The sequence below is a fragment of the Coffea eugenioides genome, chromosome 10, assembly GCF_003713205.1.
Source record: "Coffea eugenioides isolate CCC68of chromosome 10, Ceug_1.0, whole genome shotgun sequence".
Taxonomy (NCBI): Eukaryota; Viridiplantae; Streptophyta; class Magnoliopsida; order Gentianales; family Rubiaceae; genus Coffea; species Coffea eugenioides.
This window is the reverse complement of record NC_040044.1, coordinates 14229249-14286029: the sequence shown is the minus strand read 5'-3', so window position 1 is coordinate 14286029 and position 56781 is coordinate 14229249. Positions and strand designations below refer to the sequence as shown.

Here is a 56781-nt window from a genome sequence, read left to right as displayed (position 1 = left end):
ATTTTCATAGTATCCACTACCATGAATGCTAGTAGACCTTTCGACCTGTCCATATCCATCAAATGGCCGATATCCACTGTAATAGTTAGGAGTGATTCCATATGATTGGTCATAGCCATATCCCAATTGACTAGTACTGCAGTTTTGACTAGATTCATGCTCATAGGTTGGGTGTATACCCAAATTTTGCATCTGATCATTGACTCCTCTATATCTTTGTGACCTTGAATGGTGAGAGAAAGTATTCTCACTTGAAAATTGAGTTAAATTATTGAGGAATTGACGTTGTGCTTCCATGCCAGGACGATAGCCATGATCAGTATCCTGAGTGGCATAATAATTATCTTGTCCTTGAGTCCATGACATACCTACTGTTTGTTGGCTATCTTGATTGTAACCACCACTATGCTTGAAAGAATTGTTCCCTCCATCTCCATTGTCACTATTGTCATCATCATCATTACTGCTGTCACTTTTATTCGAAAATGATGGAACAGTATGCTTACTGGTTTGTTTAATCTTACTTTTTTGTTTCCTACTTGAGGATTCAGCAAGACCTTTCTTAATTTTTTTGGTAATATATTGGGACAATGTATCACCAAAACCATCATTGTCATGTTCTTGATATTCACTGCTTTCTGATTCAGTTTGATGAATGCCCTTATCCAACCAATCCAGATTATCTTCAGGCAATGTGGGTTGTTCATTTTCTCTTATCCAATCATCCAATATATCATCTTGGTGAAAATGTGATTCAAATCAATTGGGTTGTAGAAATCATCAGTATCTCTTTGATGCATCAAAATTTTCACCTTTAATCGCATATTGTAATGCACAAAAACTAATTTATGCAATTTTTAACTGCCAAACGGTTACGTAATTTTGTATGAATTAATGACCATGTACTCCAATTTCACTTGCAACCAGAGGATGTGCAGGTTTGACTCAATATTTTCACTGCAATATTCCTTAAATTTGGCGCATCTTCACCGTAGTTAATCGACCATTCAGCTAAACAAACAAAGTAATAATTAAGCCAAATATGTTTCAAATTCATACCTACTAATAAGTATAGAAAACTTAAAGAAATAAATTCATACCTGCTGACCCACGGGAAAAGTCCTTATTTAAAAGGAAAGACCAAGGGAGGGCAATGAAAGGGCCGTTGCTGCAACTAAAGTTGACGACTAGATATTTCCGATAGGAAAGAGAAGCTTGATCGGTAATCACAAATCCCAGTTCTCCGAGTTGATTCCTACTATTTTAGGTACTATCTCGCTTCCTTAAGAACGTCCAAATAAGAAACAGAGATGAGAGAAAGCATAAAAATTTTAAATCTGTGAACTCTTGCACCAACACATAAAATGACTAGTCTAGTCTTTTATTTAAAGAGTTTCATACCCAAGTGCCAAAGCTCCAGAAAGTTGCAGGAGAAAGCCAAGCAAAGTTGATATAAGAATGGCAATTGCATTATGGACATCCCATTTGAAGGACAAAACTCCAGGCGGATCCCACCATGGCATAAGAGTTCGTAAGAAGAGTACTATGACTGGGGTGATCTTCCAGTTCACTTTTGGGCATTTTTCCTCTGAACATCCTTCTCTCACTTTTTCTGTTGCCTTGGATGCCTGCCGGTTTTGAAAGAAAAGTAAAGTGATAACTTTTGAAAAGAAAAGTTGGAAGTGATAGCCTTTGAAAGAAAAGTAAAGTGAAGGTACATATACTTGATACATGAACCAAGTTGGAATAATATTACCGCATCTTTTCACATGATCAGTACTTTGGCAAATTTGTTTCTATTTCCCAATGAATGATTTCGATATTGACTTCTCCTTCTCGTGTGTTGGTATCTAGCTGTAGTTGTTACTCCAATGGCTCCGGGTTTCCCTTTTTTAATCCTTTTTTTCTAAAGGTTTTTTGTTAAATTCAAGTTGATCGGGATAACTCGGAGTGACTCGGCCGTTTCAACCCGTCACGGTGACGTCTCGGCCAATTTCTTGGCGAGTCAAGTATCTCGGTATCATTTCGTCACGGTATCGTATCGGGAGGGACCGAGATGGTGACGACTCGGCCGAGTCATCTCGGTCTTGGCCGAGTCTTTGAACCATGATTGTATCAGGCAGTGAAACCATTGGTTTAAATGACTTCACAATAAAAGTTTCCAAATTGCAGAGATTGGCTATCGATGATGGGATGGACGCTATCTCACCTCGAATTGCCAAGTACTTCAACTGAACAAGCAATTCTATTTCTTTAGGAAAGGTATTCCCAAAATGAATTTGGCTTACATCCAACACTCTAAGAAGCCTATAGATGTGAAAAATGAATGAAAGATCAAACCAAGTTAATCGGTCCATTTTACCAAGGGGGAAGAATAATAGAGAACGTATGGTGGGAGCAAATAACCTTGACTCACAAAAGTGCTCTGGCTCAGAGTTGATGCACAAGCGGCGTAGGTAGTGTGGCACTTCAAAAGGATACAGTTCATCATTCCCACGTATCAGATAAAAGAAGTTCTCTTCTTTGGCTTTTGTCACACAACTCGTGTAACAAATCGTGGATGCGACAAGTTTTGACCCCACCTATGGATCTCTGTTTGGATACCATGACTAAACTTCTGCCAATGAGATCCATCATGTAATCATTTGCCACATCCTCTGAGCTCTTGAGCTGAGTTTGTCGAGCAAATCCTTCTGCAGCCCATAGCCAAATCAACCTCTCTGTTGTGTGTTCATGGTTTTCAGAAAATGCTCCAAAATATAGAAAGCATGGCTTCAAATTTTCTGGAAAATTTTTTTAACTCAGCTCTAATGTAGAAACGCATTGTTGTGTAGTAGAAACAGCACTTGAACTTAAACTTTCCACAACTTCTTTCCAGCCATGTTGGTCTGTAGTTGCTAGAATGCCATCAAGAATAACAATAGTAGGCGGTAATCCTTGGCACAATTTCCACAATTTGCATCCGAAATTCACACAATTCTGGAGGCAACTCTTTTCCAGGAAATAACTTTTCTTTCGGCAACTTCCAACTCTCATCATGAGAGAGTTGAAGAAGAGAATGAGGTTCTTGGTCAAGTTTATCTTGCGGAGCAACATCACAAAGTCGACTTGTGAAGATAACCCTGCTTCCATTTTTATCATCAGGGAATGAGGCTTGCAAGCCCTTCCATGCTTCAGCATCCCATACATCATCCAAAACAATGAGGTATTTGTTTCTTTTCAAAGGCCTGTAGAGTTCTTCTGCCAGATCTTCTTCACTCATCTTGAAATATTTGTCAGAAAGCTTAAAAGGAATACAATTCAAAATTTCAAGCAACAGATTTTCTTGTGATACACTTGAGAAACAGTACACCAAGTACGTGTGTAAAAATAGGAATTTACTGAAGAATCATTATAAACTTTTCTAGCTAAAGTTGTCTTACCAAGTCCTGGCATTCCAACTATGGAAACAACCTGCAGCTTGTGTGATCCTCTTAGGAGTCGATTGATTATTGATGCTGCCTCATCTTCAAAACCGACCACCACATCATTGATTATAGGCTTACTTTCCAGTTATGGCATGTCATTTAATCTCTTGGTAGCCTCCTTAACTTGCCATCAAGTCTTTTGCTGTCCCAAATCTTCAAGGCCTCTCCTTTAATGATTTTAATTTCTTCTGAAATGGAATCAAACGACAATGAACAAAATCTAGATCATCCCCAACCGTTAAGGAGTCAATAAGAAACTCTGCCCTGTATGCCACTCCCACAACAAAATCCCATAGTTCTTGGAGCTCCTCGTCTTCATTGCGCAACTCCACAACTTGCCCCAAGAAAGAGCGACAGTAAACAAAATCTTCCTTGAGTGCTTGAACTGAATGATTTACAAGAGTAGCCGAACCAGCCTCAAGATTTGTCAGATCCATCATCCTTTCTAGCAAATCAATAGACACAAGATCCATTTCCTTGACCGATCCATCTTTCATTGCGTTCAGAGCAAGAGAAAAATAACAAGTCCTGCATCAGAGAAGACAAGTCCTGTAAGATCTCTCATTTCATCATCAAACTTTTTCGACTTTTCCTTCAGAATGGTTCTCAAGGATCTCAATCCCTCGTACAGTGTTTGCAGTTGATCCCTTAGAGAAACCATAAGCCAAGTACCCGACTTTAATATATCCCAAAGATTACCAAGGAGAAAAACAACAAATTCTCTTAATATATGCTCATCTGTCTTCCTGTATGATCGTCTTGATACATAAGCAAGCAGGGCATTACAAATCTCCACAGGAACTCTGCAGCAGTACCCAGTAATCACTACTTCTGATTTCCATCTGCAACAGTTCCCAATACTCACTATTGTCAGTTTCCACGTTCAGTTTCTCAATCATAATATCTCGGCACCTGAAAGAGAGGCCTGCTACACTGACTGCCACAGCTTCAAGGTGAGTCAATAAGGGTGCGAATTGCCCATCTTCATCACCACGCAGTGTGACAAAATGAACAAAGTTTTTCAAGAATGTTAGCTTCTCTTCAAGGGCTTTAATCAGTTCTATTGCATCTCGCGCTTCATCTACTTGCCAATGAAGAATATCCCCAAGGTCTTCCAGAAGAGAGTCCACGAATTCCATAAGGTCATCTTTAATGACCGGGGAATTGCCAGATTGCCTGGATGGGCAATCTGAAAAACCAGGTAGCATTCTTTGATTTCCTGCTCGAATGATTCAATGTCTCTTTCTAGGCCAAAGGTTACGTCATACATGCTATCAGTAAACTCATCTTGCAAGTTAGCAATGTTCAAAAGGGAGTGAATCTCCTCTCCCCTTTTTGAAATGGCATCTTCAATCCTAGCAACCAGAGCCCCTAGACTTGCACGATGAATGTCCACCTCGTTCTTTTGGTTGCACCACTTTATCGCACCGAGAAGAAATGTTCTCAGAAATCGTAACCACTCTTTCATAGATCTCAAACCATGACGATCTCAAGTTGGACGAATCTTATCCAACAACTGCAGATCATCCAAGGCGGAAGAAATTGTGCAAGTAATATTTCTGGAGGCCATCCAATATCAGGAAGATTGTTAAGGGAACCAAAAAGGAATTCAATTGAGAGATTGGAACCTGCAGAATCTCACAAACAAGTGTTCTCCTCTTTCTCTATACAAAGATTGATAGCTATTAGTATATACTCACTGCTCGATGTATCAACACATCCAGCGGTAGAGAAACCATACAGAAAAAGTCCATGTATAATTCTTGGAAGATGGAAACCAAGTTATAAAATGACTCGAATGCACATGCATTTGTTACATTGTCCAGATGCTTAAATTAGATTAATAAGCATTTGGTTTTGACATATTTTTCTGTATTTTTTCTGACAGAATATTTATCTGTATTTTCATCTGCATTTGATAAATTATTCATACAAATAATCTGCATTTGATAAATTATTTATACAAATAATGAGTAGCATATGGCAGTTCAACTTTGAAGGAAGGTTAGTCACCGCATATTCTGCCAAGCTATGTTGTTTAGGCTAGAACGTTACGCTAACTACAAAGTTCAACTTTGGTTTTGACTTGTCATCTTTATTTTATCATAAAATCATACTTTGATTGATAATGCAAAACAATTGTTATATTTCGTATACTTTTTGATTATCATTTTTCAAGTAAAATTTCTGGTGATAATTGAAGAAACTGCTTTTGCTGTGCAGAAATTGTCTTTATTTCCATCTCTAGGCACATTATTCATCCACCTCTCTCTCTTTCTCTCTCTCTCTGGCAGGCATTCATCCACTTCTCTTGCATGTGCACAGAGTTAAAAGACAGAAATTACGAAAAAAAAAAAGAGTTCAAAGAAGGAAAACATTTGCACTAAATTGCAATCGATTACGACAAAAATGAATTTGCAATTAATAATTTGAAAAGAGTTTATCTAACGGGTATTCAACAAGTTACAAGGGATCGTAAGTGTTAATTTTTCGAAAAAGTGAAATTAAATTGGATTACATATAAATAGAATGGACCAATAAATAGAAATAGTAAATTGTGTATATCAACCAATGTCGCGTTGACACCCATGTAAGAGTGCTGGAGATAGCATTAAATTGTTGAATTACAATTTTTCAAAGAAAAAATTTTACATTTTTTGTTATCACATTTTCTAATTATTTTTTTATTTCATGTATATCAAATCCTTATAATATATATATATATTTTAAAAAATAGAAAATAGCAATCCAAATGAGAAAATTTTCTACATTCACCTTTGTAACTGACTTTTTTTTTTAGCGTAAACAGGTTACACTACTATTCTATGTGAACGTCTTCATTCTTTTTGTCCTATTCCTTACATGCTGCTAACTGTTAAGTGCTATATGATGAAATCTTTTTGCATTTTTTTACTTGTATAAGAAAATGACTTTTTACCGATCACTAAATAAAAACAAATGAACATGTAATGTTAATTTATTAATTAATGTTTTTACATCTAGATCAAAAATCCGGCATATTATTGCATATGTGCAGACATAGAGTCATTAATTTCAACAGGTAAAATAAAATAAAATTTGAGGAAAACTAATAATGAGACAGTGTCCGTGAGTTCATGCACCATCAGCGGCCGGCCTGAAGCACAGCTCTAGATTATTATTTTGAAAATGTATGGACACAACTGGTCTGACAAGTGACAACAACGACAATATTGTCATTTCCCGTATGTACACGTACTTTTCCCCATGAATTTTATAAGTTGGATAGATCAAACAATGAATGTAAACGGATAAGAGAGAGAGAGAGAGTTTAAGGATAGAGCAGTGGAGTAGAAGTATAAGTAGAGCAGGTATTGCCGGTTAAAACAAAAAATAGTGAATGTAAACTGACAAGGGACACCAATATTGGCTAACATAGAAAACTGAGATTAGATTACAACATGACAAGTTCTTTCAGAGTTTAAGGATAGTGATTAAGCGTTTGGGGTGGAGAACCTTCCCCATCATCACCTGTTTTAAAAATTCTTCTCGCCCCATCTCTTATTAACTCTGGGGGTAGGGATGGCAACGGGGGCATGCACCCGCAGGCACCCGCCCCGCAGGGGGTCATTGGGGCCGGGGGGAATTTTTCCCCCCGTTTAGAAATGGGGCGGGAGGCGGGGGTATACTCCCCCGCCCCGCCCCGCCCCACCCCCTGCCCCGCCACCTGTTTGAAAAAAAAAAATATAGATATATATGTACATAATTATATATATATAATGATATTATCAATTATACTACTAATTATACATGTCTATTAATAAAAAATATTAATTATTTATACTAAATTTATTAATACATTTATGTTAAATTCCTAACTACACTTAATACAATAACATTTTTTCTAAAAATAATAATAATAATTTAGTGATTGTATTTGTATCAAAAGTGAAAAATTGATTATTTTAGTTATATTTGTTTTATCATATTAGATTGTATTCAAATAACCTTTATTTAATTATTTTTATGAGTTTCAATTGTAAAGTTACAATGAATAATAATTTGATGATGTGTTGACATTGTAGTACTTGATTATTTGCTCAAATTTAATTATAATGAAATTATATAATAAAAATTTTTTAACCCCCATAGGTGCCCCTGCGGGGGAAGCGGGGTGGGGTGGGGGAAGCCCGGGGCGGGGGCGGGGGGAATTAAAATGCAACGGGGCGGGGGTTGGGGAAGGTGTTCCCCACCCTATTGCCACCCCTATCTGGGGGTGCTCTCGTGAGGGACTATACTCTTCTTCATTGCATTGGAGAGAATTTTTTTATTCGTTATAGTCAATAAAGTTAACTTGAAAATTATTTTCAAGAATTAATACTATTCATAATCTATGTTGTCACTTGTGCCAGTTAAATGTCGAATTTTGTATTAAATTGACTAGGTTTTACTGTTTGATTAATCATTATCAATTTTATTACGATGACTCATTTTTCACTATTTAAATGTTTCACATAAATTAAATGTCAAAATGTTGTCAAAAGATTATCATTTTTTAATATGTTGATCTATAGATCAAAATACTAATAATGGCATACTCAAATGATTTTACAAAATTATAATGATTTAGACATAAATAAATGGATACATTAATAGAGAAAATTTCAATGGAAAGGATCTTAACCCCACTCATGCGTGGTCATGGTCATTGTCACTATACATATATATAAAAAGGAGTTTGGGTGTCACTGTTCAGTTTTTTAGTCCAACTCCTCCATGGGCAATTCAGTAATCAAACATAGTGTTGTCCAAAACATAAAGCTAATTGTGCAAAAGTGTGATGTTGGAGTGTGGACAACATGACCATTTTAACCTTTAATGTGCTGCCAAACGTGATTGTGCACGTGATAGTATCTTTATTAAATGGTTATTATGGAAAGAAAATTACTTACGTTGACCCCAAATGTTACTGTTGACTCTTGGTTTAGCAGTAAAGAGGTGGTCTATGTGAAATTTCATCATGATTAATTAGTGAGGCGGTATTAAAACAATGGGAAAATCGCCAATTTAGTCCCTAAACATTTTCACTAACGCCAATTTGATCCCTAAAAATTTTAAACTATGAAATTAGTCCTCAAAGTAAAATACATATGCTAATTTAGGACCTCCGTCGCAGCGCCGCTCCAAACTTGTCTTTTATTGAAGTAGACGGCGGTCCATTCAGGGGCATTTTGGGCACTTCATGCCAAGATGATTTTAATGCTTGGATACAAAATTGATTTGCGTCCAACACTGTCCGAAATTAGGAAAGCTTCATGCAAGAGTGTGTGTGGTCTTGAGCAGATCCCATTCTAAAATGTTTTCAAATTCCTCTTTTCGAACGCACAATAGGAGAAGAAATATGGACGAGGGTTCGTCCAGTTTAGCCACCAATGGAGATCTAAGGAACATGACATATCACACTTCAACTGTTGGAGGATTCAGTGGTGAAAAGTTTGAAAACTACACTGAAGATGCCCGTGTGGAGTGCCATTGCCGAGAAGTATGCAAAATAGTTAGTTCGTGGACTACAACAAATCCATCAAGAAGGTTTTACGGATGCAGAAATTACGGTGTATGTGCCCAACTGGAATGTGATTTATTTGGGTTAATTCCTTTTTTTTAGGTTAATTGTTTTTTTTATTACTAATCTGAGAATATATGATAATTTGCAGAGGCGCCATGCTTGCAATTTCTTTTCATGGCATGATCCTCCCATGTCGGAGTACACCAAGAACGTGATGGTGAAATTGCTATGAGAGTTAAGTAAAGCAGAGGGGGAGAACATGGAAATGAAGAAAGAAATAAAAAATTTGAAAAAAGGATCGTGCTATTACTGTTGGTTGTGTTTAGCTGCTGCATTTTATTAGTGATAATGTTGAGTGATAATGCCAAAAAGAGGCATGTAGAGCAAGGACTCAAAATGTTGCAGTAGCTCAGATAGTGCTGGATGTTGAACCTAGTTTAGAAAGCGGCAACTATGTATGAGTGATAGTGCTGGATAGTGCTGGATAGCGGCAACTAGTAGCTAAGATAGTGCTGGATGTTGAGTGATAACTATGTATGACTATTGAACATGGTTAGGTACTTATTTCTCATGTTTAATTTCAATAGAATTTTTCTTTGAATTTGAAAAATCCCAACCTTGAAACCAAACAACAGCAAAATAACCAACTATGACCGCAACTAGATATCAACTATGTCATACTTACCCAAAAAAATTTTTTTTGCAGAGTTTTGCTTTCATTTTTAAGAATCCTAACTAGCAACCAAATACATAGTACGTTAAGGTTTTTTCAGATAACAACCTGAGCAATAAAAAATTTCAAAACCTGCCAATGAGTATCATTCCAACCACTAACAAAAAAGGGATATGTTCATATCAGTTGGACATGATCGTTAGGTACCAAAATAATAGCACAATTCCAGCAAACTAAATGTTCCAACTAATATGATTTAACTAGGGAACTAGGATACATGTTCCATAAGTAGGCTCACAAACAAGGTTTAGCCAAATATTGTTAGCCAAAATACATAAGTAGGCTAAAAAAACTACCTTCAGTCCCTATATTCTTCAACTAATATATTGATCAACTTTGGATGTGAGCTACTGCAGATACTTGGCCTTCATCATAACCAGCTAGATGGTCTTCAGTTCTGGGTTCATTCTCCTCGTCTGGATCATCTATGAGCCTGTGTGCCTGCATAAACATGCAAGTATAAGTGTTCTGTTATAAAGAAAATATGCAAAGTAGAAACAATTAACAATCTCATAAACTAACCCTCTGTTTTACTCTGCATTTTTTCCCAACTGACTCAACATATGGGCCATAAGCATCCATAGATGCCTTCCGTATTCTCCAAGATTGTGCTTGATATGTAGGACATGTTTTCCTGTTATGTCTTGGAGCTCGACAAATTCTGCATTTTACAGTCTTTGTCTTTTGTTCAGGAACTTCACTAGGAGCCAAAGATGTCAACTCTATTGTTTTAGCTGGTTCTTGAACTTCAGTTCGTGCACAGGGAGCTACAAGGGAAAATAATAATCATCAGTGGCTATATAGATACAATTAACATGCAAGTTGTAATTTGATTATGGAGTAGCTATGTCCTGCACCTCCAGTAGCTTGTTTTCCAGCGGGAAAGCCATGCCAAGCATGATGTTGATTAGCCACAGTAGGACGTAACCCCTCTGTTTAGAGAAAACATTAGCAAAGAGACTTAATATTACTCAAAATAGTGTAGGTGTTTGGTAGGAATAACAAACCAGATGTTGAAGTATTTATCTCATTTGCACATCTTTACTCGCTGTTGTGGATTTTTGGGCACGTTCTTCTATTGTGACCCAACTCTTGACAATTTCTGCACCTATTACTGTTGACAGATGGCCCCTACTGCTACCATGTGTAGTTAACTGCTCCGGTGGCATAAGTCGGGGGCATTTTCTTTTAGTGTGTCCTTTTTCATGGCAGTTTGAGCAACTCAGTGGACATACTCCTGCTTTTGACAGCTTTGTAACTCCATTACTGCATTTTCAAGGTTAATCCGATTCCCTTCGCCTTGCTTTCTTAGGCCTTCCAGGAAGTCTCACTTTGTTAGGTGGCAGTACAGGTTCCTTGGTTGAGCATTTCCACGTATTTGGACCACTTATTGGAGCAATAGTAGGTTCATATGCAGCCAAGTACGCCTGCCTTGAATAACACTTGTGCACATAGGCCTCTACTTTGCCACCGGCAAGTGAAATGCATGCAATGGCATGGCAACAAGGCAAGCCTATGAGCTCCCACTTTCTACAAGTACACGTACACTTGTCTAGGTCTACCACATAGGTTCCCCCATAGATGTGTTGGACTTCAAATCTTTTGTCATCTGACTGTGGAGCAATATTGGCAGCACACTCAGTTTTTGCCCTTTCCAACTTGTTCTGAATTTTTGGGCAAATGTCATCAGTCCGTTTCTTCATCCATTCTCTTTTTGTCCTTAATCTCTCCATGAGATAAACTCTAATGTTCTCAAGCATACCAAGAATTGGTTTTTCTCTGGCCTCTAGGATGACTGAGTTGAAACTCTCACATAAGTTATTCAATAGAATATCACACTTTGCTGCTTCTCTAAAGTGTGATCTTGACCAGTGTTTTGGATTAGTGTTGTCTAGCAGCCACCTGTGAGCATTGCTATCATACTCTCTTAAAATTTCCATTTCAGATTCAAATCTCCTCATATAGGATGACCATGCACACGCGCAAAATCTATTCTTAATGGACTGTCCAGGGTGCAACTTCTTTATGTTGTTGTGTAGGTGCCGTACACAATGTCTATGCTCTACTCCTGGAACCACTTCTTCAATAGCAGATCCTAAACCCTGCAAGTGTAGACAAATAAGCAAAAGACGATTCATTGACACAAAAAAGAAATCCAGCAAGCATAAGCAGCACAATGTTACCTTTTGCCTATCACTGATGATAGTCCAGCTCTTCTATTTAGAAATTGACAAATCATACTTCAAGAATTCTATGAATCACTTCCAAGAATTTTTATTTTCTACCTCCACCACGGCATAAGCAACAGGGTAAATGCAGTCATTTGCATCAATTCCCCCTGCTGTTAACAACATTCCGGGGTGTGGACCCCTCAGGTGACAACCATCCACCCCAATCACAGGTGTACAACCAGCTTTGAACCCTCTTTTCAATGTTTCAAAGCATATATACAATCTTAAAAATCTCTCCTTACCACTGCTTTCGTCAAGTATGGTCTCCATATGCACTGTTGTCCCGGGATTACACGTAAGCAGTTCATCACAATAGTCCCACAACTTTCTGTATTGGTTTTTGTAACTACTATGAATCAACGACTTGGCCTTCATGAAAGTCTTGCTTGCCTGGTGCTTAGTGATGTTGACATTGAGTTCAAGGTGAACTTTTTCCATGAATTGTGCAACTGTCACTTTCTTATTCAGCCTAAGGAATTCCATGTAATGTCTACTTAAGAAACCAGAATTGGCCCGTTTGTGATAAAATGTCCTACCACAATGACAAGATGGTCCCATGGTTCGTATGACAAATGCATCACTATTAGCCTCTTTAGAAGCATAAATGAACCAGCTGCAATTTGCAGCCTTGCAATTAGCCCTCATTCTTCTAATATCATTCTTTTTCCATTGAAAATTTTTTTCCCATTTCACACCATAGTAATCAACTGCTCTCTTGAAGATTTGTTTATTATCGAAAAATAACCCAACATAGAATTTTGGTTCGGCATGTCAATTTCAGGCCTAAACCTGATATATCTTGGCTTCCTCATTCTTAAACTGTCCTCATCCGAGGACTCACAGCAGCTATTTAGATCCTCAGTGTTCATTGTGGCTGATTCTTCATACACTACAATGGGATCTCCACCATATAGATTCCAGTCATCCTTAGGAGCCCCTTTTTTGCAACTTTCTTGTTTGCATGCTGCTGTTTTTCCTAGTGCATCAACAGTTGGTTTTGTGGCATTATTTTGACTACCATTTGTCTCTCCATCAGCAAGTGTTTCTCCTCTTTTCTGATCAGCCCCATTTTTGTTACTTTCTTGTTTGCATGCTGCTGTTTTTTCTAGTGCATCAACACTTGGTTTTGTGGCATTATTTTTACTATCTTGAGTCTCTCCACCAGCAAGTGTTTCTCCTATTTTCAAATCAGTTTTTATCTCTTTTTCAGTACTAGCAACAGCTTTCTGGAAAATCACATCATCTTCATCTTTGCTAAAGTCATAATCACTATCATGAAAACTTTCAGCATCAGTAGACTCTAATTCTTCATCATCATCAGCAATACAGTCATTTTCTTCCTCAATAACTTCAACTGGCACTGTAGTATCTTCAAAGGTAGTGCAGTCATTGAAGGTTATGTCAACATAACAACAATCCTCTTTTGACACACTAGACTCAGCCGCACCAACATTACACCTGTCTAATTTAGTCTCCAACAACCTAATATGAAATTCTTGTATCAAATATAGTTCAACATCACCAATTTCGCTCCCTATGACAGCCATATCTGCAACATCATCTTCACTATCTATTTTGCAAAGTTTAAATTCGTTCTCTCTGCCAACTACTCTATAATACATTTTTACATTACCTTCACATCTAAGCAAAATACAGAATGCAGAGACTTTTCAAACTCACTCCATTTGTAAGAACACTCTCAAAAGATTCCACATTGCCCCCGACATACTTTTCTTCTGGTGGTCCAAAATATACCCCACCATGAAATATTTTCAGTGTAAAATAATCCAATCTGTGTCCTGTTTCTTTTTTTTTCACATAAAGACAAAAATTTTTTATTAATTATTTTTCACGTGCCCAACCTTTATTCTGTCCCTATTTCCAGTACCATAGAAGCAACAATATAATGTATTTTTGCCAATAAAGGGACCACATAAGCTAAAGAAAAATCGAAAAAAGTAACATTCCAACAAAGTGTGAACTGCCGTAGTAAAAAAAAGTACCACATGAGCTAACAAAGGGACCACATGAGCTAAAGAAAAGTACCATGAAAGCAACAATGTAATGCAGTTTTGTCAACAAAGGGACCACACGAGCTAAAGAAAAATCGAAAAAGTAACATCAATCCACATTCCTGACCCAGACATCAATCCCATATTCATCATAACAGATTCACAATAAGTTTCGATTTACCAGACTTTCCCGCTACCATTTCACTGGATCTCCAGCACTCTTAGGTGGTCCCAATTGTTCCGTCTTTAGCGTTTTCCCTTTGTCGAAGTCGCTTTCCATCATCAGATGCAACTGCATTGATGCAGATTTCAATCGGCAGCAAAATGCCCTAAATCGGTTTCACACACACTCTCGCACGAAGCTTTCCTAATTTCGGACAATGTTGGACGCAAATCAATTTTGTATCCAAGCATTAAAATCATCTTGGCATGAAATGCCCAAAATGCCCCTGAATGGACCGCCGTCTACTTCAATAAGAGACAAGTTTGGAGCGGCGCTGCGACGAAGGTCCTAAATTGGCGTATGTATTTTACTTTGAGGACTAATTTCATAGTTAAAAATTTTTAGGGATCAAATTGGCGTTAGTGAAAATGTTTAGGGACTAAATTGGCGATTTTTCCTAAAACAATTTCAGTTGAATGAATCAAGTAGCCATTATTAAGACTTAAGACAACTTTAATGTATCATATTATGTGTTATTACAAGCTGTTATTATTCCTTATATGGAATTGTTTGTTAATAGTGATCTTATTTTATGGTAAACATGCAATTGCATCTATATTGATAACTTACATATTAGTATTCTTTTCCCACAATCTATGAAATTCGCCGCCCAGATGCAGCTGCCGGAAGACTGGCTAAGAAACATCGTAACTGAAGAAAGAATCAGAGCTATCTTATGCTACTTATTATCTACATATTACCTGCAAATAAAGACTTGTAAAGATTACTATGAAGTTTCAGCCGTATTTAGATCAGATCGCATGCAAAGCAGTAAAACATAAGCAATATCTATAGCAGCACAAAACTGCTATATTAATATTGTGTGCTTAAATTTCTACTTATGACATCCGAACCCCTTTTATTCATGTTTAGGAATGTTTTTTCGATTACTATTTCATCTCACAGGCACCAATACCTGCGCACAATACGGTAACAACCCCCTAGTATACGTATACAATACTATAGTAACTTTACTAATCATTCTTTTGAAATTGTAGCCAGAAATTCAACATGAGGTGTGTTGACAAAAATTAAACCAAGCCTATTTAGAAGTTTAGTAGTTTTAGATTTATATTTTTTTTATTTGGTAACTAGATTAGAATTGGTGTCAAACTTGATTTAGGAAACAGGTTGAATCATATTTTGGTATTATAATTAGAATAGAATTTGTGGTTATGTTTCTCTATTTAAGGACTTGGAATCCTAACGTTTGAAGTTGAGGGAAATTAGTGAACTAAAACAGAATAATATGTTTCCTCCCATACCTTTCTTATTGTTTTTCATTTGTAAGATTTTAATGTTACTTCTGCTGTGCATTTTGTTGCGCTAACAAATGGTATTAGGTACCTAGATTCAAGAGTTTGATTTTGAGGTGTCTATGTATCTAGAGGGTGTGCAAAGTTTGTGATACAAAAACCTATGTCATAGGATAATGCAGAGATTGTAGTGGAGTACTCGTATATTAAACGATTGGATCATGAGAGTTGGTCTTGGAGTACTCGTTCGTTGATTGATAACTAGGGAAAAAAGAGACCCTAATTGGACAAGAGGTCTAAAGTGAGGACTTTGTCGAGATTGTTAGTATTATGTAGTGATTAGGAAAAAGGTCATGCCAAATTATTTGATCAAGCCTAAAGTCAGGGAGGCCAAGAAATTTAAGTACGAAAGGAAAACAATTAATTATTTGTGAAGATACGTAAATTATTTTGAGTTGCCATGGAGAGAGAATTTGTCAATGGTGAAAATTTTAAAATTTTACATACATTGAGTACGTATGATGAAAGATTAGAATGGGAGAAAACAATGAAAAAATATCTCAAAAAGTGTAACTTGGACGAAATTCTTAAAATCAATTCTTTCTATGATTTGTCAAAAGATGATAAGAAAATGAAGGCCAAGTTGTTTTATAACATAATGCAGAAATCTGTGGTTGAAGAATATTATATGAGAGTCTTTACTGATTCTCAATCACCTTAGTGGTTTTGGTTAGATCTTTGTTACATTTTGATGGAGTATGATTATGAGTCTGATTGTAAATCAAAACTTGGTTTGACATGGGAATTTAATTTGGAAGAAATATATGTTTGTTGATAAACAAACTTTAGAAATTTTTGGTATGGTTGAAAATTATGATTTGCATACTTTGTTTGGAGTGATTGATAAAAACAAATTTGTTAGTGAGTGCATTCATTTGGTTATGGACAAAGATGTAAAAGAAATTGTTAGTACTTGTAGAGTGGATAAATCCACTAGCAATCTTAAAATTGGAAATTGCTTGCAACAAGAAAGGCATGATTTATTGTTTGAAGACAGTGTCAATTATTATTATCCATTGAGTTGTCTTTGATTCATGAAAATGATTTAAATTGGTTGGATAAAGACATCAATGAAAGCAAAGGGAGAGAACAAAGTCATCGTAACGATCATGACAGTGATGTGCCTTTGTCCCAATTCATAACCAATAAGAAAAATAAGCATAAGGAACAAGTATTTATGAGCAAAGGCAAGAGTACTGGGAAGAAAAAACTTATATCAAAACCCGTTTCACCTTCCTTTACCAACAACTCTAGCAGTGGAGAAGATAACAGCGGTAATGTTGATGATGATGACGATGGAGGGGCAAACATGAGAGATTCTCAATGAAAAAAATGTTAGTGGTAGTGGTGGTAACTATTAGGATAATCAATACATTGGTAGCATGCCATGGGTTCAAGGAAATGATAACTATTACGTTACTCAAGATACTGATTATGGATATCATCTTGGTATAGAAGTACAGTGGCAACATTTCAGTAGAATAATTGAATTCTTGAGTGAAGGTGACTCTTCTTACTACTCAAATTCTAGGAGATATTCTTGAGTTCATGAGCACATGCAAATTTAAATATAGGTCATTCATATAGAGCCTATGATTCTGGTAACAGTTTGGATACTAGATGATTAAGACATGAGTTTGAGCGATCATATGCACCTTCCACTTGTTATTACTTTGAATACGAATCATGTGGTGGACCTTACCATCTTTAGAAGTCCATCATATTTTCTACTAGTGAATATTATAATTGGCCTACTAGAACATATTATGAGGGATCTGCATCTGATTCAAGTAGCATTAGTTGTTGTGGACACAATTATGATTCATCTAGTAGCACCACTAATAGTTTGCACAATAGAGGGTTTGGTTACTACCATAGAGGTGAGAAATTTAGATCAAATCCACCACATTTGCCATATTTTGATCATGGTTCATCTAGTGCGTCATCAAATTTAAAAGACAAATAATACGGTTCATACATTTTTCCTTATTCACATGAAGGAAATCAAGTGCAAATGCCGTATTCTTACTATAATAGGTCAGGAGATGAGCATGGTTTTGAATTTTCTCGTCATTTTACATAGTGTTAATAGGCATGTAAACAAAGTAATGGAAGCATTATTTTATTTAAATAATTAGTAACTATATATGATAATGTAGGTAGTTAGTAAATTTAATTTGACAATTATGCTTGTTATGGTATTTTCTATTTTTAGTAATTTTTTCAGATTTTTTGAAAATTTTTATGTGCTATAATGTGCGTATCATCCAATATTCAATCGATATGTCATGATGGATGTGGAATAACTGTAACCGTGACACGGCTGCGACCTGTGACGGCGAACCATGAACACAAAAGATAGGTTAAGAGGCTGGGGAGTTGACTTGTTATCCCCCCCGCACTTGTGAGCTGTGTTAGGAAAATGATGAGTCCCAGAGGCATCTGTTCTTTCAGTGTGCATTTTCCAGCAGTGTTTGGATGAAAATTCGGAGGATGTGTTTGCTATACAGAGGGATTCTTGATTGATAGGATGAGATTCAGTGGTGGCGCTCACATTGTTGCTCGAATTCTTTTGTCAACCAATTGAGAAGAATCGCTTTTGCTGCTACAATTTATCATCTTTAGCAAGTTCAGAATACTTGTATTTTCAAGAATACTAGATTGTTTTTTTGTCAAAATTCAAGAATACTAGATTGCTACCACTAGACATGGTAAATAACATTATTACTGCTGTGAGATTTACGTGTGCGTCTTGATATAAAGTCCCCAGGAACACAGGAGAACTTGACATTAGTTCTTGAATGGGGTATGGACCATCAGTGTTTGGAAGCGGTTCATGGATAGATTCAATTGTGTACTTCCCTTTTATTTAGTTCTTCTAGGTTTAATCTAATTTTAATTAGAGTCAGATAGTTTTCTGAATGCAAAGAAATAGTGATACTAGATGTATATAGAGGTATATGTCTCATGTAAAGCTTTCTATGTTTAATCAATGAAAATTAAAGTGTCGGAAATTGTCACCCCTAATTTTGATATCCACATGAGAATTATATTCCTTAATTTTAGCTTTAAAATGCATAAAGAATTACTTCAATCCAATATCTATAATTCAAGATCTAGTCAAGGTACAAAATCTTCCATTCTAGAATCCTACTTGCGGCCAGAATCGACTAACTTTTGGTTTCCATAACTTTTGCATGCTGATTCCATCTTTCTTTCTTTAGTTTCCTAACTTTTTTTTAAAGACAAACCCCGCTCACGGAGGTGGGATGTCAATCCATTATTTTATTAATAATTAAATAAAATATACAAGATTTTGAGGGGCCGAGCCTGATCTCAACAGGAAATACAAAAATGAAGGAAGTAAATCAATGTTCAATATACCTCCTAAAAGAAGTTATCTGCATCAAACCTAATGCTATTACTCCAGGAGCTAGGACCTCAGACGAGGAAATAAACAATGATGGAGAAGACAACCATGCACCTTGGCAAACAAGCAAGATTAATTCTAAAATGGAAACTATATAAGGGGACGCCTCCTAATAGAAGGCATCTGAATTCCTTCCACCATCAATGCACCACGAGCTGGAGCTGGAAGAGAAGCCTGGATGTGTATACATGTTGTACAACTAACTGTGAGCCCAATTTAGCTAAAATATCAGCTACTTGATTCGCCTTCAGAAAACAATGAGTGATTCCAGAGAATATATGTGTCATTTGGTGCAACTCCTCAACCTCAGCCAAGATAGACCACGGGCAGGAGTTTTTCCTCTAGCTGAATGTTGACTAGAAGTAAAGAATCCAATTCAATGAAGACGCTAACAAATCCGCGGAGGAGACAATGTTTAACCCCAAACAATCACTACAACAAAAATGGCCTTTAGCAGCATTTAAAATTGTCAGTATAGATAATCTAACCTGACACTTTATCTATCCTCACACCTAGGGTGAGTGTTGTCCTTTCCAATGTGGGGATAACCTCAAATCTTTAGCAGCATTCAAATGTGTTAGGAAAACAATGCTGCTATAGCATTCCCTCTGCCAACAAAAACTCTGTTTTGTGATAATCGAAAGTGTCCGTATAGCATTAGAACATCAGTAGCGGATCAGTAGTATATCCAGTTTATGAAGGCATCTTGAGTTGTCTTAATATATGGCTTTAAGCACGTAGCCATGTGAATTTACACTGCTTTGGACAACATGCTCATTTGTCATTAGTGTTTTTTGAAGCTAAGCTATGCTGACACTTTTAATTGCCAGGAGTTTTTCCCAGTTTTTTTTTATATGGAAGCAACCTGCAATTAGTCCTTCCTGCTGTAGATTCCATCAACCAGAATCCCAAGGGACTTGTAAAATTATCCCAAAGAGCAGAATGCATATAGCAATTTAAAAAAAGAAGTCGATACTTAAATATAATTCATCCGATTAAAAGTCGATAACAAGTACAAACATAGCAAGTACTAAAATCGCAAACAAGTGCTCAAAGCAAGTACTAAAATCCCAATAAAGTACCGAAAGATTTTCATTTACAATAACTTGAAAGACTTTCTTGTGCACAAACTAAAAGACTCTCATCCCTAACAAGTTGAAAGAAGTAGAAGTAGCTTCCAAACTTTCCATTTTGTTGAGAGTCCTCAGTCATAACCATGAAGTCCCCATCATTCTTCAGTTGGTTCCACCCGTGCACAAAGACCAAGGGGATCATTAGATCATCATAGCAAAGTCACTAAAATTCCAGAAAATTCGCAATGTATTTAAGTAGTGCATATCTCACCAAATGACAAGACCAAGCAACTGGTGCACCAAGTGCATCTTAAATTGTTTGTTGCAAATCATACGGTCTAATCAATTGCTCACGTGGACTCATTGCAACTTGTATCTGTATTTCACACCAGTTTGGCCCAAGAGCTTGTCCCCCGACCTTATCCAATGGATTCAAACTCCGTAAATATCCCTTTGCCACGATTTTTGTTGGGTCAAACAAACTTTTTAGTGAAACCATATTCGCTACCTAGTAAAGATCCAACAAGTACAAGAATCAAACTCATGCCAAATTCCAGATTACAAATGTAAAAGTTTAAAAGTTGTAAATACTTACTCGAATAGGTCGCTTGGCTCACGATGGAGTATGGCTTGACACATTGTTAGATGATGATGAAGGATGTCTCGGGCTGTCAATTGGAGAGCCCCTTCCATGTTGAACTAAAACCATTTTCTTCAAGCTGGCTATTTCATCATCTTGTCGCTGAAGCCTTTCCTCCAAACGGACCAATGTTGACTGTTGTTGAACACTTATGCGGTAACATGTGTTACGACTAGGAATGTCTTCCCATAAGTCCGTTGGATTCACACCGTCACTAAACAAGCGAACATGATCGACCATGTTTGTCTTGGCCAACCACCTGGGCAAACATATCATCGCGACCAACTGGATCTTGCGAATCCGATGGAAGCTGATTTTTCAGCTCATTCATTTTTTCCTACATAATAAAGGAAAACACTTGTTATTGCAAAACAATGGTAGAATTTATAGGCTTGTGTTCTCGGATCCTTACCAAATTCTCAGCAACTATGGTACTTGATGGAATTCCAACGGCATGGGTATAAAACTTATTGAACATTTCTACTCTAGTAGGAGGTCTTCCCAACTGTTTGGCCTATAAGAAATTGAATTTTTTTAATTATAGTTTTAGCATTTAGCATATAATTGAAAAACAAGCTAACATAATGAAACATGTACGAGTAAAAAAAATTAGCAACTAAAAAAAGGATGAGGTATCACCAAGTGGTTCCGAAGATGAGCAAATGACTTTTTTCCGGTTGTGTGGTTCATCTTCTTCTCCCCTCTAGCTTTCTTGTTCCTCTCACTTAGTTTCTAAATTTCAAAATCAAAAGCAAGATTACAGCATTGAATAAACACAACTTTATGAAGAATGTTGTAGCTGATTTGTACCTTTGCTTCTTCACTCTTCCAATAAGCCCAAAGTTTGATCCATTGCTCTTCCCGTGCCCTTATGTCCTTTTGAAACCGAGCTTCAGCATTTGGCACGGCAGGATCAAAATATGTAGCCTTTAAATCTGTCTTCCAACTTCTCCTTTTTTTGCCAATAGATCTTAAGATCCAAGCTTCCAGTCCCATAGGCAAAGCAAACCTTTCCTGAAACGTAGTTAGGAACAAGAAAATCAACATAACTTCACAGTAATTTTTGTAGAAAGCATACATAATACAAAAAGCTACCATTACCTTTATTACTTCTAACATGTCCATTTTAAGTTTCTTTGGCATCTTAAGCCAACTTTCAACATCTATTGGACAATACATACCATTCCTAGCCAAACTGCCCAAGAATTCAAAGAAAGAGGTTTTCTCACTTATTGGGATCCCATTGTCATCGAGTTTAATCTCAATCTGTGGAAGGTCCTTAGGCCGACCCCAAATTTCTTTCATAAATGTAGGGCCTCGGGTTTTCTGATGCACTTCACTTGAATCATTTGTAGTTTCTTTTCCTGTATAAAATAAGAAAAAGGTGCAAGTTATGAACATAAAAAATGCACTTCTGGAATTGGTTCAAAACAGTTAGTAATACCTGCATCGTCCGAGTTGCATGACATGAAGGTGGTGTCATTGGAATGTGGACCTCGAGAATCCTGATTTGGATTTTCTTCAGTTGGTTCATGCCTTGTTCCAAGTGGAGATTGTTGAACTGGAGAGTTCTGGCACTGCTCATGCGACTGTGAACCTCCATCAGCTTGTTGAGTAACTTGGTCACCTGATTGGCGCATTATTCCCAATGTAGAATTCTGAATTGGAGATTGAGGTGCCCGAGCAGCGTCTCCTTGAACTTGTTCAATTACATTTTCATGGCTTGTTCCAAGTGGAGGCTACTGCCTTGTTTCATGACATGAGGGAGGTTGCTCAATTGGTTCATCTCTCAATCCATTTGCAGCGCGCTTACCTTTCCGACCTCTACGGGCCATACCTGCATATTTCACCATTTATTTGATACCAGGTCCATCAATCTTGAAGGTGAAAGCCATCAATCAAAGTTTCCAGTTCCAGCATAAACCAAAATCAGTAACACATATGCATTTTCTATTTAACAGGAAGATTAGCTACAAGGCTCAACTTTAATTGATTTTGACTTGACTTCTTGGTAGTAAGTCTTTTTACTAGTGCCTGTTCAAAATTTTACCAGCTGGGCAAGTAGGATTTCAATCAATATAAAACCTAAACTTGTCTGCCAATCCATCCTGCCAAATGCATAAACTTGTTAGTGGTGGTAGGGTGGATTGGCTTCTGTTTGACGTTGTCTGTGGTCCTTATGATTTTGTACACTCTAGGGTCGGCCAAACTTTTATTCTTTTCAATTAGAGACAATAATTAAACACCCTACATGTGATCAACATTACCCAATAAATGAGAGTAGATTGCCTAAAATTAGACTCAATCTACAAGTGGAAAAGGTTTTGATCTGATAGCTAAGGTTGAAACCCTATAAATTAAAGTTTTCAGGTTCAAATCACCTATTTCTCTCTTCATTTCTTAAATTTCACCTCTCCTCTGATAGAAAAAAAGATATAAAAAAAATTAGATTCAAACTACTAAATAAGGAAATTGCCTCAAACTTGAACCCAAAAGTTGCCACATAATAGTATAGAAACTTTTACATTATTAGGATTGATGAAATGTGCCCTAAATTTGCTTATGCTCGTTCATGCATTTTCTCAAGCAACACTTCAAGCATTCCAGTACACAATCATTTGTTGGTGGAAAACAAAACCAACAGAATAGGCATTTTAGAACCCCAGTTCTACCAAGTACTAGCAAAGACACTTATAATTTTCAACAATCATACTAGAATCTAGAGCTAGCATTTTCGCTTGGGACTACAAATTTCCTCATAATCAATCAGCACCAAAGTTTTAGAAGTCCATCATTCACGCGAAAAAAAAAGAAAACTTTGCACAGAGCAACTGACAATACACAACAGTATGTCTTCAATTCAACAGCAAGCACAAGCCACATTGTCCTAACCTGACAGACTACTGCCAAGGCTCTGGAATATTTCACAACCGCTAGGCATATTGTCCTCTACTGTGAGGATGTTGTCAGAAACCACACAATAAGAGCATCTCTACCAGGGCTTTCGACCTATGCAATTAGAAATGTGCTTCTCAAGCCCTTAGGAGCTGGTCATAAATGTGCTTCTCAATCCCTTAGCAGATGTCTACCATGCAATGCAAAATTAGACAAAAAATACTGAAATTACCTCAAACTGTGGCTTGAATCCCTAACTTGTCGGTTTCCCCAAGCTTCAAGCACTGAACTCCAGCTTTCACCCAAGCTTTGAAGCCCTAATTTATGATTTCTTGCCACCAAGCCAATGCAACAGCCGAATTAGGGATTTCCCTGGTGCAAGCTCAACAAAGTTACCCAAATGGTTGCGATTTCATGGATGGTTTACCCAAACTGGTGGTGCGAGCTTGAAACAGAGAGAGAGGACAAAGACAGAGGACAACGGGAGGGAGAAGATGGCTGAAATAAAGGCGGTACTAATGACGCCAAAGTAAATTAGTCAAGACTCTTGAATTTTTCACTTTGCCGTGCTACTAATGAAATTTATGTGTGTTTGGGCAAAATTTGGTTAAAGCTATTTAACAACTAAAAATTTTGTTAAAGCTATATACAATACTATAATATAACAACTAAAAATCAAGTGGCTAAAAATTTTGTGTGTTGTATATAACAACTAAAAATTTTCTTAAAGCTAAATACAATATAATTTAACAACTAAAAATGTAAGAACTAAAAATTTTGTGTGTGGTATATAACAACTAAAAATTTTACAAAAGCTACATACAATATAATATAACAACTTAAAATTTTGTTAAAGCTATATACAATTTTGTTAAAGCTATATACAACAAAATATAACAACTAAAAATTTGAATATTAGCTATACACAACATGATATAACAACTTAAAATTTTGTTAAAATTATATACAATATATTATAACAACTAGAAATATAACAACTAAAAATGTTCTAAAAAATATAACAACCTTAAATGTCCTATAAATATTTTTGAATACAAGTTGTCTACTACAAATAGAAGTTGTCTACTACATGAACGGAATGCTTGATAAATGTTAGAATTAGAATTGATTGAACATATATATATATATATATATGTATTCAATGTTTTATAGATTTGATCGTGTCTCTAGTCTTGTTCAAAGGTAATCCTAAAATACAATTAAACCGAAGAACCTTAAATCAAAGAGTAGTGATGAAGTATACAGAACATGCAATAACGAGCTAAGATTAATGATCGGTTTGATAAACTCGATCGGTTTGATCGTATCTAGTTCGATCAGTTCGAAAATTTATAAATGATCACTAAGCAAACTGTCTTACACTTGGATCGGGTTGATCGATTTGACCGAATCCACCGGTTCGATCTGTTCGATCGTGTCTTCAGTCTTATATTTATTGTTAATCCCAAAATTCAATTAAACTAGTTTCTCGACCAAAGATTCAAAATTCAATTAAACAAATTAAACGATCGGTTCGATTGATTTGATCATGTCTCTAGTCTTGTTCAATGGTAATCCTAAAATTCAATGAAACCGAAGAACCTTAAATAAAAAAGTAGTGATGAAGTATACAGAACATGCAATAACGAGCTAAGATTAATGATCGGTTTCATAGACTCGATCGGTTTGATCGTATCTAGTTCGATCGGTTCGAAAATTTATAAATGATCACTAAGCAAACTGTCTTACACTTGGATTGGGTTGATCGATTTGATCGAATCCACCGGTTCGATCTGTTCGATCGTGTCTTCAGTCTTATATTTATTGTTAATCCCAAAATTCAATTAAACCAGTTTCTCGACCAAAGATTCAAAATTCAATTAAACAAATTGAACGATTGGTTCGATCGATTTGATCGTGTCTCTAGTCTTGTTCAATGGTAATCATAAAATTTAATTAAACCGAAGAACCTTAAATCAAAGAGTAGTGATGAAGTATACAGAACATGCAATAACGAGTTAAGATTAATGATCGGTTTGATAGACTCGATCGGTTCGAAAATTTATAAATGATCACTAAGCAAACTGTCTTACACTTGGATAGGGTTGATCGATTTGATCGAATCCACCGGTTCGATCTGTTCGATCGTGTCTTCAGTTTTATATTTATTGTTAATCCCAAAATTCAATTAAACTAGTTTCTCGACCAAAGATTCAAAATTCAATTAAACAAATTGAACAATCGGTTCGATCGATTTGATCGTGTCTCTAGTCTTGTTCAATGGTAATCCTAAAATTCAATTAAACCGAAGAACCTTTGACGGGTATTTTACATACGTGCAAGCTAAAAAATACCGAATTACACCCGTTCACTGCAAGTATACATATCAACTAGTAGTTTAGGGTATATATCGGGTTGATCCCACAGGGAAGAGTGAACAATTACCGGTATTACTAAAGCTTCTCTATTATTTAGACTATCAATGAATTATGACAAATTTATCCTACTGAAATTATACAAAATAACAAATAAATGCTCCTTAGGTTGTGGTATCCCTAACTACTCATGCAAGTGCTATATTTGGATCATTGAATGCTACATCTAGGCTAATTATGGTGTAATTTCTTTATGTATTTGAATCCTACTTTCGTAGTGAATCAATTATACTTATAACTAATCCATACCTATTCTCATGGTTATGAAATTAGTTACAAATTCATTTCTTCAGTGAAATTACATGAAATGAATCACTAAAAACCACATAGGTGCACCTCTATTCTCGTGAGTGTACTTCCTATGTTTAGCACTTCTTGAACTAGTGTTAAATCTCAATTTTCATTGCAGAAATAACACCTTAGATAATCACAATTAATGGTACCAGATTAATCATGATTTCAAGAGCTAAAGTGCTAAATAACTTGCTCAAATCATAGCAGTTAATCATCTTTTTATTCTATTTAAACAGATATTTATTCATATAACGTAGCTAAATATTATTTAAGTTGTGAAAGTATCTTTTGAAGCGAGAATCGACATTTTTAGATGAAAATCACCGGTTACTCAACACTTCACAGACTCAAGTTGTTTTGCATACTCTTAATTCAAGTACCATTTTACGCGAAAGTCGACATTTGTAGATGAAGACTCCCGGTTACTAAGTACAAGAATCATTGGAGTAGAATAAATCTTTTTTTTCTTCTTTTTTTTTTCATTTTCTTTTTTTTTTCTTTTTTTTTTAATAGCAAAGAGAATAATAATTTTCTAAAAAAATAATCATGAGAAGAGTATTGCACTTATTGACCATATTTGTCACTTAACTAAATAAAATCAAGTAAAGAAAAGAAATTTCATTAAATATGCAAAAAAAAAAAAATAGGCATAATTTTCTCCACTTCGCAAGATATATTTTCCTACAAATGCAAAATTATAATTACATAATAGTCATTTCCAAATTAAATGAGAAAAGTAGTTTCCAAATCATATATATTTATCTCAAATGTAGAAGGAATTTGAACTACTAATGGTATGGAACTTTGTTACCCCTTTGGATGAAATTTAAAATTTAAAATATTTGGGGCAAATTTGCAATTTTTGAGAAGATGTTAGAAAAAATTTAAATTTTAACACAAGTCCAATATTTGCAACTAATAAGTCAATCACATACAATATATATAATCTCAATTCTCCCCCCACACTTAACATACACATTGTCCTCAATGTGTAAAAAGAAAAATCAAGATAAAGAAAGTAATACTCCCCTATGATGTGATTGAGTATGAAGCTTCAAGGTACGTTGTTCGCCTTTCTTCATCGCTTCATGAGTTCCATTTGGTAACCATTAGAGATATAAACCTAAAAATAGAAAATGAGAAACAAAAGTGATAATAAAGGCTTAATAAACATATAACGGCGATCCGTAATTCCTTAGCCTTTGTGGTGGTGATGTACCTATAGAAAATACATAATAAGCAACTCAAGGTACAAGAAAATATATGAGGAAAAGAAGAAAAATAGAACCAGGGAAGTTGCATTTTTTTTTTTCAAAAAAACGTGCTCAGAAAACGCGACTCTTAAAAAAAAATGCTCAGAAAACGTGGCTGAACAAAACGTGCCATAAAGCTGCGTTTTTGAAGTCGCATTTCCTTCACCAATCTTGCAGGATTGAAAACGCGGTTCTTTGAGAAAACGCGACTTGGAGGCGCGTTTTCTAAGCCGCGTTTTTAGTTTGATCCAGGCTTGAAAACGCGACTGCCATCAAAATGCGACTTCAAGTCGCGTTTTAAGGGCGCGTTTTCTGTTCTGCAGGTGCAGAATTGAAAACGCGATTCTGTGAACACGCGACTCAGAGGCACGTTTTCTTGAGAAACGCGTTTTCTGCTGCGAATTTTAGCAGAAATTCAACTTTTGAAAATTTACAAATAATACCCCAATCATTCAAAATGCATCATAAATCATTTGTTTGTAAAATTTATCAATGTGCACACATGTAAAACATTAAAAACATGCATTTTAGCCCCTTTTAACGGATCAAAAACAACAATTACTCAAATCGAGGGGTTGAGTTCCTTGATCAAATTTCGCCTTTTTCACCTCATTTGGTCACTTTTGCTTCCATTTCCAATACCTACAAATGAAAAATAACAAAATAACTCAAACACATACTTTAAACATAAAATCACCCCAAAATAACATAAACTTAAACAAACATTGGGTTGCCTCCCAATAAGCGCTTCTTTAAAGTCAATAGCTTGACTATTTCACCTTATTTTTCAAGGAGACTTAGTTAACGAATAATCCATCATTTTAGGTCGTGGTGGATCATTAAAAGGTGGCTTTATCGCGAAAGCCACATAATCTAATGATGTGAGAAATGAAAGTGCCTTACATATTCCAAATGTTTCATAGATCTTACCTTGAATATGCACCACTTGAGAACTTACCAAAGGAAATGCCATGAAAGTATCTTGGGCAGGAATATCTTTAAAACCTGTACTTTTTATACACTCCTCAAGAGGGGTGAAAATTGAGCCATTAAAACTCACCTTTTGAGGTTCAAAGTTAGTTCCAAAGATATTATCATGTGAAATGGATATTTGCTCATTAAAACACTCTTGAGATTCATCATTTTCATCAAAATGCAACCCATTTTCACATACAACATTCCCATCATTCATGCTAGGATCATTTTGCACATTATTAGAGGAAATAACTTCACACAATGCATTCAATTGCTCATGTATTCTACCAAAGTGAGAAGCTAATTCATCTATTCTTTCCTCAATCCTATCAAAACGGTCGAAAGTTGCATTTGCTAGCTTTTCTATTGCTAAATCAAATTGATTAGAAAAATTTTCTACAGCTAGCTCCCAAGATGCATTAGAATCATTAGCTAATGGTTCACTTTCTAATTCCCAAGGCAGAGGTGCATTAGCTAACTTCTCTATTGCCAACTCCCAAGATGGTTTTGATTCATATTGGACACTTTCAGGTTGGTAATCATAAAAATTTGGAGAGTCACTATATACACATTGATTTTCCCAACCATAAGCAGGAGAATTGCTCCAATTAGCACTATATTGATCAAAACAAGGATTGTAATGCTCTAATTCATCATAATAATCCACATTTTGTGCTTGCATACATGTATTAGTAGCATGATAACCTCCACACAAGTCACAAATCACATGATAAGAATTAAAAGCATTAGCATTCCTCCCTTGCTCAATTTCATGCATCATGGTGTCCATTTGAACTTGTAACTTAATTACATCAAATTTTGCCTTTAAGCACCTTAAACCATCTTCAAAAGACATACATTCAGTAAATTCTTGGTTACCTCTGTTGAAGGAGCTTTGCACTTGATAACCATCCATTGCCAATCTTCCACTTCTCAAGCATTGTCCTCCAAATTGACCTACCCTTCTCATCACCTAAAATTGCTTTTAAACAACTTAAGAGCAAGATTAGTAAGAAGAATAGGTTATAAAACACATACACATAAAAACACTAAAATAACAGAAAATAACATTCACACTATAACTAATAAAATGTCTAAACTAATAAAGTTGCTCTTCACACCGATATTGCCAAATCTTCCCCGGCAACGGCGCCAAAAACTTGACGGGTATTTTACATACGTGCAAGCTAAAAAATACCGAATTACACCCGTTCACTGCAAGTATACAGATCAACTAGTAGTTTAGGGTATATATCGGGTCGATCCCACAGGGAAGAGTGAACAATTACCGGTGTTACTAAAGCTTCTCTATTATTTAGAGTATCAATGAATTATATCAAATTTATCCTACTGAAATTATACAAAATAACAAATAAATGCTCCTTAAGTTGTGGTATCCCTAACTACTCATGCAAGTGCTATATTTGGATCATTGAATGCTACATCTAGGCTAATTATGGTGTAATTTCTTTATGTATTTGAATCCTACTTTCGTAGTGAATCAATTATACTTATAACTAATCCATACCTATTCTCATGGTTATGAAATTAGTTACAAATTCATTTCTTCAGTGAAATTACATGAAATGAATCACTAAAAACCACATAGGTGCACCTCTATTCTCGTGAGTGTACTTCCTATGTTTAGCACTTCTTGAACTAGTGTTAAATCTCAATTTTCATTGCAGAAACAACACCTTAGATAATCACAATTAATGGTACCAGATTAATCATGATTTCAAGAGCTAAAGTGCTAAATAACTTGCTCAAATCATAGCAGTTAAATAGCCAAATAATAAACACTAACAATCATAGAAAGTTCAACCAAACCCAAGGCATAAACTTTAGAGACACATAAATAACACAAAATCCAGAACTTGCATATTAACTAAATTTGGAATCAAGTACAAAAGATAAAGAATTGGAAAGGAATGTAACCCATGTCACTTGAGCTCATCACCTTGCCTTCTTCATCTCCATCTTAATCCTAGTCTAGCAATATACAAGAATGGATGAACTACACTAGCTAAACTATCATACACAAAGGAAATTGAAGAACTACATTTCTGCACTTCAAGCTCTCTCCCCCGTATGATTCTCTCCCTCTGATTGCTCTCTATATAAAACTGATATGAGGTGCCTTTCCACTGGTCCAAAATTTCTGCTATGATTCTCCAAATCTGAATTTGTTAAGGGAGTCAAAAATAATGGCTTTTGACTTGGAACCTTGGCTATATCTCTTCCTTATATCTTCTGAAGCATGTGCAGCCTACATTTTCTCTCCAACTCTAGCTGGAAAGTAGTGTGAAGATGAGAAAAATGGCTGAGCAAATTACAGAAATTCGGCTGCCATACACGTTTTCACTTTTGACCTCACTTCAACTGCATTTTTCTCCATGATGAAGGCCGAACTGGCTTTTGTGGAAAACACAAAAGTTGTAGCCCTTTGAATTAGCGTTCCAATGCTTCAAGAATCATCTAATTTGGAGATCAGCGGACAGAGATATGGTCAAAATACCATAGACTGGTCAATTCTGGGCTTCAGCTTTCGACCATCCAGATAAGTTTCTGTGTTTCTACCTTTTGACCAAGAAAACGGCTGAATTTGACTTTGATGTCTTCATACCAAATGTAGATATATCTCTTAGCTTCAAAATGGTACCAAGATCACCTTGATCCGATCATTGTAGCTCCTGATATAGTCAAAATACGAAAATGTGTCTGAGTTGTCAAAGCTGACTTTTCTTGATTTTTGTCCTCAAATTGCATTTCTTCCTTTTACACTTCATATTTTATTTTCACCACTTTTGATCCATCATCAATCATCCAAATATCTTCTCAATGCACTTCATTTGATGATTGAATAATTAAACCTACAAAATATGAAGTTTTTCCCATAAAAATCAATAGAAATGCAATGTTAGCCACTTTAACATAAAATGTAGATTTTTACCAAAACCTTAGTTATTTTAGTTATAAAACTAAATAATCAAACCAAAATTAACTAATAAAGCACACTAAAAATACGTAAAATAAACTCTTATCAACCTTAAATCAAAAGGTAGTGATGAAGTATACAGAACATGCAATAATGAGTTAAGATTAATGATCGGTTTGATAGACTCGATCGGTTTGATCGTATCTAGTTCGATCGGTTCGAAAATTTATAAATGATCACTAAGCAAATTGTCTTACACTTGGATCGGGTTGATCGATTTGATCGAATCCACCGGTTCGATCTGTTCGATCGTGTCTTCAGTCTTATATTTATTGTTAATCCCAAAATTCAATTAAACCAGTTTCTCGACCAAAGATTCAAAATTCAATTAAACAAATTGAATGATCAGTTCGATCGATTTGATCGTGTCTCTAGTCTTGTTCAATGGTAATCATAAAATTCAATTAAACCGAAGAACCTTAAATCAAAGAGTAGTGATGAATTATACAGAACATGCAATAACGAGTTAAGATTAATGATCGGTTTGATAGACTCGATCGGTTTGATCGTATCTAGTTTGATCGGTTCGAAAATTTATAAATGATCACTAAGCAAACTGTCTTACACTTGGATCGGGTTGATCGATTTGATCGAATCCACCGGTTCGATCTGTTCGATCGTGTCTTCAGTCTTATATTTATTTTTAATCCCAAAATTCAATTAAACCAGTTTCTCGACCAAAGATTCAAAATTCAATTAAACAAATTGAACGATCGGTTCGATCGATTTGATCGTGTCTCTAGTCTTGTTCAATGGTAATCAAAAAATTCAATTAAACCGAAGAACCTTAAATCAAAGAGTAGTGATGAAGTATACAGAATATGCAATAACGAGCCAAGTTCAGTATGATCGGTTTGATAGACTCGATCGGTTCGATTGTGTTTGGTTCGATCGATTCGATCATGTCTTCACTACATTCACCAAAACCCAGTATTGTTCACTAAATTTTTATTAATTTAAAAACATTATTTCAGTTAAATTCAAATTTTTTTATTACATTCACAAATAAAACCACGGGTTCAAACCTGTTGCGGGTTTGAAAACATTGGTATATTTGTTTTTATTGTTGTCGGTTTGAATTGTTGTTTTTTGAAAAACTAATTTTTCCATTGTTTTAAAAAATTATTTAAGAAATTTAGAGATAAAAGTTTCAAACGGATTCAGTCAATTAGCTACTATTAAAAATTTTTTTTTACACCAATTGTCACCCCTTTAACTTTATATATTGTATAGATAGATGTATAGATGTTGCTCTCCTAAAATGGCCAAGGAAATAAGCTAATCCAAAAAAGCTTCATTATCAAGCTCTTGAAATTATATAAGCGATATTCCGTTCTTAAATTATCTCAAAATTTAGTTGGCATGGCATTGGCCATTACTAAGTGATTTGGACAAAATTTAGTTGCTGCGTATAATAATCAAACGAACCAAAACTCAAAAGCTTCCTTCAAGACAGTCCGTACATGGGAAACAATGTCCAGGTCCAAATTCTAACATCTAACTTTCAAAGAACAATAGAAGACCAACAAACCACATCTTGACCACTCATTGAATTGCAAATTGAAATAAATGACAGCCACTAGTAGACCCCTAGCAATTCAAACAGAGAAGAATAGGGCCAGCAAGCTTAGCAACTATAAAAGATACTAAATCAGATTATATTGGCTCAAATCAACTTCAATCCCAAGTCCATCCTCACGAACCCAACTGATTTCCTCATTTTCATTCTCAACAGCAGGATTGCCTACATCACTTTGCAAATATGTCTCAACATCCATGGTTGTCCCCATGTTATATCCAGCTCTTGCAGTGGTAGAGATAACAACTTGCCAATCCTTATCAGTTGGATCCTCCACATAAAAAACCTGTGATGCTTGTGAAGTGAGTATAAATGGCTCAACATGAGGCCTCACATTTGCAAAATTGACTACAGTAAACCCATCAGCATCTTGTTTCATTCTCGAACCATTCGATATCCAATCACATTCGAATAACACCACCCGACGACCTCCGTAAATTAATTGAATTATATTTTTCAAGACGCCAAAGTAAACTAGTTCACTCAAAACTGAATTTTGATCCCTTACACTTGCAAAACTGGATGTTGTTGCATTGACTGTAACACCACTATTCTACGTTTTTCTTTTCTTCTCAACTTCATTGGTATGAAACCGAAATCCATTCACAACGTACTTGTCATGTTTGATTCCAACAACATCTGGACCTTTAGCAAGGAACCTCAAGTCTCTCAACACCGAAACATTTTGAGGAAGTTCTAACTTGTCAATCTGAAAAAAAAAGATGATGAAACTATATTTCAATATGAAGAATTTGAATATTACTTAATAAATTATTCAGAATTTTACTTACATGTTCAGCAAACCAACAAGCAAAATTTTTGTCGTGCAACCGCTCTTTTAGATGCTGTGCAACTTGAGGATGAGCTTCTTTTATCAACCTACGATGCTGCCTAGAAGCACCAAAGGTCAATATTGTAATCATACATCAATTCTACAATAAAATTTTAATGCATCAAGTTCTAGTTGAACTTACTCTATGTAAGGTGTGATAGCATCACAGTTAAATAAAATATACTGATGCGCTTTACTCAAGATATGAGCATCAAAGACTGTTGGCTTGCCCCTCCCCAAAGGATGTCCTGATTCAGAGAATATATCTAAACCATCTTCAATTTCCTTACGTACTTCTTCATTTCTGCTTGAACGATTGAATTTTGTCTCAACATAGTCCGCAAGATACAATGAGCAAAAGTTAATGCATTTTTCTGCCAAGTAGCCTTGAGCAATCGAACCTTCAGGCCTACTTTTATTTTGAACATAAGATTTTAATGTTCCTAGGTACCTAAAGTATCATCATTCCAAACTCTCTAATTAGTTCCAAAAATCAAAGAAAGCAAAAAAGGAATAAACATTTAGGGCATAATTAGAATTACAAGCAGTACCTCTCAACATGATACATCCAACGATAATACACCGGCCCACCTAATTTCACTTCAGTTGCCAAATGAACAACTAAATGCACCATGACATCGAAGAAGGTTGGTGGAAAGCATTTCTCAAGATCGCAGAGTATAACGGCAATTTCACTTTCCAAATGAACCACATCTTGAGGACAAATAACTTTAGAACAAAGTTGCCTGAAGTATCTACTCAATCGAATCAAAGGATAGCGCACAGATTTTGGCAAAGTCTTTCTCAAAGCTATAGGCATCAATTGCTGCATTAGGATATTATTATCATGACTTTTAAGCCCCGAAATTCTTGGTGGTTTTACTCGAACGCATCTTGAGACGTTAGCTGCATAACCATCTGGAACTTTCACCTTTTTTAGCACATTGCAAAACATAGTTTTCTGTTTTTTATCCATTGCAAAGGAAGATGGAGGTAAGTACACCTTTCCAGGTTCTGTCTCAATGGGATGCAGCTCTTTTCTTATTCCCATTTCTCTCAAATCACGGAGGGAATTATAATGGTCCTTTGTTTTATCCTCAATATCCAGCAATGTCCCCCAAATGTTTTCACAAACATTCTTCTCAATGTGCATGAAGTCAAGATTGTGTCTTAAGACATTATCTTTCCAATATGGCAAGTCAAAGAAAATACTTATCTTTTTCCAATTAAAAGGCAGCTTCGGATTACCTTTCACAAGTTTTCCAAATTTAATTTGCAAGTCTCCCAATTCACTCACAATCATATCCCCAGTTTGCAAAGGTGGTCGCTTTCCATATTCTTCGGTGCCATCAAAGAATTGGGCTTGCTTTCTAAATTTATGCTTACTATCTAAGAATTTACGATGACCCATATAACAATATTTGAAACTATGAGTCAAACGTCGTGCATGAGTGAACTTGTGACAAACAGGACAAGCATATTCATCTTTAGTGCTCTACCCAGATAACATTGCATATCCAGGGAAATCACTAATGGTCCACAATAGAGCTGCATGCAATTGAAAATTTTCTTTTTGGGATGCATCATAAGTTTGAATACCAAAATCCCACAATTCGGTCAGTTCTTTAACTAGAGACTGTAGATAACATCAATATTATTCCCAGGAGAGGATGGTCCGGGTATTAACAAGGACAACATGAAGTACGGTTGCTTCATACACATCCACGGAGGTAAGTTATATGGTATTAAAACCACAGGCCAAGTACTGTGTGTAGAACTCATGTTGTTGAATGGATTAAACCCGTCAGATGCCAACCCCAATCTAACATTTCGACAATCCTTAGCAAATTCTGGATGTAGATGGTCAAAAGTTTGCCAAGCTGGAGAATCAGCTGGATATCTCATACAACCATCTTTTGTACGTTTTTCCTCATGCCATTTCATTTGAGATGCAATTTTAGAAGACATAAATAGTCTTTGTAATCTAGGTTTTAAGGGAAAATGCCACAACACTTTTTGAGGAATTTTCCTTTTTTCCCCAGTTGGATCATTTTCTGAAGCAACCCACCTAAGCTCGTTACATGTTTCGCATGAAGTTCTTTTTTCAGCACTACCCCAATAAAGAGAACAATCATTAGGACATGCATCGATCTTTTCATAACCCAACCCCAATGTATTCATCAATTTCTCAGCCTCATAATAAGAATAAGGCAAATTAGTCATGGCCTCCGGAAATGCTTCTCTCAACAGCTCAACAAGCATATTAAAAATCTTGTTACTCATCTTACCAAGGCATTTTAGGTGAAGCAAACGAATAATGAAAGACAACTTCGAGAAATTTTTGCAACCACTGTACAAATCCTGTTGAGAATCATCAATCAATTTGTAAAATTTTTCAGCCTCTGACATAGGAACGTCCCCTTCTCTATTCAATTCACTTGTTCCATGTGGTATCCCAAATACATCATGGACCAAGTCTTGCATGTCATTAGTCCCATTTGAAACCCCAATTGATGTATTTTCAGAATTAGATGTGGCTTCATTGTAGTTTGAAAGTTCTCCATGTGCTATCCAATTATTATAACCCTTGATAAATCCTACCACTTTCAAATGATCACATGCTTCCATTTTAGTCACACAAACACCCATGCCGCAATCTTTACAAGGACACAAAATCATTCCGTGACAACTTGATCTAGAAAATGCGAAGTTTAGAAATATTTGAAGTCTTGTCTCGTACTTTTCACTTGTTCTTGGAAAATCCATCCAACTTTTATCCATACTTTTAATATAAATAAATGTCCTCCAACAAGCTTCCAACAGCAAGAAAACAACAACTACACATTAGTACTTAATCAAGCAGTCTCGAATTTCAAGTTCAAGAATTTACAGTCTCCTAAATCAAGCAGCCCAGCAAATAAAGGAAATCAACAAAATGCACAATTTCTCAACAATCTGTCAAAACAGAAATTGCAAGCAAGCGAATAGAAATTTTATTTACCTAATAACAGGACAAAGCTCTTCGTACCAACTCCTGCGCTCGCGTTTTCGCAAAATTCCTAAGTTCAATCTGAAATGTCAAAGGTTAAACAAACATATGACCTCAGTGCTAAACTGCCCTCAGTGCACCAAATATAGGGATGGGCACAATATAAATATCAAATATTATTATCCACCTTTGAATTAAGAAAATTTTAGTGAAGAAATTTTAAACTTTTTAAACAACTAAATGTCAGCCTCATCTCTTATCCTATACCCTTAGAACCCTTTCTAATAAACTGTTCAACTTTAATCCAGAACAATTCATCAATCACATAAAAAGAACTAAAGAAACCAATTTATATATTTGCACAAATATGCGAGATTTACCACTTGACCATGATATTAATTGATACGCATTATAAAGAATCAAAACTCTCTAAAACTTTTATGAAATAGAAGGTTTTCAGCCCTTTCGACTACATAGATCCATTTAAATAATTCAAGGAGCAAGTTACATATGAAGTGAAATGCAATGCAAAAGGGAAACAAATCAATTATGTTCACCAAATAAATTTTATCTGCCCAATAAAAGGCAAAAAAATAATTTGAGAAATCACATTGAACAAATTACGTTGTTATAGAGACAATAAATTCCGACCACATTTCCTCTTTTTGAAGCAAAAGAACATTGCCTAGGTAAAGGGTTGCCTTCATTTTGGCTATTGATGTGAAAAAGATGACAGTCAGAACAGAGTGAAATAGTCTCAAGGCTTAATTGGAGTTCACACATCCGAAGCCACCTCAATTCTGGAATTCCAACACTTAGGTAGCTACGGCTAAGATGAGGAAAGCAAAGGAATGGAACGAGGAAGATCAGGGGAAACCTCTACACTAGCCGACTAAATTTAAGCCAACCAAAACTTCAAAGAAACATATATCACAAGAACAGGGTAAGAGGTTCTTTTCACATTTGGATAAATGTTGCTGCACAAAATCAAGAATGAAGAAAAATATGAACATAGTTGCTTAAAGAGAACTTCAATTATAACTAAGTTTCATAGATTAACATCAAAAAGAGATTCAGAGAAAGTAATGAAAAACAGGGGGGATTGACATTTTATCGAATAGGTTATTTTATCGAATAGGTTATGGGCAACAAGTTCATTGTGTTTACCACTTTCTTTTGGAACAACATATGCCTGAAGTATCTTCCCGCTTTCCCAATGTAGAACTCCAATCTTCTAACTATTACTCCTTGCCTGCCCTTCCAGATGTCTTAGCCGAGGGACAACAGTTGATGTTAGAAAAGATGAAGATGGTTTTCAAGGTGCTTGGATTCCTACAACTTTCTTTTGGCCGAGATATAGCTTGTTTGCGGAGAGGTGAGAGAGATGAGAAGAAGAAAATTTTGGCCGACACATATAGCTTGTTTGCCGGCAGAATGAAACTTCAAAGTATTTCACCAAAGTGTTTTGGATTTTGCCAGCAAAATGTTTTGCAAAATTTTCACCAAGTTTTGGCAAAATAAAACGACGTCGTTTTGTGTCTTTTTTTTTTTTTGGTCATCTCACATTTTTTCAAGTGTCATGATAGGTAGTCTAAAGGCACATTATTATTTTTATATCAGATGAAATAAAAAAATTTATAGTACATATTATTGAGTTGATTAATAAGTGTCATGATAGGATTGCTATAATAACACAAACCAGAAAGTGTCCTTATAGGTATGTCAGGAAAGGCTATTTTTGTTGTAGTGAATAATGCTCTTACTTTAGCCAATACACTTGTCAAAAAACCGAATGGAATTGAAAAAGCAAACATTTATAACTGTGTTTGGATAGATTGCTATTTGAAATAATTACGGTAACACTTTTTGTGATATGATGTATATGGGATAAAAAATAATTGAAAATATAAAAAGATGGGTTGGAAAATATGTTTACGATGCAAGCAAAATATTATGTGAAATAATTCAGGATCTTGCTGTAGTGACGACAAGTCACCTCACGAAATACTAAAATAATGTTAGGTGCCGGTAGTTGTCTAAGTTACCTACCTTTAGCGACAATTTTGGTCCTTTAGCGTCTTTTCTAATTCCATTAAAATAATGATTATAAATTATGTGTAAGTTTTTAATTAAAATGGTAAGTTTGTTCACTAAACTAGTAACTTTAATCATTCATCAAATTTAAACTTACTAATTATAGTTGTTGTAACTTTCTTAAGTAAAATGGTAAGTTTGTGAAAGAAAATAGTAAGTTTGGACAATTCACCAATTTACCATTTGATTTGTAAAAGTTACCATTTTTCAACAAAAACTTACCATTCTGTCAATTAAACTTACTAATTATAATTGTTGTAACTTTTTTAAGTAAAATGATAAGTTTGTGAAATAAAGTAGTAAGTTTGGACAATTCACCAATTTACCATTTTATTTGTAAAACTTACCATTATTTGAATTAAACTTACTAATTATAATTGTTGTAACTTTCTTAAGTAAAATGGTAAGTTTGTGAAATAAAGTAGTAAGTTTGGACAATTCACCAATTTACTATTTTATTTGTAAAACTTACCATTATTTGAATTAAACTTACTAATTATAATTGTTGTAACTTTCTTAAGTAAAATGGTAAGTTTGTGAAACAAAGTAGTAAGTTTGGACAATTCACCAATTTACCATTTTATTTGTAAAACATATCATTTTTCAACAAAAACTTACTATTATTTGAATTAAACTTACTAATTATAAAGTAATAAGTTTCATTAGAGAAGTAGTAACGTTTGGTATTTAAAGGGTAAATTTCATATCACACTTATAATTTACTAATTTTATTACCAAAGTTACCATATTACCACTTGATGTTACTGTGAATATTAGAAACCTAAATGAATAGTGGTGCAATTGTCGCTAAAGATACCAATCTTGGATGTGGGAACCGCTGTTAACTGGTTGTACCAATACTTTAATGTAAAATATTCACAAGTTATAATAATGATCGGCACTATACGAACAGCCATCAATATTTAATTTGAGCGTACCCATGGGAAACTGCCAAGCCACCAATTTGAAAAAAAAAAACCGAGGCTGACAAGATGAAACATAGGCATAGAAAGGTTGCCATGAACTAGTATCCACCAATCACCCCGGAAAATTCAGCATAAAAGCAGCAACTAATTCTGCCATAATGCTATCCCAGATCGTGTGAATTTGTGTTTTCTTTCACTCAAAGACAGCATAATTACGGGCCTTCCACAGGAACCAGCAAATATAGCAAGGCAAATTTTGATTGACAAAATCAACAAATCTGTTCTGACGAGGCCGAAACCACCATGCAAGAACCTTCCTTTAATATATTTTTAAATACTTTTAATCTTGATTTAACATTGAAAATGGCAAATTAACATACTCTTGCAATAATTTTTAAAATATTTAAGGAAACTTCAAGCATTAGGCAACAACCTACAAAACTCAAAAAAATTCCTTAATGTACCAAATTTAACGTTGTTAACAATTAAATTTGTACTTATCAACTACCTCCCACTTTGTACGACCCATCCCAACAATTGGTTACATAAATAATCAAATAATATAATCAAAGAGAAATCTAGTAATCTAATAATTCAAATGCCAATTAAACCCAAAACATGAAGTCCGAAAGGTGTTTCTGAGTTTAGCCATTTATCAAGTTTCTTGCAATCACTTAGTCAGGGTCATGCAAGCTCATCTTACTCGAATCTCAAGGTCATCGAGAAGTAGGATATTATATTAAGATGCTAGAAGACCAATTTTGAATTCATTTATATTAGTTTCTTTTGCTTTTTGCTCAAATGGTTTGAACAATTCGCTTAAAATTAGAACCTTTGTTGTGTTCGCAATTGTCCATTCTGGTTGCATATCAAGTCTAGTATACAGATACGAGTAAGAAGCACAAATGTTATCAAAACATAAATACTCGTTGTGAGCAATTGTAAAAGAAAAGTATTTATAAATGAGTTTGAACGTGTGTTGTGTGTTATTCCATACATTACATGAATATATTGTTACTTGTCATGATGACTATTGGTGTTAGGAGTTATTCTTTAGAAGGACTAAAAAATATTTGCTATTATCAATTTGTGTCCTCACTGAAAAATATTTGTAACCCCACCACTAAAAGTACCTATTTTTAGAAAAATGTTAATAAGAAAGAAGAGTATAAAGATATTCAAAGTATGGGATAATTAAAATTGAATTTTTTTTTTTCGAGTAAGGGCGACAATCGACAGAAATTGATTACTGGAAGGTTAATTGCAGATCTTAAGCTTAAAAGAGTGTGCACGTATGCATGAACATTGTTGGCTTGTCAAACCAGCAAAAATAAAAATTTCTACTCTAATAATATGAATTCGAGTGTAGTGGTGTGTAGGATTGTATCTACAATGACTGGGTGATTTATCTTCTTAGAGAAGCAATAAACAAAAAGGGAGATTGTGGAAAATTAACCTAAGTAATTTACTTAAATAAAAATAATAATTCAAAAACTAATTAAATAAAACTAAATGAATAATATACAACTCTCTAGTCAAAGGTTTAATCTCCACTTTGGTCCATTTACTGATCATCGATGCAAAGGTAAAATCAATTATTCATAAATAAATTGGTTATGGTTGTTAACAAGTTCTGCCAACCTGCCTTTCCTTACTTTTTCAATAACCATAACAACTTATGTGATTATTTCTCTTGCCAATTAAGCAACCCTAAACAAGCTCTTAAGATTTAACCTATTGACAGCATTAATAATTAGAGAAACTATCAATTCTAACCAACAAACACACAATCTCGATTAATTTAAACTAGATTATATATTCCAGTGACATAAATTCGAAAGTTTCTATACAATCAAATTATATCAATTGCCACAAACACTAAAACCATCAAACAATTACGGATTTGATATTTTAGATGACAATAAATTATTCCTACAATTAAATAGTGGCCAATTATTTAATCGTATAAAATAATCATAATCATGAATGAACAGGAAATATATAGATACTTATAAATAAATGAAATAACTAAACTAAATTAGATCTCACAGTGTTGTTGAACTAAAACTTCAATTACCCTTGAACTAGAGAAAAAGTTTAGCCACTCCTCGCGGTGGATTCGCGGCCACAAGAAATACTAGGATTTATTGTAGAGAAAAAGAGAAAAAGGAATAATCTCCCAGGGCTCCCCAAGTTCCACTCTATTTTACCCAAAAAGGGAAACTCTTTCCTAACTAAAAAGGAATCCTATTAAAACAAGGGAAAATGGCCAATTTCGTCTCTATACTTTTTTATAGTGTCAATTTAGTTCCTATACAATTTTTTTTGGCCAATTTGATACCTATATTTATTTTGCGGTACCAATTGAGGAATGCCGCGGCGGCTACACCGTGTAAATTCGATAAACCTACTAATTGAGCAACTAAGCAGGGGTATTTCGGGCACTTCACTGTTGGGTTGAACCGACGAAGGATGCAATTCTAAACCTGCTGGATTTATGTTGGCAAGATTCCTGTGGAGTTTTGGGAATATTGGGGCTTTGCTGAAGAAGCTCTACTGGATTTCAGTTTCCTCTGCTGTTCTGTTACAAGCTATCACCAATTAGAAATCCCTCTTCTCTGCAAACCAGCAGAGAGCTCTCTCTTCTTTTCCCAGCTGTTTCAGTACGTTTGAGGCCCAAAAGGACTTGTTCTGGAGTAATATGTTTTGGGGACTTCACATAAAGTGATTTTTATCACTTTTTTTATTCTTTAGAGGGCCTCATACCTGATATACATCCCCTTTTCTTTTATTTTTTTGGAAGAATTTAAATTATGTTAGGTAATTGATTTTTGTTTAATTCTGTTGCAGGGATACAAGCACATTCTTGGAGATTTTCTAAGTATTTGATTCAGGGTTTTGGAGTTGAGTGATTGAAGAAAAAGAAAATAAAAATGCCAGAGCCTCGGAGATAAGTCTTACTGAATCAAGAGTACCATAACAAAAGGCCAAAAATCATGGTTCAATCCACCAAGCCCGTGAGGAAGATTCGGGTCTTGTTACGATTCGGATGCTACTGATACTGATTCATCAGATGATGCAAGGGTGATTCAGAAGAAGCCTAAGAGATTTCTTAGGGAGATTATTCTCCCTATTGTGGAGTTGAAAAGGCAACCTCGTTAGCCTGTGGCTATGGCTGTTGCACCGAAAGCTAAAAATTCCTGTCAAGAGAGCAATAATTGGGAGAAAAACACCCCCAAGAAAAAGACTGGTTTAGCTAAACTGTAGAGTTAACCTCAATCAAAGCCTTCCTCTTCCAAATACAAAGGTCTCAGGCAGAGGAAATGGGGAAAATGGGCTGCAGAAATTCGCTTCCCGTTCAAGGGAAAGAGGATCTGGTTGGGTAATTATTTTATAAATGAAGCTTCAAGAGCCTATGAAGCGAAACGACTTGAATTTGAAGCTAGGGCCATGGCTGATCAAAATGCGTCTGAGAAGTGTTCTAATGTCAATCATGAATATAATAATCAATCTAGCTCAATGGCGGTTTCCCAGCCACATAATCAAAATGACATTCCTTCTTGTGTATTTGAGGACTCTGCTGAAAGCCTGGTCTTGCGTACGTCACCGGCATCTATCCTCGAGTTGGAGTGAGACCTTGTCTGCTACTCCGGCTATGGCTTCTGTGGATGGTGATAAGCAAGATGAAGAAGAAAAGGTGAAAAATGAAAAAGCAGTGAAGTGCCTGAAATACCCTTGCTTAGTTGCTCAATTAGTAGGTTAATCGAATTAACATGGTGGCGCCGCCGCGACGTTCCTCAATTGATACCGCAAAATAAGTATAAGTATCAAATTGGCCAAAAAAATTATATAAGGATTAAATTGACACTATAAAAAAGTATAGGGACGAAATTGGTCATTTTCCCTTAAAACAATGATTCTATTTCCTATGAACATAAGATATGGCCAATTGGTTTTGTGATAGAATCGAAAATCTCCAGCCCAATAAGGAATTTGAATTCTTTCCTAATTAACGACAACAATGAGATGGTGCCTGATATTTTAAACAATGAATCCGAAATCCAATCCCGCGAAATACGGACATTGTAGATGCACTAACGCGCCCCATGCCTTGTAGAATAAAGCCTTCTGGAAATTCAGCCTTTAATTTCGTATAAAGCCTTTAGAATAAAGCCTTTAGAATAAAGGCTGAATTTCGTAAATTCAGCCTTTAAATTCAGCCTTTAGAATAAAGCCTTCTGTTTTTATTCTCTTTTCACCACAAATTCCTAGAAACGACATCAAAATCCAAATATAAGTATAATCTAGCAATTAAACTCATAATTTAGCAAAATAAAGGAGAAAATATTCACAAATTAAGTGCACAATTAACTATCTAACAAACATCTCAGAAAACATGTCTGTGAATGTGATTGTTTGAAATTTTGTTTTATTATTTCCAACATGTTTTTTTTAAAAAAATTTTCTGTCACACATATCACATCATAAAAATGGCTAATAACCAAGACTCATCCTCAATTATAGCTAGTTTTACACTTTGCCTCTTAAGGTGATGTTTGGCTCACTTACACCCAAAATCATTAGTCAACTGTAACATTGTATAACGGGAATTTCAAAAAAACCCTTAAGGATTAGTTACAGTGAATCTGCTTAAGATATAGTGTGTTCACATTTAACCCTTAGCATTATTCTTTTCTTACGGTCATTTATCTCCAAGACCATTAGTCAATTCTAATGTTTATAACAACCTAAACAAAAATTGTTTAAAAAAGCATTAATATTCCTGACATAATAATGAACAGACTGATAAATGTATGGATATGGATTTTGTTAATTTCATCCCACAAGTACACTTTTTGCGCTTGAGAGAAATATCCTGCCCATTATACACGAGATGAGAAAAAATATATCATTGAAAAATTAAAATATTAGAATATTACTAAAAGTTCAAAATTGCTTATAGAGTGTTAGTACCTCCTCTCGGACGTGCATATGGGTGTTCTTTTCATTTAGTAACTAGATATTTGCTTTTTATGAAAGCATACATTTTTTTTGCTGTTGGTCATACTAAAAGAGGGGATAAAAATAATGGGCTTGACTTCCAAAACTTCCTGGGTCTTTCTTTAACATACTATGTTGAAAGCCACTTTTCTCAAATTTCAACAATTTAAAATAGGGGCTTTATGATCACATTGATGAATTTGACTGACGGAGGGACAAAGCTAGGAAAAGATTGCAAAACTCGCTCGCCATATCCAGTGGCAGAGCCACAATGGAATGAAGGTGGGCAATCGCCCCCTCAAATCTGATAAAATTATAGAATGGTTTTAAAACTTCTTAACATATTTAAGTTTCCACTATATTTTGCACCCATTGAATTATGTAAAATTCTCTTTCTTAGTTGATTTGCCCTTTTGTAGATTTAAGAAAATTCTTTCTTTATATAGATTATCCTCTAAAGTTTTATGTATTCCCTACTCGTTCTCCATTGACCCCCTAAAAAGTAAAATTTTTTATTGATTACTTCTTTCAAACATTTTGGACATGTTCCAAATTAAACTTTGACTTCACTTTAATAGGGAAAAAGGATTTTCATTTTAAATTGAAATACATAGTATTTCTTTTAATATAAATCTCAGAGCATCTTTTATGCTGAAATTGACAATCGCACCCCCTCAATATAGGATCCTAGCTCTGTCATTGGCTATAACTAAGGGTGAATTTTTGTACTTAATCCTAAAATGTGTTTTAGTGATTGATACAACAAATTTGATTATCATATGTTTAGGAAAATATTATTTATACCCATTTTTGTTAATAATGTTCCCATTGTCATTTTAATTATACGATTTTCATTTATTAGACTATATGATAAAACAAATAGTGAGAGTGCAAATAACAAAATTGAAGTGCAAATAACATTTCTCTATGTTAATTATAAAATATCACGTCATAGTTACAGTTATGTATTAATCATCATTCATTTACTCTAGATTTTTAACAAATAGCTGTCCCATTTTGCTTAAATTTCATTCTTAACCTCAGTAGTTGGGTAATAGAGTGGTATGTATAAAGATTTTGCGAAAATATATTAACTTTAGTACTGTAAACACAAAACTTATCTTTGACATTTTCTTATACTTAGCAGAATATGATGACCTTTTGACAATATATATACATATATATTAGCAGAATTTCAATCGAGTGAACATGAGTAATTGGCAACTGAAAGACGACTCTCCCGTCCAAGCAGCACGTGACAATGTTGGACTTCCATGGAATCTTACAATCATTGACTACTATTCATGAATCCATGATCCACTACTGGATTGGGAATGGAGGGAGGGCCCTGATCTGTGACAGGCTTACAGAGTTATGATCAGATAACTGAGTACTCCATTCCCTAACTGGTGGCTATCTGAGGCTAAAATTCAAGGCCTAACCAAGTACAGCCACAACTTCTAGAATGGTACTTGGTACATTATTGTCATGAACTCCCTATATCTGTATCTCTCTAGCACATTGAATGTGTATTTGTCACTTGGTATTTGCTTCATGATTTGCAAAATGGGCAGCACGAACTTCATTCTGAGTAGCGATGCATGGAGAGATAAAGATGCCGCCAAATCTGAAGGCTGCGCCGCAAATGTAAGAAAATTATAAAAGTCGTATGTGACATTTAGGGGGAGTAAATTCGGACCATGCATGTTGCAGAATGTTAGAACACGACCAGTGTACATGCCTCATTCCAAAATTGGTGTTCATCAATAATTTCTTTTATATTTTTTGACAGGCAACGATTTTGCAGTCTGCTGAGATTATGACCAAATTTCCTTAAAGGCATAATTCAGAATGGAAAGAGAAAAAAGCATGGTTTATTTTTCTCTTTTGGAAAAACAACATCCCGAAGCAGTGAAGTGTACTGAACATTTTCTTATCCATCCCACTATGGTCCGATAGGCAATGGTCTTGAGAGAAGTTGACAAAAATTCATTCCACTTTGCACCCTTAAACTTTTGATGTATTCTCCCATTCTCTCCCTCAACTTCAATTTGAGACCTTTTTGCACCCTGAAATGTTTTAACCATCCCATGTAGTCCAATGGTTGTTGCTATCCAAAAATTGACTAAATCACAGGCACGTGAGTATTAAAAACTAGCAAGGATATTCTATGCAAAACAAAAAATGTCAAAGATAGTCGTTATGTAAGGCCAACAATGCAAAAATCAGATGTACATAGGCAACTAGAAATACTAACGCACCTCCTATTTGATGCTCACTTGCCCGTTTTTAAATCAGGAGTTTTGTGGACAATGAACTAATTTGGACCAATTCGAAATAGATAAAACATATTAGAGTTCAGCAAATTCTAAAATTGAAGTTTAGGATACACTGTGAGTATTGATGTGATATTTAAGGGTGCAAAGTAGACACTTGATATAGTGTTGATGTTTCACTTAATTTTTCTTGACACTTAAACTATCCAATGAAAATGGGACAAAATAAAACGATTTAGGGTACATATTGTTTGAAAAGCAAATTTTGGGGTGCAATGTTGGAACAATATCAAGTTTAAAGGTGCCAAGAGGAGTTAGTGTTTTATTTAAGTCAACATGGCCCTGTTTGCTTGGCCAGTATGGTTTGAATCCAACCAGATGTCATCTTGCTTGTAGATAGTTGACTAAGAGGTCATCTGGTCTCTATCTCTAGTTTAGTTAATAATCCACTTGGAAGGGGAAGTACCATAGGAACTAGAAAGTACAAAAGTAAAATGTGTATACCTGATAAATTGAGGACACTAGTGCCTTCCCCACCTACATTCCAACGCAGAAATAAATAAAAGATAAAAAGCTATCTCTAACAAATTGGGAATTGGGAATTTCCTTTGCATGTGTGATGGAACTGTATGGTTGTGAGATATTGAGAATAGGTAACCAAAAAGAGAAAAAAGAAAAAGATATTGAGGGTTGAGAGTTGAAACGAACCAGTCAAATAGGGACCAAAAACGGCCATAGCGATCCAGTAAGTAGTGGAAAATCTGCCACAGCAACCTTTTCTGCAACTAGCTTAGCGGCATGTTACATATGTTTTGTTCTTTAAACGAGCAGATTTCAAAAAGAACAAGGTATAAAGCTGTAAATGTTCCAACAGTATTTTTGACAATCCATATTTGGAAGATAAGTTTTATTTAAAGGAACACTGGAAATAAGTTATTTTTGTATTTTTTTTAGGTAAAATTGGTCACTTTCATTAATACAGAAATAGGCTTGTACAAAGAATTCATTCAATACATGAAAAAGCACTACTGCTAAATAGTATATTATACTGTAGGTAAATACTATACAAAGCAAGAATGTGAAATTCCCAACTCCATAGCGAGGTCCATAGCAAGAATGTGAATCAAGTTAGTTTGTATTATATTACGGCTTTCTTCGCAGATTTTTCGAAATTGGATATTGCACTGATCGGGATCAAGGGAAACGACCTTAGATAATTTGTGATTATTAATGAGACTGTATTTTCATGTGACTAGCTAGGATACAATTATGTACATTTCTCAAGTTCAACGATAAATGTTTCAATGGTTAGCTAAGGACAACATTTTTAACCCCTTGTCCCCGTAATCCTTAGCTAGAAATACTGTAATTCTTGCATGAGTTGCATGGCTCTTTCTATTCCCACCGTACTTCTTGTTATGGTAAAGGATGAAATGCACATTTCAACGTTGTAAGTGTTCGGTATGGAACATATTGCTGATGAATCACAGTACTGACACCATGTGCTGCAAAGTAGTGCAGAAGCTGGCTACAGCACAAAGACATCCCTGGCAAACTTCACTTCATTGAAATGTATACTCATTGGTCAACTTCCTTTTTTTTTTTTTTTTTGATTTTTGGGTAATTAGTTGGTCAACTTCTTTCTTTATCTCATTTCTTTTCTTCAACATCTGATATTCTGATAAATGAATTTAGACGAAATCCAAGCCGATGAGGATTCAATTAACCCATGTTTAGACTTATTCCATAAATATTGCCTCGTTTATCATATAGAGGTGCAACAGAATATGTTGCTAATTTTTCTCGTCAATATGTTAGCAAAAATCTTATGATATTTTTACATATATTATAGTTAGTTAAGTAATTTAATGCCATACAAGAAGAACAAATTCAACATTAGGGCCACATATTATTTGCCTTTAAGGGCAATAATTATTTGTTATCAATTTCACAATTTTATTTCCTTGTTTATCTCTTAAAATAATAGAGGCACACTTTCCAAGTTCTCTATATATTAGATGGCCATCTTTTGACGTGAGAACATGCTCTCCATTCCCTTTTATCTTCTTGCAATCTTTACTTGTTTTTGTCTCTCACTTTCTTCAGATAAAATGCCTAAGCAAGTTGAGATCGAAGGCAGAGAAACAGCACCAAAGGGGCACTTTGTAGTGTACGTGGGAAGTGAAATGACTAGGTTTGTCCTTCCTACATCTTTTCTGAAGAATCCATTATTCCAACAACTGCTTGATAAGGCTGCTGAAGAATTTGGTTTCGATAACAGAAGCAGAATTGTTCTTCCTTGTGATGTGTCTAAGTTCCAAAGACTCGTTGCCTTCTTGGCCAAACGCTAGCTAGATACTTCTTGGTATATTCCAATGATGCTTTGTCCAATGTAAGTAGTGCTAGTTCTAAACTTTTGTTGCTTTCCTCAACATTAGCGAAGACATTGGGTAAGACGTTTTATTGGCTTTGAGGTAGGATCAAAACCCGAAAGTCCAAGGTGTAAGCCCACTGAAATTTTAATTTTGAAATTATGAAATGGGTTACAAATCAAAATAAAAGTGTTGTAATGCATCAAATACTTAGTTAAGATACATCAATGAATTAGCTTAGAATTTTCTGGACCTCGCACATATTTAGGACCAATCTCAATTCTAAGAAGGTTAATATTGCAAAATTAGAAGTTGTGCACGACTTTCATAAAGTAAACTTGTTTCTTTGAAAAATTTCAGCTCAAACTTTGGACCTTAGTTGCAAAAGAATTACCTAAATAATACATTGCATGCCCATCGCTAGCTGCTCCAAATGCTGCCTACAGTCTTCTTCGTCTAATCAAACGTTTCTTCTCTTATAGTTCTGAAAAATTCACCAATTATTTAGTTCACAACTTTGAAGAATTTCGCTCTTTCCAGTGCATCACATCAGTTAGCAGAGCCAAATGTCCATTCAGCATGTATTCCTGTCTCTTTATTTGACCTCAAGAACTTTCTCCATTAATCGGCTTCTCTGCAACCCATATTATTTTTGTATTTTTTTTACCTGTTTATTCTTAGTCTCAGGGCCTACGCTTTTTATGCACTGGCTACGCCTCAAATGTTGGGGCATTATTGGGCGTTTAACCAACGAAAATGCATTGAACATGTTTTGTAAAACAATGAGTGTAGTATTTCACTAGACAATAAACACACAACAAAAGCTTAGGGTCCGTTTCGATTGAGTGTTTTTGCGCCTGTTTTTGAAAAACTGTTTTTCACATTCCAAATGCTACAGTAAATGTGTATTTCAAAAACAACTTCAAAAACACCATATCCAAACAATATATCAAAAACAACTCCAAATATATTTCAATTATCTATATTTAATTTGTATATTTTAATAAGCATATTTCAATTTGCATATTTTAATTATGTATTTTAATATGTATATTTCAATTATATTTTAATATATTTTAATATGTATATTTCAATTATGTATATTATATATATATTATATTAATATAAATATATTTATTTCAATTATGTATAATATTATATATATTATATCAATTGAAATAAATATTATATATTTAAATAAATACATTTATTTATATATAAATTTATAAATATATTTACGCAATTTTGTTTTATAATATATATTAATATGTATATTTCAATTATGTATATTATATATAAATTATATTAATATTAATGTATATTATATATATTATACATTTCTAATATTATATATTTATACATACATATTATAAATATTTTATTTTATTTAAAATATATTTTTATATATTTATAATATATTTACATAAATATTATATGTTATATAAATTATATATAATATAATATATAATATATTATACATTTATATAAATGTACATTTATACATAATATATAAATATTTATGTATATTTATAATATACATTTATATTATGTATTATATATAATATAATACATTTATATATTTATATTAATATACATAATATTAATTTTATATTTATACATAATATTAATACATGTATACATTTATATTAATTATATTAATACATTTCTACATAATATTAATACATATTTATAATATATTAATTTATACATTTATATAATATTCATTTATAATTTATACATTTTTCATAATATACACTTATACATTTAAATATACATTTATGTTATGTATTATATATAATATAATACATTTATACATTTATATTAATATACATAATATTAATTTTACATTTATACATAATATTAATACATATATACATTTATATTAATTATATAAATACATTTCTACATAATGTTAATATATATTTATAATATATTAATTTATACATTTATAATATTCATTTATAATTTATACATTTATAATAATATACACTTATAATTTATAATATATTTATAATATTCATTTATAATTTATACATTTATAATAATATACACTTATACATTTATATATTTTTATATGAATATATAAATATATTTATTTATAAATATCTATAAATGTATTATAAATGAATAAATGTATATTTATATAAAAATATAAAATTTATAATTTATACATTTATACATTTGTAAATATAAATGTATTATAAATGCATAAATGTATATTTATATAAAAATATAAAAATTATAATATTCTAAAAATACTCAAAAATATGTTTCAAAAATACCTCTAAAAATAATCCAAAAAAATCTACAGTAAAAGTTTTTCATATAGTTTTTGAAAAACAATCCCAAAAACAACTAATCCAAACGGACTTGTTTTTCAGATTTGAAATGCTACAGTGGTGTTTTTGAAAAACAACCCCAAAAACAGCTAATTCAAACGGAGCCTTAGTTTATTGAGTACCTATTTGAGACACAGAATAAACGAATGATCTCAGAAGGAATAGGTTCATGTCAAAGTCCATATACTAAAGGGAAATCCTAAGCTGGATTCATATGCTAAAATGTTCCAACTCAATGACCAATCTGAGCTAGATCAGCTTGACCAATTTGAGCCATCCAATTCAAGTTTTTAATAAAAATCCAATTCAAGTTAAAGTTTTTTTTGGCTCTTTCACTTGTTGATGGCCCAGATCTGAACCACATTAGCTCAACCTAATGTTGGGCCATCAACTATTCTCTTCAATTGCCCATTACTGTGTCAGTAGGGTTACAAGCGAACAGATTAGAGTTGAACTTCCGTGTAATCTTTTTTTTTTTTCCTGAAACGATAGAAGTTTTTATTTCTACTAATAGAGAAATTACACTGTATGAGCAAGGGCTCAAGTTTTTCTTCACAAAAGTGTACTAAGACACTGAGGATCAAAGAATTCCTCATCAAAATGTAAATGCATTGCTTGCTTGCTCAGTTTATGACTGAGGCTATTAATCCTATCATTACCGGACTGAATATCAAATGAGCATGTCCTAAACATTAAGTTAAGATCTTTTATGTATTGTACGTGGGCTGCTAGTCGCATGTTGCATGGGACTTGACAGTTGATAAGCTTGGAAACCTGATTGCTTGGTGTCTGAAGTTTGATATTGAGGCAGCCTCGTTCCTTTAGCTTGCAAAGTGCCAACTGTATAGCCACAAGATTGTCCAGTACAGGTGATCCAGTGCTTCTTTCTTTCATCATCCACACTGCACATATGTGGTGCATGCTGTTTTCTGCCGTAATGCCAATTCCCATGTTCTGACCTTCGAAGTGCTGTCCCACATGTACACAAATGCTCAGTGTGTTTGCATCTTCACCCACCATTTCCTCTTGTGCATTTGCTGTATCTATTTCTGAGATGCTCACTTGTTGTTCAGCCTGTTGGGATTTCAGATATTCCTCCCACTCCATGACTGCCTTTGTAATCACTTTCATTGGATGTCTCTCTTTGTCTTCGAACTCTACTGCATTCCTGGCTTTCCAAATCTGCCAGAGAATGTCAACTGTCAATGTTTTATGTTCCCTTCCTTCCTTCCTAGCTTTAACTTCCATTAGTATACTCCACCATTTTCTAAAGTCGTTTGTGAACTCATGAAGACCATCCCATTGTAATGGAGCCATCTTCCATATCATCGTTGCTTTCCTGCACTGGAAGAAAATGTGCTCCACTGTCTCACAGTTTTCACCACATTGCTTACAAATTAATTCCCCTTTCCCTGTTCTCCGAAAGATTGCCTCTCGTCCTGGTAACACTTGATGCAGGCACTTCCATAAAAACAACTTGTGCTTGTGCTTTACTCTAAGTTCCCATAGCTGTTTCCAGATTTTGCTATTTCCCCCTGTCCAACTTGTTTCCCCCTTGTTGTTCATTTGTACAATAGACTGCCTGGCAGGACATGTGAGTGCTGCATAAGCAGACCTGACAGTGTAGGTTCCGTTTTTGCTATGAGTCCAAAAGTAGCAATCCGGTCTCCCTGTCAAGCTTATAGGTGTTTTGAGTATGTGGCCTGCTTCCTGTGAACTAAAAAGCCTGAAAATGAGAGCTGATTTCCACCTAAAGTTGGATATCAGCTCACAAACTTTTGTGACCTTGCAACCGGGGGGTTTTGTGGACTCAATCTTACCTCCCTTACCCTTCAACATCCAAGCATCTTCCCAAATTCTGGTACTTTTCCCATTTCCAATTTGTTTCCTAGCTCCTCGCTGCACCTCCTCTCTTGCGCTCATCAAACTCTTCCATATCCATGATGCATTACCCTTTACTTCACAGCTCAAGAGTGTTGTCTTGGAATAGTACCTAGCTCTCAACACTTTGCTAAGCAAAAGATTGGGGCATGTGAGGAGCCTCCAAATCTGTTTGCCTAGCAAAGCTTTATTAAAACTTTGAAGATCTTTGAAGCCAAGTCCATCAGCTTTTTTTGCAGTTGTCATTTTCTTCCATGAAACCCAATGCATTTTCATTTTACCTTTCCCCTCCCCCCACCAAAATCTTGCCATCAGAGAGTTGATGTCTTTGCATAACCTCACGGGCAGCTTAGAACACGACATGGTATAAGTTGGCATTGCCATAGTTACCGCTTTCAGCAAAACCTCTTTCCCTGCTTGACTTAGTTGTGTATTTCTCCAGTTGAGGATTGTTTTTTGGCATTTATCTCTGATGAAGCCAAAGATTTGCTCTTTGGTTTTCGTGATTACCATTGGCAACCCCAAGTACTTCCCTTGCTTCATCACCTTTACACCTTGTAAACTTCTGCAAACTTCTGCAAGAACTTCCGTGTAATCGAGTCGCACTTAATTCAGTTTTATGAAACTTGAACTCGATGAGCTCTCAAGATAAAATTCGAACTTGAGTTTGAAGGGTTACAAACAAATAGACTAGACTTGAACTTTCGCCTAATCGAACCGAACTCAATTTAGTTTTACGAAACTTGAACTGGATGAGCTCTCAAAATAAAATTCGAACTCGAGTTTGATTTCAAGTTCAAGCTTAGTTAAGTTTGAGTTTGAACCTATAGGAGTTCAAAAAAAATAAATTTATTTATTTTTTAAATAAATAAAATATGCATTCACCTTAATTAATAGTAATGAGGGCATACACGTAATTTTACTATTAAAATAAAAATATTAAAATATAGACATAAAAATTTTACTGGTTTGATGAGATAATGAGTTGAGCACATCTATACTTGCTTGAGCTCGAGTGATCAACTTAATCTGAGGTCGACTCGAGTTTTGATCGGTTTCACGAGTCGGCTTGATTTGTTTGCAGCTATACTGCTCAATTACTGTATACTACTCTGTGTGTGAAGAAGTGAAAAGGAGCATGTGATGTTTAATTCCTGTGTATGCAAAACATGGTAATTAACCAAACAATGTGTATTGCAAGTGAAAAGTCAGGCTAACGTGTGTGCATTTGAGGAACACCTTGTGCCATCCAAATACCATTTATTGCACAAAGATGATGTGTACAGCTCTAATCAGTTTATATTTTCAGCAGGATAATGCACAGACTAGCAAGGCGGTGTGCAGCAAGTTATATACAACACAATTTTGACAGTGCTTTGGATTTATTCAAAAATCTTGCTGACATAATTGCAATTATTTTCAAGGAGAGCAGATAATCATATTGAATGTATCTATAACAAAATAAGAAGTAACATTTGACTTTCTAGTGTTGAAACTTTTAAAAGGTATATATTTCAAGCAGTGTGTTGGAAATTTTCAAAATTTGTATCTAGTGATTCTAGGATGTACATACATATATTGTATTATGAATCAATTGATTCTAAGATGTATATACATTATGATAAATGTATATTCATTCATGAATTTGAATGTATATATATTCATGTACGTGAAGATCCTTGAATGTAAGGATATATTCATGTCTTTGATCATAGGATCATGAGATGCATAAATTAAAGTGCATGAATTTGTACACAATACCTTGAATCTATTCATACAAGTATTAAATTCATTTATTTTTTAAATAATTTCTCCTATATAAAGAGGTCAAGTAGAGAGTGATTTGTTGCAGAAAATCACTTTCCTTCTACTTAGTGACGAACGCGGGGTATACATATAACAATTAGTTCATCCACAGTCAAATTTTACATTTATAAATTTCTAAATACGCTACACGCGATTTTTTGCAAGTATACGAGTCGTTTATTGAGCATAGGGGTATTAGGTGTCGATCCTACAGGGAAGATTGTCAATTACCGATGATTTTCGAATTCCTTTATTATTTAGACTATCACAAATATAAGAAATTAAATTTACACTATAAAAGTAACAAAAATACAATAGAAAGTTCCTAAAGGTATGGAATTCCTTACTAGTCTTGCAAATGAAATTACCGGTTACTTGTATGTTATTACCCTGACTAGTTATGGCATGATTTCTTAATGTATGTGAAACCTACTTTCGTAGTGAATCAACTATACTTGTAGCGAAGCCATACCTACCCCATGGTCATGAAATTAACTATAAACTCATTTCTTCTATAAAATTATATGAAACAAGTCACTTAAGCCACAAAGGTGCACCTCTACTCTCGTGAGTGTACTTCCTAGGTTTATCATTTCCTTGAACTAGTATTAAATTCCAATTCTCATTGCAAACTTAACACCTTAAGATTATCACAATTAATAGTTGGTTAATCATGATTAGGAAAGCAAAAGTGATAAATAACTTGTTCAAAATAATATCATCAAATAACCAAATAAACATCACCAACAAGATATGGAAAGTTCATCCATACTCTAGGCATAAACTTTAACTAAACATGATAAAAACAAATCCAAACTTGTATTATAGTTAAATATGAATTTAAATACAAAAGAGAAAGTGATAGGAGAGAAGTCACTCTTGTCACATGAGTTTCAAACTCTTCATCTTTACTCTTTATATCTTCATCCAAATCTAACTACAAATACAAGAAGAAAAAGCTACACTAACTATACTACACTACCCTAACTAATGAACTACGGAAATTTTAGTGAAGATTATATTTTTGGTGACTTTCTCTAGCCTTCCAAAGTTATGAAAATGTCCTCCAAAGGCTGCTATTTATAGAGAATTCAAGCTCAAGGTGAGTTGTTTTTTGGTTAGCAAAGTTGGCTTTTGAACTCACCAAGAGTTGTTCTCCAAGTTTT

General features: G+C 34.6%; 3 protein-coding genes and 1 pseudogene across 3 annotated transcripts; 2 read left to right on the top strand and 2 right to left on the bottom strand.

Annotated features, from left to right (window-relative positions):
• Positions 1–11025: 11025 nt before the first annotated feature.
• Positions 11026–12621, bottom strand: LOC113750477. The gene is made up of 2 exons (XM_027294444.1): positions 12031–12621; positions 11026–11847 (listed from the first exon to the last, which is right to left on the bottom strand). Exons 1-2 carry the CDS (start codon positions 12619–12621, stop codon positions 11026–11028), a joined length of 1413 nt encoding a protein of 470 aa, XP_027150245.1.
• A 20545-nt stretch (positions 12622–33166) lies between these two features.
• On the bottom strand, positions 33167–35342 carry LOC113750476. The gene is made up of 5 exons (XM_027294443.1): positions 34483–35342; positions 34074–34382; positions 33891–33990; positions 33714–33808; positions 33167–33617 (listed from the first exon to the last, which is right to left on the bottom strand). The coding sequence occupies exons 1-5, from the start codon at positions 35340–35342 to the stop codon at positions 33167–33169; spliced, it is 1815 nt and encodes a 604-aa protein (XP_027150244.1).
• A 7594-nt stretch (positions 35343–42936) lies between these two features.
• Positions 42937–43573, top strand: LOC113750475 (annotated as a pseudogene).
• A 22-nt stretch (positions 43574–43595) lies between these two features.
• Positions 43596–49568, top strand: LOC113750474 (auxin-induced protein X15-like). Its single transcript, XM_027294442.1, has 2 exons — positions 43596–43698; positions 49324–49568. Exons 1-2 carry the CDS (start codon positions 43596–43598, stop codon positions 49566–49568), a joined length of 348 nt encoding a protein of 115 aa, XP_027150243.1.
• The last annotated feature ends 7213 nt before the right edge of the window (positions 49569–56781 follow it).

Coding starts and splice junctions, on each gene's coding strand:
- LOC113750476 (XM_027294443.1), bottom strand. CDS start 35,342: ATGGGTCATCGTAAATTCTTAGATAGTAAGCATAAATTTAGAAAGCAA. Junction 34,383..34,482: donor TGGATGTATCATGTTGAGAG/GTACTGCTTGTA, acceptor ATGATACTTTAG/GTACCTAGGAACATTAAAAT. Junction 33,809..33,890: donor CTTGTTGGTTTGCTGAACAT/GTAAGTAAAATT, acceptor TTTTTTTTTCAG/ATTGACAAGTTAGAACTTCC.
- LOC113750477 (XM_027294444.1), bottom strand. CDS start 12,621: ATGAGGGCTAATTGCAAGGCTGCAAATTGCAGCTGGTTCATTTATGCT. Junction 11,848..12,030: donor TTGCTTATGCCGTGGTGGAG/GTAGAAAATAAA, acceptor CTACACTTGCAG/GGTTTAGGATCTGCTATTGA.
- LOC113750474 (XM_027294442.1), top strand. CDS start 43,596: ATGGCTTCTGTGGATGGTGATAAGCAAGATGAAGAAGAAAAGGTGAAA. Junction 43,699..49,323: donor CTTAGTTGCTCAATTAGTAG/GTTAATCGAATT, acceptor CACTTTCTTCAG/ATAAAATGCCTAAGCAAGTT.